This window comes from Dreissena polymorpha, chromosome 3, assembly GCF_020536995.1.
Source record: "Dreissena polymorpha isolate Duluth1 chromosome 3, UMN_Dpol_1.0, whole genome shotgun sequence".
Classification (NCBI taxonomy): domain Eukaryota; kingdom Metazoa; phylum Mollusca; class Bivalvia; order Myida; family Dreissenidae; genus Dreissena; species Dreissena polymorpha.
The window spans coordinates 65,952,194-66,024,282 of NC_068357.1; the positions used below are offsets into that span (position 1 = coordinate 65,952,194).

The window sequence follows — 72,089 nt, forward strand, 5'->3', positions numbered from 1 at the left end:
TACTCCACATGTGCATTGGCCTTGGACTGTAGATGACTTTTACTGAAATTAGGGTCACTTGGTCAAATGTTAAGGTCACTGCCTGAATAAGTGTAAAAATCGTTTCTGATCAATAACTCGTCAACCGATTGACCTATTGGCTTGATTATTCCCATGTCCATTGGCCTTTGAAAGTAGATGACCCCTTTTAAATTCTGGTCAACAGGTCAATGGTAAAGGTCACTGTCACCATAAGTGTGAAAATCGTTTCCAATCAATAACTCGTCAACAAATTGACTGATTCACATGTGCATTCGCCTTGGACAGTAGATGACCCCTTTTGAAATTGGGGTCACTAGGTCAAAGCCCTGTTCAGGGGGGGGGGGGGATATGTTTCCGACCGCGGAAATTATGTCGGTAAAACACGTGTTTACTGAGTTATCGTTGCCGAGCGTTATACACGTTTAATAATTTTTATGATTTTCATTGATAATTATTTACAATACTGTTATTTTAAACGCTTTTCTCTGTCATGATTTTGTTCTTGCTAGAGTATAATGCATTCATTGTTTTATTAAATATATGACACGACTTTGTGAAGAAAAAATCGTTTGTGCCAAATTGTGAACAGTTTCCTTTAAACAAATGGTTCCACGCGCTTTATCCAATCTGTCAGTTTTTCGTCGATACCACGACCGAAATAGCGATAACCAATGGGCATCTTACAGTTTATATGTGTCTATCGCAACCGTTGTTTATTTTTGGTGTTTTCACATCATATACACTTATATTTGTTAATTCAGCATCAACATACTAAAACAATATCCCGGAAAGAGAAAAATAATGCATTTGAATATCAACCGTACTTTCGTTTGACAACTGATCACGCATGTACAATGTGAACCTAAATTTTGTTTTACTGCAGATTCGTTTATACGCCACAAAGACACAAATTTGTTTTACGGATCATTTCGGCTTACAGGACTGGGTGAGTCACGTAAGATATCGAATATAAAATATATTTTTTATAAACAACTGGTAGCAAGATGAGTTGCATATAATTGGTCAGTAACCACATTTCAACTTACTCTTTTGACCTGTTAATTCTTTTCAGCTCAATTCAACAGTGAAAAATGCCCATAATATCACTTTAAGTATATAACTATTGCCAAAATCATTGGTTGTACACTTGTTCACAGTTTCTACTATTTACTCAATGCAAACATCTTGACAATAAGAAATTTGCCAGTCAATCGAATCTTTATTTAAGTCAATTATATCGCCTATGTTGTGTGAAAACGTGATGTACAGCTTGCCGACACAGTGAACACTCTGTGCCATACAATTCCAAACAGTTGTGTTAATCACGGACAAATAAGACAATTGTTGGTCACTGGCCCAATTACTTCCGATTGCGAAATGAATAAACATAAACAGTATAATAAATAATTCACCGACAGACATGCATATCCTAGCAATACTACGGAATCCGGATAGTTCCATCTATAATCTCGCCCTTTTTTATCATTGGCGACACTAGACACACGAAGCGATACACGATATTTTGCGCGACAGTCGCGGCGACGCACGATATTTTGCGCGACAGTCGCGGCGACGAACGATATTTTGCGCGACAGTCGCGGCGACGCACGATATATTTAACACGATATATCGCCCTTGTGTAGGTAGCCCAAAAGACGATATACCGTGTTAAATATATCGTGCGTCGCCGCGACTGTCGCGCAAACTATCGTGTATCGCTTCGTGTGTCTAGTACCGCCCTTGATGAAAGAAGGGTGAGATTATAGATGAATCTATCCGGATTCCTTACAATACTCATATAAAACGTTGTTTAATCGTATTAGCAATATATTAGCGGTCAAACGTTGTTTTATCGTAGTAGCAATATGTTGGTGGTCACAGGCTGACGTCTTGGCATAGACAAAACGTTGTTGTACCGTAGTAGCGATATGTTGGTGGCCACAGGCTGACTTCTTGGCATAGACAAAACGTTGTGTAGTAGCGATATGTTGGTGGTCACAGGCTGACGTCTTGGCATAGACAAAACGTTGTGTAGTAGCGATATGTTAGTGGTAAAAGGGTGACGTCTTGGCATAGACAAAACGTTGTGTAGTAGCGATATGTTAGTGGTAACAGGGTGACGTCTTGGCATAGACAAAACGTTGTGTAGTAGCGATATGTTAGTGGTAACAGGTCGACGTCTTGACATAGACAAAACGTTGTTGTATCGTATTAGTAATATGTTCGTGGTCAGTTCACAAAGTGTCGTCTAGGCATAGACACCTTACGATTCACCCGCTTGAGAATACCTGTCAAATTTTCATAGAAGCCATGACGGTAATTAGATTTTGAAATTGGAATCATTTGAGAAATAGTAACAACAGAGTGTTTTTTATGTAAATATTTCCCCAAATGAACAAGTGTATGCAGTTTGTACTATTTGCTCCATGCAAACATTTTGAAGCGCAATAATTCTCCTGTCAAATTCATCAGTGAGAAAAAACGAATCATAGCTCCCGAAATAAAATAATTGAATACTTGTGAGTCGCATTTTCATTGATAAAATGCATATCAATTTAGCAATGAAAGGGATCCGAAATGAAATTCGTTGGATAAACATTGTTTGTTTGATAAAAATCTCGACAGTTTTACATCTTTTTCAATAAGTTTAGTTAAACGGTTTAACAGATTCAAGCAGGGACATAGAGAACATGTATTACATTTAACAATAAAATATCTATACAGCAACCCTTATTTTTTGCTTGCTTTATTCATTAATAAATCATCCCAAATTCCATTTTTTTTGTTTTTGTTTTAACTAACAACTACATAGGGGAAGTGAGAACTAACTACTGGTTTTAATGCTACATGTAACTAGTTGTACACCGATTTGAACAGAAATAACAATTTCACCCAACATGTCTAGCATACCGATCTTAACTGGTATAATTTATCTGGTATGTTAATTATTAAATAATTCAAACGAGATCTTTCAAGTAAACACTTTGTATTCAATCCATCTATCTGTATCCAAATGTTATTAATTTTCGATTTTTTATCACCAAACCCGATGTTGAAGATTTCGTCAACAAATGACGTTGTGTTATTATTATGTGCAGCTTAAATTAAAACGTTACCAACTTATACAATTTTTAAAGTGCTCGTCTAGACAAGAATCGTTTTATTTAGCGATGTTTAAGCACATACCACGTCGGTTATTATCATTATAACGTCACTGAAATAAACATATTGCATGCGTGTGTGTTTGATAAGATCCTCGCGATGTAAATTTGAGCATTAAGGGCAATGAACCTGTATTTGTAGCATGCAAACACATCCACTGTAGTCAATGTAAGCTCATCATTAGACTTCACATCAGTTTTGGTAATGTTACGCTGGATTATTTTGTCACTAAGTAAATCGATGGTGCGCCTCTATTCGCTTATGCTGAAAAAGTTTGACAAATGGGCTTCCAATATCGAAGCACTTGCCTTGGAGATAATACCATGTCGTTTTTCGCACTTTTTATCTTAGTTTCAAAAGATTCGACAATTTGTTGAAAAAAAGACATCACATTTGCCACACAATATGAAAGCACACCATTTCAGAATGTGAATATAATTTTCATAACAATAGAGGACAGAAGTAAATCCAATGTTCATACGTTTGAATGTGTCTTAAAAAAACGACAAAAACATTTGCATTTTAATCCACATATTGCCCAATAGAGCATATGATCAATTCAAAAAACTTGTTTTTATGCGCTGACACGTTTTCTTTGTCAAGCGCCACCAAGTACAACCAAGAGTTTATTAACTTTGCTTTGCTGGGTATACTTCATTGATAATGACAGCAATGACTATTTGTAAATTATGTTTTTATCGCTCTAATGATATGTTGCGAAAATGAATGCAATTTCGTCTGTATGCGTATTGCGACGGGACACATACTTATATTGTGATAATAAACATGTCCGTAAATCAGATCCATGGTTTAAGGTGTGATAACATGTACCAAAGCTTATGAAACACGAATGCACCGCTTTTTTAATTAAAATCATGCAATTGTGTTAATTCAAATCTTAAAGATATGAACTGTATCATTTTGTAGCGCGTCGTTTTTATTAAGGTCATATCGCAGTGTTTAATTTTATGCAAAGAATCATTTCAATTAAACTCTCGACATTCTTTATATCACGATAACATGTTTGATGAAAATTTTGACGTAGTATTGCTTTTATAAAATGCTTGCCAATGGTTTGATGGCTTGTTAGCCATAAGAAGTGATATAAACTATTGACAAGCCTTGTTTTCGAAACCGAAACGCGCCTTTTGACGTGAATTAAAAATGTTGCGATATTTTAAACGCGGGTATTAGATGTGAATTTCCAATCGGTTGCTGTATCCTGTAAATAATCGAGTTAAATCGGAGATTTATTTTCTGAAGATCACCCACTTGAAATATTTTCAATTAACTATATCATAAAAACATTGATGTAGATGTTTTTGTTTTTTTAACAGAATGACGCCCCTGAACACAAAATCAACATGGTATCCTGTGCGTATTCTGACGTGCCGAACGTGACCAACAATGACAACTTAACAGCACTTTGTTCAACATTTTTGTTCTTTGATTATCATTACTTAAAAGTTACTAACTTCACATCAACAAAACCGTAAGCATATACTTATATTTAACATGACGTGTATGTGATATAAAAGTGCAAACTTGTACGTTTAAACATGTTTGTTTTTATTTATAATCCAGTTCCATTTTTCGCGGCTGAATAAGGAAAAATGAACCAATTCCTTATTCCTTATTCAAGCCGAATAAGGAACTGGCAGTTTCTTACTTAAACATCAATGAAATTAATCCAAAGTTAACCACATATTAATGAACATATTATTTATATATTGGTTGTATTTGTAAATACTAATTGCAATACATTTCTACTATATTTAAGGTATCACTTAAATGTGTGACCACATTATCTGCCTACTTTAACATATGCACACATTAAAGTTGTTAAACAAAAATGAGCATTTATATAGCATTTATATATAACTTGAACATTATATTTTAGACTGTGTACTTAGCCAGACATGAAACATCATAACACGATCAAAGACCTATAAAATACATTGTTTAGGTCTTTGCCACGATATGACTTCTGTTGCTTTCTTTAATTAACACATAACGACGTACGAGTTTTGCTTTTATATCGTTTAAGCTATCAAAATAGACATTTTGTTCTAAAGCATTACATACGTCTGCATTTCACGTTCGTTTTTTACTTAAAGCTGTTGCTGACTATGTACAACGCAAAAATAAATAACGTGATACATGAAATTTTGTCTATTTCTTATGCATCGATAAAGTCCATGGAATGCCGATTGAAACAAATTGTTATCTTTTTAATTGAATGGCTGCCATTTGAGATGATCATACATCATAATTATAAAAACTAGATGAGACACACAAATTTTAATTACAAATGACATAATATTTTCATATGAAAAAGGCTTACACCTAATACATCATTAGTACAAAAACTATAGAGTGTTTTAAAACGTGATGGAAATAAATCAACCGCATTTTGATTAGATATAAATGTATTGTTTGCTTTTCGAAAACACTTCTGTTTCGAATATTAATTGTCTTTGCTTTATTGAGTGTTACGCATTAACATGCGAACGCAGTTAAACTACTGATTTTTTTTAAGTTAAAATGTTTATGTTATATTACAGTAAAAATATTTTTTACAAATGAACAATATGTTTGTATTGTTTTAAGGTTTTTGGCGGATTCCTAGAGCTGTATACCACTACGGTGCGACCAAGTATGTGTTCCTGTGAAATTGCTAGAGCGAAAGATTTCTTCATCAATACCGTTTAACTTACTATTTGATTAGTATCTGTGTACTTATACTATGGCATTCAGAACAAATTGCCGCTTCTAGCTATTTGTTCAAATACATTTAAGTAAGATGATCATTTCCTTGTCATAATAAAATTGGCAATTCTTTAACAATATACAACTTTTGTTTAAGAACGATGCTCATATTACAAGTATTACTACATTTGTTACGTGTGGTCAATTTTATAATATCAGCGGAACCTTATTTGGTATAGCTTATTATAAACATTATCATCATATCTAAATTGTTTAGACATATGTCCTACTAATTTGATGTTCAAACCTGAAGTTTATTACTTTGTTTCAGCTAGTATGGAAACAATGTTTAACATTAGAATATGATGTGAGCAAATGTTGATCAGTTTTCGAATTGCTTCCATATTAATGTTATGCGAATAGTGCAGTGTATTGATTACATAATGAATGCATGTGAACCTATTTACTGGATATTCACTAAAATGCTGTTGTTTTTTTAAACAAATCGTGCTTGTGCAGACATTAATACTATTATATCTCAAGTTTCTGTCAGCGCGTGTCTGATTGTCTTTTCATTCTTACTAGCTTACAAGGATTTAATCTAGTATATGTGACTTTGAACTGTCTTTACCTGAACATAATGGGATGTTCAATGTACTGAACCTAGATAAGCACTTATTCTATTGAGGTGGATTTTATACAAATTGGATATACAATGAACTATGATTGGTTTTGCTCTAGTTAATATTTCACTGGAGAAGTAGAACTGTTGCATGTAAATCACTTAGTTTTTATGGGTTTATATGACGGGAACGGAGTTTAAAGTACCTTAAAGCCTCTAAGCCATTTCAAAAGTATTTTTGTGTATACTCATGCATTGCTGGTTAATGCTTTTTTCTATCTTTGGTCACGAAATGTTTCAAAGTACTCACAAATTGAATAACACTAGTTGAATATTTTCAAATGTTCCCTCAGTATTTTTTTTTGAAAATTCGCATGTTTTCGTTATATTAAATATAAATAAGTTATAGGATAATATTTGTAACACAAAAGAACTGCAATATGTTAAGGTGTCAGTTAGTAATGCCCATTTTACAAAGACCTGTTATTACAAAAAAGCATCCATGCATTTTAACGCTAATGGCATGTTCACAAATGAAAACGCTTTTTTCATGTTAAGTTTGGGCTATCCGATATGCTTGAAAGCTGCGTGCAAAGATTGATTTGACAATAGGTGATTTTGCGTAATTTAAAAATAGAAATAACGTTAATAGATATTAAATGCGAAGACTCGAATAAAGTGTGCTAAATGGTGAAGTTGTACGCGTTTGAAGTATGTAATATATATGTTACAACACGGCTGCAACACGGCTACAACACGTCTATGGTTTGCCATGTTCTTGTTCAGGTATGCAAAAACGGTTCCATGGCAAAGCATAGCCGTAACCTTACCTATCATTATCAATAAGTAAAAACGTGTATTTCTTGTAAAGAGAGTAGCGCCAACCCCTTGCAAAACAATGTGTGTTTCACTGTCCACTATCGCTAAAATAGATCACCAGGCTTATTTTCAGGTATTGTGTAAAACATTAACGTTCAATTATCATATAATGTATTTTGACCGTACGTTTAGTTACAAGTGCAGGAAAGAAATCATGATCATCTCTAGATTTGACTTATATCGTTTGAGTTATGAAAACCAATTGTATTTTGACCGTACGTTTAGTTACAAGGGCAGGAAAGAAATCATGATCATCTCTAGATTTGACTCATATCGTTTGAGTTATGAAAACGTTTACTGTTGATACTCTATCCGTATTGTACAAGCGATTGAATATGCGTTTTGATACATGTATGTAATATGATATTTACACGTTATCAGCGCTTGATATGAGATTTAAGATTGGACGATCGTTATTGATAAATAGGGCAGTTTTATCAAATAGGCCGAAGAATGCATGATTATTTATCGTATTTGCTCAGATTTACATGAACGACTTCGGATGCATTCATTCATGTGATAGTTAACAACTCAATGAATGTATCCAACTGGGATCAATTATAGCAAATGCTGTCGTTGCCTTAAAATGATGGCTTCAGAACAATTGGTTTTGAAATGGATGACCAGGAAAGGGGTCCCAAAAGGATATTTTCAGATGTTTGCATGCATACAATATAAACTATTAATACTGGCATACTGTTAACGCATATTGCGTTATTTAATTTTGCTTACATAACCAGTCTTCACTTTCGCTGATTGCAACTATTATTGAACGTCCACATATTTTAACTTCACGTTTAACAAAAGCATTGAAATATCTGGCCACACTAATGACATTTCATATCGTTAGAAACTTGAAAGATACAATTGTGCACTGATTCATGAGCAAGAGACGAAATAACATATCCATCATATAAATTATGTTGCTTCTGCATACTAAAATAAAGCTTCGTATAAGTAATGTTTGGAACCTTGTCGTTCATTATACAACCGCATTGTCATAAGATAGGAACACCGTCCTTAAAGAGCAAATACCTGTTCAAGCTCACTTTAGTTTCAAAATGCCATATACACTACAACGTAAGTATGTGTTGCTGGTGTTTTTTGGTAAATGTATTAACCATAATTAGTTCGCCAATTTTATCTTGTTTACACTTAAAATGGCCTTTTCACAGATTTTGGCATTTTTTAACTTATTCATTAAATGCTTTATATTGATAAATGTAAACATTGGATCGTAAAAGCTCCAGTAAAAAATCAAGCATAAAATTAAAAAAAGGAAAAGAACATTGCCCGGAGCAGGTTTCGAACCAGTGACCCCTGGAGTCCTGCCAGAGTCCTGAAGTAAAAACGCTTTAGCCTACTGAGCTATTCCGCCGAGTACACATACTTGACTTATTTTATACATTATATAAGCAATGTTCGTAGTTTCACAAAATTTAACGACAAAAACAGAAATCTCCAAATTATTCAATCGTTTCGCGTTGCAACGCTTCATAATTTTTAGGTTTTAAAATAGTCAAAAGATGCATATAATGGCTATGTTAGACCATGGTAAATGTTCAGTATTACTGTTTCCTTACAAATATCATAACTAAAACGAAAATGTGCGAATCTGAAACAACTTTTTTCAATTTTGTCAATTTACCAAAGCGTGAAAAGATCCCTTTAATATCCAGATTACACATTTTCACAGTCTTTGGCATTACGTTAAAGAAAACAAATAATTTTCAAGTTTACCTTGTTTATATGAACGAACTATATTCTTTTTTATCGGTTTAAATATCCGACGATGAAGCAAAATTAAAAGAAAAAACGTACATTGTATTGGCCTGTAGCTATTTATTATTATTATTATATTCAAACTATAAGAAAACTTATGATTGTTTAAATGAGTATTTTCGCATACTTATTAAAAATGGACGAGCTTTCTCACGATGCTGCGATTAATATAAAATATATATATATATATAATTTATTACTTAGGAGAGATTTATTACTTTTGAAGTTATATTTATTTTTTTTCTCATCAAATAACGTTAAGGATTGATGTTATTTTAATAACTGCGTTTGTTATTTGCAATACATTAAATGACACGAATCAAACCCACGTGTATATGTTATATTTTACAAATAATTGATATTCTAAAATATTTCTATCCTCGACCAAAAGTGGATGAAGGATTCTACGATTGCTCTTGCTCCGTTTTCCGCCCATCTATCGTCACTTTGTCAGTCTGTTCGTAACTCCATCGTGTCTGTCCCATACCCTGCGACGGCTTTCCATGAAATTTGTCTGAAACGCTCATAGCAAAAGGACATGTTTAGGCGAAAGGAGTCATTCAAGCTCAGTCAAGGTCAAAGTCTTATTACAATGTATAAGTTTTGAACGACCATATTCGTGTCGGCTCCATATGTCATATGTCACATTTGACATATATAGTTTCTTTTACATGATTTTTTAAACACTGATGTATACTCATGTATTACTGATTATTTTTCTACTTTTGGTATGTATATATACAACTGCTGTTATATACAGCTAACTACACATATAGAATTGACGGTTAATGTTTGTGTTGATCAATAGCCATTGATCTTACTCGTAAGGTTCATTCATATAGTCTATTCTATCAAATGCATACGAGCCGTGTCAAGCGAAAATGGGCCTTATGCAATTCACGGCCAGCATAGCTCCAGACTAGCCTAGTAGTCTGGCAGTCTGTCATCTATGAGTCATGCAGGGTTTTGCCGTTTTATTAACCCCTGCCCAATCTGGATCGACACACATGGAATTATATCCATTTCGCTTGACTCTTTACATATTAGAGTGGCCAGCCTCCGTGTTCGGTGCTCAAAAGTTCCAACTCTTCCAGTTTTTTTTTATATTAAAGTCTACATAACGCTCAAAATTAACGATAATTTCGTAAAGTATTTCGTAAAATAAAGTTAACACCTAAACAATCAGTGTTCTTTATAGCAATAGCAACAATTTCAACGCTAGATGTGGTATGATTACATAGAATGTTGTAGATACAAAATGCTCGTTTTTATTAATTTGTGACCACAATAAATTCCATATTAATTTCCTGCGAATATATCTATTGATACGACACAAACACTAAAATGGTACCATGTTAAAACCATAATAAAAACGAGCATTTTGTATCCATAAACATCAATTTTACCAGACCACATCTGGCGTTGAAATTTCGACAATGCCCATAAGGAACAATGATTTTTAATTGTTTAGCTTTATTTTACGAAATATTGTACGAAATTTTCGTTGATTTTGAGTAGTAATGTTACTTTAAGGTAAGAATATACATGGGAAAAATGTGAAGACATGTCTGCACGAACGCACTTGGGTCACACATGTTCACACAACCATCCTGAAGCATACATGTGTCTTGTTCTGAGAAAACTGGGCATAATGCATGTGCGTCAGGGACGTCACTTTCCGCTACAACTAGATTTTCAGTAAAAAGGGACTTCCTGTAAACGAAAAATACCATTGAAGCGGAAAGCGTCGTCCCTGATTAGCCTGTGCGGACGCATCATACAGTTGATATGCCATATCATCTTGTAGTAGTTAACTTGCCCTTCACATTGTAACTATATATGCTTATACTTCTTACTTAATAATCGATGGTTCGTTTCTTTGACTAGGTTCCTTTTCGCGCATCTGATCCTCTTCTTCCGACAGGGAAATACTTTTTTTAAATTTTATAAAGAATTTTAAAATTAAAACTTATTTCACTATACACATTGCGTCGGATTTATATTATTTAAATATTGTTAATGCTGTTATTATCGCATAACAAATGACTATAAAAAGAATATATTTTCGACTACTTGCTATTTGAAAAAGAAACAGGTGTGTTGATATAGAAATACATTTTTTAAGCCATTCAGATCTTTGGCTCGTTTGTGTGAAACATAAACCGGTCTATTTGAAAAGGCACATCGACACGTTTTCATCGATATTTTATCCATCAAGTTAATTGTGATACATCTGTAGAGTGATATACGAGCTAAAACGCAATACAGTTGACACTCCTTGATGAAATCCAAACGCTGTTTCGTGATATCAATTCAATGTTTTAGTAATAAAAGTAGTTTTAACAAATCAATTCATTCCAGTTTAGAAATGAATGTTCATTAAGTTTATTCTTGAATAATTCAAATTCAAACATAAACGTAATAAAGTCTAACGGCGACACTGTAAATGATGTTATTTAACAAACTTAATGCATATATTTATGAACAGCTGTTTTTACGCAGATGGTAAACAATTATTTTTACCTTATATGTTTTCATACCGTTATGTAAACTCTTTGTAAAATATGCGTTTATTATCATATATTGATTCTTTTATTTTGTAAAGAGCATTTTTTTCAAATGTTAAAGAGTTTTGTCCTTCCAAAGCGTGAAACGCGAATACAATGAATGAATAAGTGTAAATGATGTATAAATTGAACTTGTTGATGCATTTGCACTATTTTTCTTGTATAGAATTAAATACCGTTTTGATCGATTTAAGTGTCTACTCCTTGGTATGCCGATGAAGTTTAATTGTCTTCTAAGGGTAAACGCCCGACATTTATAATTGAATCAAATTAATGTTTAGTAGTTTGAACATTTCAGACATAAACACGTACATTTAATTATGTCAATACGGCTATCAAAACGGCTGCTGTAACAATTAAGTTTCTACGATTTGCTAAGTGGAACGAAAAACATACTTGTTTTGACAAAGAGAGCTAGTTTGCCATTCAATCAGCTCTTAGACCATATGATAACACAAATAGTCGAAAACACACGTACACGGCATTTCTATTGCATGTATGATTAACGTTAGTACTTCAGAAAAATGGTTACAGAGTTCAAATTTAATACTAAGTTCCAAACCTTGTATTTTAGTTAACAAGCGCAGATCTGAGAAATCAGGTTAACAATGTATTATTAAAGCGCTGAAGGCACTGAAGTTGTTTGGTATTGCATTATCTTAGACGCAACTCAGTTTTCAAAATTATGTAATAGCTTTTTCTATCGCATGTTTGAAATGAACACAGCCCATTCAAATTTATAAAGAGTGTGTCTTAAAGCACAGATCGAGATGTATGTGCACTGTTTATCCTCATATTTATGTTATAGAGATAACTTAGACAAAATGACAACACTATGTCTCTTCTTTTCGCAATTGGTTGCTGCACTGGCAACCGTCTTTGGAATTTTGGTTGCCATGCAATAGAATAACAAGCCTAGAATCATGTACATGTTGTGTTATGTGTATCTAATACCTTATCTTTTTTTCTGTAAATTATTGAGCAACAATATTGCCGACATGACAGACTTTTAATACAGCATGTCTTGTTGTGAGCCGGAATAGAATCATTTCCTAGGTCTAATTGACCCACAGTCGCCAATTTGTTTTATATGTTTCATTGGATTGAGTTGATCAAGCTTTGAAAAAACCCAGTTGCCCTTCTTTTAAGCCCAACTGTAACCAACTTTTGAAATTGAATTTCCTAAGCTTAAATCTACTGGCCCCAGGCTAACAGGCAACCACTAAACCTGTAAGTTATTCATCTGACAGTGTATTTAACTCACTCAATTTGCAAGTCTGAAGACATTAAAGGGACCTTTTCACGTTTTTTGTAAATTGACACAATTAAATGATTTAATTATTTGGAGAACTCTGTTGAGGTCGTTATATGTTTTCATTCTACGATGATTACTTTTACATATAAAGTATACAAATACATCTCTCATTGTATGAGCAAGGATGGCCGAGTGGTCTGAACGGTATACTTTTATTATAGGGGTCAGTGGTTCGAGCCCAGTTGAAGGTAACTTTTTGTGTTTCTTTAATTTTATTCTTGTTTTTTTAATTATTTTTATTTAATCTTCATTTTGGGAAAACATTGCTTAATGCATATGCATTAATTGTCATCCCAGTACCAGAAACTCTGTTTAAACGAAAAACACCATAAAAGCAGAAAATGTCGTTCTTGATTAGCTTGTAAGAATTGCGTCGTAGATTTGCGTATTTTGCTTCTTTTCTTTGTTCCTATTTGCTTGCATATATTATATTATATAATCATGTCAATATATCGAGAAGAATAATGAATACCCATATCATCGGTTTACCGTACAATTTTGTGTTCTTGTTGCTGTGCTATATTCAATAATTGTAATAATTTCTGTTCTGAGATCTGTTATTTGTCTGGACATAGCTAAGTTGTGTGATCTTCATAGCTTCCTGTTTGATCGTTTTTGTAGTAGAATGTAGAAAACTGAAAAACAGAATGAAAAACATACTTTTTGTTATTTTGTTATAATATTTATTTATTATGCAAGCGAACAAACGATGAATCGAAATGAATGTCGCAATGAAGATTTTATTAAACATAAACACTTTTTCTTTTAATTATTGTAGTAAAACCAAGATATCTACAAAATAAGAAAGGTATTAATATCGACAAAATGAGCGAATTTGTTGCCATCAAGAATCATTATTCACCATTTATTGAAATATATTAAAGAGGCCTTTTCACAGATTTTGGCATTTTTTAACTTATTCATTAAATGCTTTATATTGATAAATGTAAACATTGGATCGTAAAAGTTCCAGTAAAAAGTCAAGAATAAAATTAAAAAAAGGAAAAGAACATAGCCCGGAACAGGTTTCGAACCAGTCACCCCTGGAGTCCTGCCAGAGTCCTGAAGTAAAAACGCTTTAGCCTTCTGAGCTATTCCGCCGAATACACATACGTGACGTATTTTATACCTTATATAGCAATCTTCGTAGTTTCACAAAATTTAACGACAAAAACAGAACTCTCCAAATTATTCAATCGTTTCGCGTTGCAACGCTTCATAATTTTTAGGTTTTAAAATCGTCAAAAGATGCATATAATGGCTATACTAGACCATGGTAAATGTTCAGTATTACTGTTTCCTCACAAATATCATAACTAAAACGAAAATGTGCGAATCTGAAACAACTTTTTTCAATTTTGTCAATTTACCAAAGCGTGAAAAGATCCCTTTAAAATCTTTTTGATTTACATTTCAAATAGAATACAATATACAATAAAATGTTTTATTACGTGTATTGTATGATGAGAAAAACCAAAGTCTTCCAAGTACTAATATATAAACAACTATTTTGTTTATTTCTCCTTGACTAAACAGGTATTCTTATTTATATAAAAACTATCGGAGTGATTGTTTCAAAGCATATTCAATTTAAACACAGGTTACAAGAAGAGTTGATGTTTCTTAAACATTTTTTATTAATCTGAAGTCTATGTCAATGTATCCTTGATTTTCCGTGAATTTATACGAGCTTACATTGTATGTGTCTTGTTCTGATAAAACTGGGCATAATACATGTGCGTAATGTGTCGTCCCAGATTAGCCTGTGCAGTCCGCACAGGCTAATCAGGGACGACACTTTCCGCCTAAACTTAATTTTCGGTAAGGAGGGACTTCCTTGAAACTAAAAATACCATAAACGCGGAAAGTATCGTCACTGATTCGCCAGTGCGGACTGCACAGGCTAATCTGGGACGTCACTTTACGCACATGAATTAAGCCCAGTTTTCTCAGAACAAGACACATATTATCTTTCTGTAAGGCAATTAAAGGCTCGATAACACGTGTCCGTTTGTTAAAAATGCATTCATTGAAAAATTTAACAAACGCTAAGAATGGATTATACACATTATGATCATATAAATGTATATTACCAGAATCATCTTCTACTGTATGTTAAGAAAAGGAGTAATCTAATATATTCATTAAAATAAGCTTATTAAGAAAATATAAAGGTAGCAACATGTGTTTTCATTTGATCATGTTGAATTCCTCTGCAAAGTTTCTAGGTTTATTTAGTGAGTTAATGAAAGCCAGCCTTATATTGAAGGAGCAAAGTAGATGCAAAGAAACGTAAAATGCCACAAATCAATATCGAAAGAGGCGAGTTTTTTAAGAAGGTATTAGATGCAATATGTAACGCTCAATCCTGAGTCCGGCTACTAGACCGACAGTTTTCAGTTTGGAATTTTGTAACAAACCAATGCCGTAGAGATTGGATTGAAAGCATATATACACAAAAGGCATGAATAAGTATGCCTGATAGTGACAATTTGCGCCTACAGACATATATGTGCAGTCAAAAAGGCATATATTTATGCATATGAGAATACCTTTGAATATGTATTTTCCCACTCCGGTATAAGCACAATACATTAAATGAACGAAGCTTAAATGACAAAACTTAAAGCAATACTTATTCCATTAAATGAACGAAGCTTAAATGAAAAAAACTTAAAGCAATACTTATTCCATTAAATGAACGAAGCTTAAATGAAAAAAACTTAAATCAATACTTATTCCATTAAATGAACGAAGCTTAAATGACAAAACTTAAAGCAATACTTATTCAGAGTAATGTTTGCATGCTGTGTCCAAAGGCACAACTGCACGTGGAATGGCTTTAATAGTACCTATAGGTAGAACTTGGACCTGTTTTCATGCATTTATGTTCTCAATTGTACTGACATGCATATTCATGTAATTGTAGGTAGGTATTTACTTTTGACACAACGATACCTCATATAAAACTGAGACTTAAAACTATTACCTTAACCTTAGCTGTACCTTTCTGTTAAATTCTACTTGCTCAAACTAAGTTTAATTAAACAAAAACAAAACACAACATTAATTTAACAAATATTATGGCAAACGAACCATTACAACTTTGCATTGTGCTGATAGTTGTAATTGGAGATTCTTTTTTAAATTTTCTATGAACATACATTGAACAACATCCATCAATGGTGGTTGATTGTTGCCGTTCTGACTTGCTGGTGGGTTTGTAGATGGTCCCCAACATGCCAACACGACTGAACGACGTGTATATGCCCTTAACTACTAAAAGAGCGACCTTAAAAAATCATTACATTTGTCGTATTTTTATGTTTCCTTTTATTTTGATGTTGTTGTAATGTTTTCTGTTGTTCTAATGGGTACTTGTATGTTTATCACCATGGAATATGTGTTCGACCGCCTTTCCGCGTAAACGCACACGTGGTATTGCACAATTATAGTCATTATATGCCTTTATTAATACCGCCTTGTCCTCCTGTTATCCTATATTTAATTGAGTACTACCGCTGCCATAAAAGCAATACGCAGTTGTGATCCATTGGCGATACCTCTGATTTGTAATTGCTATCCTTATTCATTCCCGTCACAACGAAATAACAACATAATTAAACGTTAACACATATTTAATTTGTAACATCTAATTCAACAGACGCCACAGTAACTGTGAACACATACAACACACTGGATGAACCGAAAGCCCTTGAAGCATTACTGAATGTTCGCCCTTCAAGAATATCGAGATAGGCACCACATACAATTACAGAGTGACTTAAAGGGATCTTTTCACGGTTTGGTAAATTGCCAAAATTGAAAAAGTTGTTTTAGATTCGCAAATTTTCGTTTTAGTTATGATATTTGTGAGGAAACACTATTACTGAACATTTACCATAGTCAAATATAGCCATTATATGTGTCTTTTGACGATTTGAAAACCTAAAAATTAAAAAGCGTTGCAACGCGAAACGATTGAATAATTTAGTGAGTTCTGTTGTTGTCGTTTAAATTTACGAGACTACGAAGATTGCATATATAAGGTATAAAATACTTACACTGTGCATACCCAGCGGAATAGCCGAGAGGGCTTATGCGTTTTTACTTCAGACTAATTCCAGGACTCCGGGGGTCAAGTGGTTTGAGCCCTGGTACCGGCTACCCTTTTTTCCTTTTTTAAATTTTATTCTTGATTTTTTTACTGGAGCTTTTAAGATCCAATGTTTACATTTATCAATATAAAGCATTTAATGACAAACTTCAAAATATGCCAAAATCTGTGAAAAGGCCCCTTTCAAACGTTTGAATTGAAAAAGGACAATCATTCAAAGCGAAATACGTTATAATATAGATATAAACTTAATATATGTGTGTTAATTTGTGTTTTCCGTTGACCACACTTGACAGACGGTTGACATGAAAAGAAATAAACTCTCGTGGGAGCTTGCTATGCATTTACGGACCATTATAATTATCGAAGTGTTGTTATTAAAACAATGGGCATGACTACCATACAGACGAATAAAACCACTAAAAGGCATACAGTGCTTGAAGTAATTGTACTTTTTTACTTTTAAAGAGGGGGGAGTTAAAACTAAATTGCAATTTAATTTGATATTACAATCCTTTACGCGGATGATAAAAGATAACCCTTTTCCCGCCGAATTAGAATATAAATTTAATGCCGTTGTTTCTGGACAATGTTGACTTAATCATGTATGACGCAACAAACATTTAAAACATTTAAAAACACACACACATTGGTAATATGCAGAAGGATATATCGATTTTAATGTTTTAAAAGAAGTTAAACCAGTGTGTTTTTTTTTTAAACTTAAAGTAGTATTTGTCCCGACTGTTTTATAGTGCAACTGTCTGTTTGTTCAGTGTGATTATTAAAGAATTGTTCCAGAAAGGGATCAGGGTGGACTATTATGTTGTTTTGTATTCATCCATTTTCAGAACGGTCAGTAAAGTTCATACAAGTTGCTTCCTACCTTTGTAAACAATGATCATATATAGCAATCAAAATGCACGAAAACTGAACAAAAACAACCGATTTGCGCAGGTTATTCACCTGTAAAGTGATTTTACTGTGTGTGCTTGAAAAGCTGGGTCAGAGCTATAAACGAACAATTCAAGTGATTGAGAATCGGAACTCGACAAACGGAAAGTCAACGCTCAAACTTAGTATTTGAGGTCTTGTAAATCAAATGTATTTGCAGCTCATTTTGCTCGTAAACTACTTGTAACAGAATGTAATTCTAACCGAAAAGACTTTTGTGATCCAAATTGTCTGATGAAAAGTATAGGCTTACGCTTGGTATTTGTTGTTTTGTACAGGAATTGTTTGAGAAGTGTAGAATGTGAATGTGTAAGAAGTTAAAGTAAAGCAAGATATATGTACAGAAAATAAAACAACACAAACAAACAACATCGACAAAAAAGAAATAATAACACAGAGACACTGAAGCACGAAAACCCAAGTAACCATCATTAAAGTCTACATAACGCTCAAAATCAACGAAAATTTCGTAAAGTATTTCGTAAAATATAGTTAACACCTAAACAATCAGTGTTCTTTATAGCTATAGCCACAATTTAAACGCTAGATGTGGTATGATTACATAGATTTTTGTAAATACAAAATGCTCGTTTTTATTTATTTGTGACCACAATAAATTCCATGTTAATTTTCTGCGAATATATCTATTGATACGACATACGAACACTAAAATGGTACCATGTTAAAACCATAATAAAAACGAGCATTTTGTATCCATAAACATCTCTTTTACCAGGCCACATCTGGCGTTGAAATTTCGACAATGCCCATAAGGAACAATGATTTTTAATTGTTTAGCTTTATTTTACGAAATATTGTACGAAATTTTCGTTGATTTTGAGTAGTAATGTTACTTTAAAGTGATATTATGGGCATTTTTCATTATTGAATTGAGCTGAAAAGAATTAACAGGTCAAAAGAGTTAGTTAAAATGTGGTTACTGACCAATTACATGTATCTGCAACTCATCTTGCTACCAGTTGTTTATAAAAATATATTAATTTTTTATTTATATTTCTGGTAAGTCCTGTAAGCCGAATTGATCAGTACAACTAAATTGTGTCTTTGTGTCGTATTAACGAATCTGCACTAAAACTAAATTTAGTATCACATCGTACATGCATGATCAGTTGTCAAACGAAAGTACGGTTGATATTCAAATGCATTCTTTTTCTCTTTCCGGGATATTGTGTTAGTATGTTGATGTTGCATTAACAAATATAAGCGTATATGAAGTGAAAACACCAAAAATTAACAACGGTTGCGATAGACACCTTTAAACTGTTAGATGCCCATAATATCACTTTAAACGCGCTCACAGGACAAATATTTTTATATGTTTCTTATTATGAAACACATCGAAGTATAACAAAATACAATAAGAGATAAATAAACAAATGCAACCACCCTCATTGTTAAACGTGTTTGAATAAACAATACCGATCTATCACAAAACATCGCTGTATTATGTTGACTCCGTTGCTATGCAGTTTTCGTAGTTACCAATCACAACTGCTATCGAGTTCCATCAACTTACCAGAGCTTTTAATGCAACATGTTTGTCGGAATACAACACCAGAAAAAGTCAGGCTCTAGAGAAAGTTTGACGAATTCTTTCTAGTTACGATGTCTAAGGAGTATACGTAGACATGCTTTGAAATAAATTGTCTTGGCATGAACAATATTGGCATATATATAATGAACACAAAGGTACCATTATAAATAACAGAGTTATCACAATGAATATATCACTATTTAATGGCACAGTGTTGTGGAACAAAACAGCACAACTCTCAAAACCGCAGGAGAGTGAAACAAAAGTGGTTGTGGTACTGGTATGTGCATTCTCGACATGGGCTGTATTGTCCAATTGTACTATTGTCGTCAGTTCTTTACTCAACTGGAAGAAGAAATGGCCGGAATTTATGCGAATGGTTTTGAATTTAAGTGTGTGCGACTTCTTTGGGGGACTATCGTCCTTAACATTAGTAATGTTACAAATTCTAAAAGTAGAGATTTCATTTATTGAATGTGGATTTGTTTTCTTTCTTATAATTCTTTCACAGGTTGTGTCATTATACAGCATGTTTGGAATATGTCTTCATCGGTCGTTGATCATACGAAAGCCTGAGGTGTTGAACCCAGAAACGCATCGTGTATCAATAGTATTTGCTCCTGTTGTATGGGTTACTGGCTTTATCGTTACCATGGTTCCCTTTTTATTTTGGACTGACTACCGAGAAACTCCATCCGTATGTATGGTTAGTTTCTTTAATAACGACAATTCAGCATGGCTTATATATGCTCTGCTAATGTATTTTACTCCTCAGCTCCTCACGACAATTTTGTATACCTTTGCTTACGTGAGACTGCGATCAATTTGGGGACGAAGGAACAAATCTTCCAAGATTGCGCCTGAAAACATGGTTTCCACACCGCGAGACGTGTTACACGCTATGGGTACAGTCAATTCCGATCCTAATCTAGAAATTAACGTCATTGCGTCAACAAGCTCTGCAAATCAGAACAAAGACGTCGTGAACAGTAAAACTTACGCATCCAAGAGCCCATCAAAACCACGTCACAAGAATGATCAGAGGCAAGTAAGATTTCAAAGCCAACGACATGTTCTTCGAACAATTGGTTTTATTTTAATGCTGGTTAATCTTCTGACCATGCCGATGGTAATTGCTTTGTTCCTGAGAACCCTCGGAATTTCGGTGAAAAGGGATTATAGATACTTGGTTTTTGCTCTGTTTGTGTTTCATTCAGCACTAAACCCAGTGATTCACATAACAAGAACAACGTGGTTGAAACAGGCACTCGTAGACATGTTTAAACGCATTCGATGTGTTTTTTGATTGTATAAGTCATGTTATAAGTCATTTGTGTTACTAAGTTTCTATGTTACCGTACATCTTTTGTGAGAATAAACTTGTATAAATATGGTATGTGTATTACAAAGTAAAAACTCAATTATCTTTGATTTGTATCAATCAATGTATTCGGATAGGTTTACGATAAATTTCAGATGTGTGTGAGTTTGTTGTTGTTTTTGTTCTAGTCCATTTTCAACCATCATTTTATTTAAAAAAAGCTACCTTTATACTTTAGTAGATGAATTATCAATTTAAAGCTGTCGATGTCGGAGCAGTATTACAACAATGAACTATGTTAGCAGGACAAATCTGAATATAAAACATATCAAAATTCAATAGTTGATATGATATCCATCATAATGAGAAAGTAATTGTTTTTTGCTCAAACTATAATAGCCAATAGTTTGTATATGAACGCCAGCCTCTTAAACATTTTAGCAAGCGTTAACAAAATTAAGTGCCACTAGTTATGCTGAACAAAGTTTCGTCAAGTTATCGTCTGTAGTTTATATAGTCATATATAAAACTAATACACTTGTTGTTCTTTTCTGTCAAAATTATTTTACTGAATTAGTAAGTGGTGCTGTAATGAAAGTTTATGGACAAATATCACAATTTAAAACCTGAATAATATATATTTTTTTATCAAACCATCTGTATGAAGATTCCTCAAGCTATTAGTTTTGAGTGAACAATACTATGTTTATATATAAAAGAAGCTCTTGTTAAAAGAAATACGAGTCTGCATAAACATACTGTAAAATAAATTTCATTACCGCCGCGATAGTTTGTAAGTATTTGTTTTCTTAAATATGTTTATGTTATATATCTAATGTTATGACGTTTAACCTATTAACGTCATAGACAATAATTAGCAAACGTTATCTGTAAGATTAAATCTGATTAAACGGTTTGTCGGTCTATAATAAAAAGATCAATCTATTATGCAGAAAATACCGTACGTTTCTAAACGCACATTACAATATTACATACACTGTTTTTATTCAATATAGCATTTGTAATAATGAGAGTCATAATCCAAGCGCGACCGGTTTGATAGAAATGGATATTCAATTTTTTTGCTATCTTTGCTATATTTGGTGTGTGTATTTCATTGATACTGACCGATGGAAAACGACATAATAAGCATCATTTTGTCGCAGCCGACATTTTGCAAACGACGCGATGCGAGAGTTTCTATTCACACTGAACTGAATAAAAATATACTATTGATGTCGAATTGTTTAAGATCAAATACTGCAGATTCATAAACGTTTGTTTTTTAATTTTTGCTATCCTTTTTCATTATCAGAACCGTTCATAAGTATTGTTTCAACATAACATCCACTAATGTATTTGATTCCAATACCAATAACAACCGATCACCAATAAACATTTGTTTGAACGTTTACAGCCTAATATTGGAGTTAATTTTTCAGACAGCTGAGTTAGTAGCAATTATCAGTGCATCTCTACGAGTGCTCACCGCGCGAAAGAAGTTGCTACAGGTCGCGCACGGCTTGGTCACGGAGGGCATATAGCGCTCTCTCGGTACATACAATTATATGCAGATTAAATTTAACACATTACAACGTCATTTGCTTGTTGCGTTCGACACTTCAACATCTGTACTAAGCGAGACAAGGCAAGGGCAGCAAGGGCACCTAATGCCCATCATTACCATCGTCATCTGTGCGCATACCTACTGGCTCTAGACTTAGGTATGTTACACTTAAATATTAAGTATAAGCTAGATCCCACAAATGCAAAATGCTTTTGCTTATTTCTACGCTTACGGTTTTCTAAAGGTGTCAACGGTCGTGATACGGCGTTGTTTGGATGTCTCTCCTGCCATGTTACTGTTTCACTTGTTTAATACAATTAAATTAAAATAAACAATACTTCAACACAAAATGGCTTGTGGTGAAGAGCTTTAACATATAATTGTATAACGCCATATAATAAGAAAAAATCTTCAAAATCTAGAAACATTTGAAGATTGTGTTCGGTTCGGAGTAAATCATTTTATCCCACTTTTACAGCGAAATCGGTTGATTAAAGCCCCGTTGATTAAATTTCATCTATAATCAACGACAAGGCTATAATCAATGGCACGAAATGACGTCATGAACTGCCGAACCGGGACTACTTTTTCCCACGCACCTCGTCACCTGTATTTGCCAAGTGCATCAATAATGAAAACAATCTCAAATGTTTGTCAATCTTAATGACCTTAAAACAAAGGAAAGTAGCAAAAAAACGAGTTTTTGTCATTTATTGTCATTAAAACCTAGTATTAGGTAAATTTAACACTATGCAAATAGGTTCTGTTGTTGTTGCTCCCTTTTGAAGAATTCAGTTCGAGTTGCTCCCCTTTGACCGTAGAAAACAATCGTCTGAACCAAGAAATCCTGTGTTCATTTACAAGCTGTACTCGGATATGCGTCCATCTGATTTTTCTTCAAAGCATCTTTTCTACCTGTCAATACGCACAAATGACACTGCATCCCGGTGATTCTTGCGTCAACAATTGGGTATCAACAAGTTAGGTCAGTTGCTGAAGGCCATGGCAAAAGACGCCGGCTTTCTCAAGCACAAGAGAATAACGAACCACTCAGTTCGCAAATTCCTGGTCCAAAAACTTCGAAATGCAAACATTCCACCCACTGAAACCATGGCCATCACAGGGCACAAAAATGTCCAGTCAATAACCAATTATTCCAACATATCTGTTGAACAGCAGCAAAAGTGATCATTCTTGCTCAGTCCAGTTAATGTAACAATCCAACAGATTCCTCTTGTTCACCTTCATGCACCGAAACTATGGCCGAAATGCAGCCTAGACAACCACTGTCTACCGTCGAACAAGTTGATCTTGATGTTCGCCCCACCCAGTCACTTCACCAGCAAATGTCTTTCTCTAGTTCGAACAACTTTGCCTCACAATTCTTTGGTGTCACTTTCAACATTCAAAATGTTAATGTATATAATTAGCTTAAATCCAAGTAATATTTGTTATTTCGTCACGGATAACCACATATTATATACCAAAGAAGCAAATATTGTGCACCTCGTGATCGACTCGATAGTTTGATATCGAAAGTGAATTGTGTGTGGTGTTAGGCTACGTTGTAAACAAATGTAGTTCCTTGTATATAACAACTTAATGTCATATTGATATCATAAAACTTAAAGATTTGCAATTCAATATGATTAAAATTGTAATTAATAACGCTCGGCACTTTGTTACAGAACGATATTCTGATTAAAAAAAAATGATTATTTGATCAGAGGTTATTTATGGAACGCGGAGTAATACACTGACCTTGGTTACACTACAGTCATTATGAAAGTACGACAAACACTCATGGAAACTTATTTTGTTTAAATAAAAAAAGTTTACTGAATAAAAAGTGGGATAAATAGAATAATAGGTTAGTGTTGATTATAGATCAGGTTTATCATGCTCGGCACGAAAACGAAAAAGCACTCGCCAAGGCTCGTGCTTTTTGTTTTCTAAGTTTCGCATGATAAACCTGATCTATAATCAACACTAACCCATTATTCTCTATATCATCCCCTTACTGTCAAAATTAGAAGAATATTCGAAAATGTGACTTCATAATTGCAATGCTCTGCGCTTCTTAGCAAACCGAGTATTCCAATCGTAGAAAAAGTATCTGCTTAAGACGGCGTTAAAGTGGGTATGCACGATTTTGTCAAATAATTACGAATTTATATAAAATGTGTAAAAAACTTATTATACATATATTTCAATATAAATTAAAATAAAAGTTTAGAAGAACATGTTTCGAAAAATGCGAATAAGCCAAATATGTATTTCTGAAATCGATGATGTCTGTACAGTCGAATTCGCCAGTATGTATATCCTGCATATACGATGTGAAAATAAACTTAGTTTTACGGATCATTTCAATTTCCGGAAACGATATCTATTCATAAGACACACGAACACTAACTCCGATCCTAATAAAAATACGAATGCTTTGGCAATTGTAGGAAAATATGTACGAATTATCTTCGTCACATTCGGATCGGTGCGTTCATTTGTCTTTGCTGCATTTTATGAAATTTCAATGTATAGTTTGTCTAGCCTATTTGTGTTATTGTAACATATTACAATTTAACACCTATCAAAATCGTGCATACCCACTTTAACATGCCCATGAAGGATATCTATAGATTTAAGAACGTTTTCCAAACACCAACAAAGGCATGCGTGGAACCGGCCCTGTAATAGTGACATAACCATATATTTAAAGAATAATACAACCATGGAATAATAAAGTTCCACAATTAAATTTAAATACAACAAAAACATTCAAAATTGTAACGTATATTGTAAAGTACCTATTTGCTGTGTTTCAAGTAACATTACTACTCAAAATCAACGAACATTTCATACAATATTTCGTAAAATAAACCTAACCAATTAAAAATCAGTGTTCCTTATAGCAATGGTATTAGTGTATCGTATGAATAGATATATTCGCGGGAAATTAAAATGGAATTAATTGTGTCACAAATAAATAAAAAAGAGCATTTTGTATTTACAACAGTCTATGTACTCATACCACATCTATCGTTGAAATTATGGCTATTGCTATAAGGAACATTGATTGTTTAGGTGTTAACTTCATTTTACGAAATACTGATTTTGAGCGTTATAGAGACTTTAAAATAAATATATTGCTAAATAATGCACAGCGTTAATATACAATGTCAATATGTATTTATTAAAAACTAAATATGGATAAGTTTTAACATAAACAGGATTTTAGCATAAAGTATTACTTTATTGGACATACATATCAACTAAACCACATTAATATGAAAACTCTGAATTTTACCATGCTTAAAAATGAGCACTTTGTATCTCGTTAAATCTATGTTACCAGACTGCATCTAGCGTTTTATTTTTTGTTTTTGCTTTAAGGAATATGTTTTGTTTATGTGTTTGCTGTGTTTTAAGAAATATTGTACGAAAAACTCGTTGATTGGCTTTTAAGAATTGGCCGATTATCTTAATTACACAGTATACAAAAAACGTCGAAAGACGTGCTAACTGATTTTTTAAAACTAATTTATAAACACAAATCATCATGCTGCAGATTTGACTTCTTACACACCCAGACTTTGTTGTCTGCAATGTTAACAAAAAAAACCCCAAGACTATTGCCAAGCAATATAAGTCCCCTACCGGCTCCACCATTGTCAGAAATTCCAACAGTGTCAGATTATTATATATATATATATATATATATATATATATATATATATATATATATATATATATATATATATATATTTGTTGCCATGGCAACCATAATTTTTGACGTAGGAACAAAATGAAATTACGTGCATAATGTCCATATTGCCATCTATCCATGTTCCAAGTTTCGTGAACAAATATTAAGAACTTTTAAGTTATCGCCGGATCCAGGAAACCACCATTTTCAGCTGTATTTCTAGTCTAATTGTTGCCAAAGCAACCAGAATTTTAGACGTAGTTACAAAATGAAATGACGTGCATAATGTCCATATTGCCATCTATCCATGTTCCAAGTTCCATGAAAAAATATTAAGAACTTTTAAAGTTATCGCAGGATCCAGAAAAGTGTGATAGACTCACAGACGCACAGAGCGAAAACCATAAGTCCACTCCGGTGAAACCGGTAGGGGAATAAAAACACGGCCAATTTCGTTATTCAGCGTCACTAGCGCATTTTTCTTTACTTCACGTTATGAATGATAATTTCCAATACACTTTTATTGTAAATATTTTGCCTTTTGAAAACAGTATTCTCTACTTTTTTTAAATTCCGTGAAAAAATAATGTGAATGCATGTTAATTCATTAAAAATGACCTTGCACATCTACCACAAAGAGTTGTGTTTCATTTTAATCTGAATGTATGTACGTTTGACTTCACTAAAATACACATTATTTATTTCGCACTGCGTCGTTTCGCATTAGCGGTCAAGCCGGAGCTCGTTATGGGCGCGAATCTATGCATTAAAATGCGACCGTGCTAATAATAAAACAGATGGGATGACGGGCAATTTAGTATGTTGACACTCTTTTATATCAATTTCTAAAATATTATTCGTTTATTGTGATTCTTGTTTCTTTTTACGCTTGCTTATCGCCTTATCAGGGATTGGCAGCAAGTTCCAAGCAAAATAACATGCCATCACATTTATATTGTGTTCATAATTAAATAATAACAAATGAGACCTTTTAATGTTCTTCCACGTCAATATCACCACTTGCGGAAAGATAATTATAACCATATTTATACGTTAATTGTATTTGGGAATAGCGACATAAAATACACTTAGTTGCTATGGTTTTCCGTGACTACGAATCATAGTTCTTTAATATTAGTCTGTTGTGCGAAAATCGAGCCGGTTGTCGTTGCTTAAATGAAACATTATGATTGTCATTCTACGACAGACTTTAATGTAGAATAGACATTAAACTGGACTTTCAAGAAGAACACTTTTGATGGACACATGCTAATTATATGAGGAGTTTCCGTTAAGAACAGTGAAGATTTAACAATGAAAATATCTTTCTTAAATAACTCAATGTTGTTGAACAAAACAGCACAACTTACAGAACCATCAGAGGGAGTAACAATAGCTCTCGGTGTTTTGGCTTGCGCATTTTCATTGTGGGCTGTTTTGTCAAATTTTACGCTCGCCGTTTGTATTTTACTTAACTGGAGAAAGAAATGGCCAGAGTTTACAGGAATGGTTTTGAATTTAAGTGTGTGTGACATTTTTGGAGGGTTATCGTGCTTCACCTACTTAATTCTTCAGGGCCTGAAAACGCGCACTTCGTTTATTGAATGTGGCATTGTTTTATATTGTGTATTATTGTCGCAGATTGCGTCATTATATCTCATGTTTGGAATATGTCTTCATCGGTCGTTTATCATTCGAACGCCAGATGCACTACGCCAAACAAGGAATCGTACTTCAAAACTATTTGCTCCTGTTATATGGTTTGTAAGCTTTATCGTTAGCACAGTTCCATTTGTGTTTTGGACCAATTACCGAAATGCGTCATCCGTGTGTACGTTGAGTTTTTTTAACAGCTACAGTACCCCATTGCGACTATATGCGCTGCTTATGTATTTCGTTCCCCATATCCTCTCGAACATCTTGTATACCTGGGCCTACGTGAAACTACGATTTATATTGGGACGACGATTCCTCTCCAAGATTGCGCCTGAACAAATTGTTTCCCCACCGCGGCAAGATTCGTACCCTACGGGCCAAGTAAATTCCGGAAGATTTATATTGGGACGACGATTCATCTCCAAGATTGCGCCTGAACAAATTGTTTCCCCACCGCGGCATGATTCGTACCCTACGGGCCAAGAAAATTCCGGAAGATTTATATTGGGACGACGATTCATCTCCAAGATTGCGCCTGAACAAATTGTTTCCCCTCCGCGGTATGATTCGTACCCTATGAGGCCAAGTAAATTCAGTAAGAATTGAACAAATAAATGTCATTCCGTCGACAAGTTTCGCCAGTCAGAACAATGATGCCGAGATAGATGTGACTTGCTCATCAAATAGACCACAGGCAACACGTCACATCAACGACCAGAGGCAGGTTAGAATTCAAAACCAACGGCACGTTCTTGGAACCATCGGTTTGATTATACTACTGTTTAATCTTCTGACCCTGCCGATGGTGTTATGTTTGCTCCTCGAATCACAAGGTGTTTTTGTGAACAGAAATTATAGATACCTGGTGTTTGCAATGTTTTTACTTCATTCGGCACTTAACCCGGTAGTCCATACAAAGAGAGCATCGTGGCTGAAAAAGGCGCTCATTGACATGTTCAAACGTCTGCGATGTGTTTGTGGTAATTGTATTTAATGTTAAGTGTGCGTCTTTGAAAGTACGCGAACATTGATATGGTTACTATATCAGTTATCTTGCTTTTGTTTGAATATACACAAAGTTAAGCAATCATGTTTAATAATTCTAATTATTTTATTCTAATTTTAAACGTTTTATTTAATATGAAGTGTTTTTCTTTCTTTTTCCAAAGTCGATTGTCTTATTTCAATACAAGATTTAAAGAGGTGAAAGTTAAATAGAGAAAAAACAACATCAAAAAATCTTTTGAGTTTTAAACATTAAATGTATGAGATTCAAACAAGAGAATTTTGCTAAGGAAAGTACGAATTAAAAAGTGAAAATGGTAGACAAGTGATGAAAAAATAAACACACACACAGATGCTTATGTATTTTGTTGTTGCATGTAAGATAACGTCTATTGTAAAGATCCAGTGTTATTGTTTTATAAAGTAAAATGGTATTTCATTCTAAACGAGTTAACAGTAAGAAAACATCTTATATATTATTAAAAAACATTTCTTAGATTTCAGTCTTCAGAATGTTTACTTAGTGAAATCTGTTAAAGACATTTCTCCTTAGGTTTTTAAACTTTTTTCTTTTAGTACACTTCTGATAAGATATTTAAATATCTTAGATTGTATATGCATCTTTATATGTTGAAAGCAGCTTCTTTAAACATTCGTTTAAAGAGGTTAAATAGTTTCACCGATAACAACATCAAACGTACATTACAAGAGTATACTAATAGCGTTTGACATCGTGTAAAACTCCTGTATAAAGACATATGTGCTATTGCACATTTTTGACCAATTATCACGACTTATTTCTTATATATACGATAGATATACAATATATTTGTTTAATTAATTCTGGGCTTAATGTACGGTAAGGATCGCAATTTGACTTCTTAAAACCAAAGGCTTTGATTTTTCTGTTCGAAGTTGGTCATCCTTGCTTTTATCATTTTTTGACTGTTTCGAGAATAACATTTACCATATAAAAGTGGCTGATTGTAACAAAAATCGTCTCCTGATATTAATTCGTGAGTTTCATGATCACTTTACTGTTACAAAATGTGAAAGATGATAATAACTATAATATCATATGTTCTACAAAATATGACCTAGCACAACCATAACTTAAAAACTAATAAAGCATAATACACATCTAATGTATATCTTAGTTAAATAATTAGTTTTAGCTAAAATCAACAAATGTATATAAAAGATATTTAATTCATGTTTGCATAATTCAACCTTTAACTAATTATTTTTTGAGCCCAGCAGTAGGGTTAATTTAATCTCGTAAACCAGAATTTTATCAAAATACAAAGTACAAAACATTGGTCTTTTTCGACATAATATCGTTTTTAAATGTCGTGTTTATTAAGTGTTGAATGGTTTTATTTGAGTATAGCACAACACTCTATTGTGCTACAGTTGTTTTTGTGTACAAAGTTGAAACAAAATATATCTTCTAAGCAGTATATTGATTTCAAAAATGTATTTATTCATGTTGTTTTCATTGCTAAAGCTATTTTGAGTTATGATCAATATCCGTGGCGCCTAACTTCGTAGCAGTTTGTATGTATCTATCTATCTATCATATAAGCGTTGTTTAACTATTCATTTTCTTTTGTTCAACAGTTGCCTTTGCTTTGTTTTTAGGTTTGTTACATAAATAAAGATATACTTATTCATGTGAAATCTCTATAAATCCGGATAATAAAAATTCAATTTAAAAAGCAGTTTATCTCCCATGCAGATCAACATTTGCCATGTATATAACAATTATATTGAAACGTGTTTTAAATACCAAGGTTTAGGTGTGTAATTCCTAACTGATATGTGCAGGTATCATGTAAGCATGTGGTATGTTTTTATACGAGTTGATTATGAACTATCAATCATCATGTTCAAATACGTTTGCACGATTGAACTATTCCCTCTAGAAACTAAGTAATTTTAGTTTAAACCTTTTTATTCTCGCTCGATTGCATCGAAAGCCGCAGGCTATATAAATGCTCTCGAGTCCGTTTCATGGGCCTTTAACCAGTTCCAAGAGAATGCTACCAGTAACCTCCCGGTCGATAGGCGGACACCGTATCCATTACGCCACGGCGAACTTTATAGTAATTTTGAATATCAATGCTAAAGTGAGCGATGGTAACAAAGCAATATGAAATATTTCAGACACTATAGCTTTCGTTTACAAATAATTTATTTCATGTTATTCATACTTTTAAGCAGTTTATGATTATCCCATATAAAAGAGATTTGTTTAATAAATTTGGTAAATTTAATGCATTTATTAAACATGTAAAATGCTCCACTGCAGCATGTTAATGGCATATTTATTTGTGCCCATGTTGCTACCATTGTAAGTGGCGCGAGCAATTAAATTGTTGGCAATAATTCTTTTTTTCTATGTTTACGATCAAGACTACATCATTTGACTTTGTAAGCTCAAAGAATATATTTTCCTTCGGCGGTAAGTTAAAAAAAGATATTTTTTAAATGATTTATGACTAGATATTGTATTTTCTGTTGTCCTTATTTCACCTCGTTTACCGTATTGAATGCATATTTAATACATCTCTGTATAAAATATGCATATATACATTTATACCAAACACGTGTTTCTGTATCAATATATATGTTAACACGAGTGAATTTTGTAAATATATATCAATGAATAAAAGGAAACAAGATTGAGGGCTGGCAGCTTTAGTCTGAAAAACCTTGATTGCTCTTTTTTTAAGTTTGATTGTTGATGCAGAATACCATGGCAATTTGACATATACAATGAAAAAAAGAGAAAATCAAAATGTCGTAGCACATTTCTAAGACCTTAAACAATAATGATCTCCACAAAACTTCATTATTTGCCCAGGCAACACAAAGCAACAAAACTTATAATAAACAAAGGGATAATACTGTCCAAACGTCAAAACAGACAACAAACATTTTGTGCTAGGCTAACAATGTTTAAACCTCACTTATTCTTTGCCGACTATGACTTGACGTGGTCTTTCACTCTCGGGACACACTCGGAGAAATTGGAATGCTGTCACGGCTATTCAGAGACCGTCTAGGGACGTATTAATTCGTTGAGATAAAACACATTTTGATTCTCGGATAAGGGAAAATAAGGCACCAGCAAAACAAAACATAATGTTGATGTTTGATTGATGTATTCGATAACAGTTTTATGGAGCCAAACATAAACATTACCAATACTGTTGCTTTCTTTGTTGTTTTGTAGTTTCAGGCGAAATATATGCACATTTATGTTGTATATTATATGAACATAACACTAAATATCGGTGATTAACTGACCCTTGTTTGATATTGTTGTTCAATATCTTGAATCCGGCCTTCCTCAGAAGCTACCCACATTCACTTTCAGCGCAAATTAATAGGTTTTATTTCGCTGATGCGTTTTGCATAATGCCATGAGTGCTTGCAGTTTCATTCTTTGTATTTATAAACTTTGTGACTTCTTTTGTAATGTCCTGAGTATAAAATAAAATCTGCCTTGGTATCAATGGTTTTTGATTTTGTATGCTTGTTTATTCTCATTTCAATCTACCGACGATGATGCCTTTTAAGGCTGTTACATGTACTTAGAATCTTATTGTCATACATTTAGACACAAACAAATCGAGAACAAATCATCAATGCAGAATATAATTGAGACACATTGAATGCGTCATAGTTGTATTATTCCTCTCGGAGAATCAGATTCAATTATTTATGACGGATAGAACTTTTTCTAATTCAATAGATGCAACTCAATCGTTGAATACGAAATATTCGCAACATAACACTGTTGCATTATACAGATATAGCAAATTCTCACATATGTTACATTCAGGCAAAGATCTGTTAATGATGGCATTGAATTCGTGTTATCATTGTTGTGTCCTATTACTGAAGGTGATACTTAAAGTGATATTATGGGCATCTAACAGTTTATAGGTGTCTATCGCAACCGTTGTTTATTTGTGTTGTTTTCACTTTATATACACTTATATTTGTTAATGCAGCATCAACATACTAAAACAATATTCCGGAAAGAGAAAAATAATGCATTTGAATAACAACCGTACTTTCGTTTGACAACTGATCATGCATGTACGATGTGATACTAAATTAGTTTTAGTGCAGATTCGTTAATACGACACAAATACACATTTTTTTACGGATCATTTCGGCTTACAGGACTCACCAGTCACGTAAAATATCGAATATAAAATATATTTTTATAAACAACTGGTAGCAAAATGAGTTGCAAATAATTGGTTAGTAACCACATTTTAACTAACTCTTTAGACCTGTTAATTCTTTTCAGCTCAACTCAACAGTGAAAAATGCCCATAATATCACTTTAATATTCTTGTTATTAATATAGAAAAATCGACTTGAAGTGCACTCGTAGGCAACGTTGGTACGCCATAGCTTTCTCTGGATAACAGTATAAAAATAGCTTCATATGTTTATGTTTATGTTGCACTTTAAACCCTATCTGTTTGAGTCGTCCATATATGCTGATCAAACTGACGACTATATAGGCAACTGAAGACTGTGAACTATATACATGAATTGTTTTTTTGTTTTAAACGGATGGTTTTCTTTTCCATGCGCTTATATCGTGCATGACTCGGTTTCAGCAATGTATGGTAATTCTACGAGTCAGGCTTACGACTATAATAGACTATGTTATTACGAAAATACAATGGTAAGTAAATTTGTTCGAACCGTAAAACAATTGAACATAGAAGTACCAATACCGCTCATATATATTAAACTGCCAAACAAAGTGAATAGCCATTCGATCCTTTTCAAGTTACTCATGGTCCCATCAGTAGCTGATCCTCTTACTTATAAATGCATGTCATTTGTATGATATTAATATTGACATGTATATTGATTCATTGCAACGCCCACCATGTCATCGAACAAACTTATCGATCAAAACAAGTTAATATCTTTATGACTACGCAGTTGCAAACAACATATTAAACATGAAAGTACACAATAGCAGTTAAAAAATAAATATGGACTTACAAAAAATATGTTAAAGTTTTAAGTATGATGTACTTTTTTGTGCAAAATTCTACTCGTGGAGATGTGACGTCACTGTCTTCGTCTGCACTGTGTGCGTTTTTGTAAAGTCTCCTCTCCATCTGAAGTGATTACGGTAAAGTCCGCGGAAGAATGAAGTGATTTTGAAACGAGCATAACTTCTGAAAATTCTATCTAAAAAGCTATTACACTACGAATTGACCACGCATGTTGTTTATTTTGGATGGTAGATTAATTGCTTTCTCGATTGTACAGGCTTATGCTAAATTATCTCTGAAAAGCGTTTTACACGCTTTATTTTTTCCCGATTTTAATGATTGTAAATAAATGACTATATGATTTTAATAAATTTCCTATCGAAAAGTGTTATTTTTCAAGTTTGACTATAATTCATATATTAACTTTTGAATATATGACACTTAATTACTCTTCTGTTGAAATTGTCATTTTGCAAAACTATGAACTGGTCCTTTAAGTGAAGTTTTTTTTAATAAATATTTTGAACATAATTAAACTTTAATTATACGACCATAACTGATACATTACTGATAAATGAAAAATATTTCGTCTATCAAAAGATTCCAATGATTTCTTTATAATGATACCTTTGACATATCAAAAAGACGAACTCAATTTTCCGTAAAATTCCGATAGGTTATGAAAAGTATATTTTCGTAGTCCTTGACCAGTTAAGTGGATCTTCGTGTTACCCTGTGCTTGTTAAGGGTCGCTAGGCAACCTTTGATTGTGGATTGTGATCATTTATGTGCGGTCGCATTTTCAAACAATATTGAAATTGTATATTTAAATATATGCTATGCTTGTTTTCCAACAATCGTTATAGTTCCTTTGGATCAACTGTTATATGGTGAAATTTCATCGTCGAATATCTTCTAAAGTTTCAACAAATGCTTCTATAACTAAGCAATCGGTTTATTGTGAATCTTGAGTGAGATGGTTGCATAAAAAACTGTAATATTGACACGGAAGCGCTTATTATAGTAATTTACTATCTATCATGTGATACAAATACATACAAATACAATTCAACATCTAGAATCATACTTGCATTATTTTGTATAAATTATCAAACATAATATTTTCAGTGAAATCGTTATTGTTCTGACATTTATAGTTTTTCTTAATGTATCCATAAAATTACGTAAAGATATTAAATCAAGTGAATCTAACAATAGACCGTGATCTCACATACGCGTTGCTTAACTCGTAAAATATATTGCGAGCAGGTAGCAAACAGTGTAAAGAATACTTCGCATCGCATATCACAGGGAGCAACATAAATTACATTGGTTCTATTGTGTGCAAAACATTTAAGTAACTTATATTCTTTTCATTTAAATCATGGTATAGTGGATGACAGGTAATGGAACATAGCAAAAGTTTATTGCCAAAGTGTCAGGTTCTACATTTACATTTATTATGTTCGCTTTGCCACATAACGTAGAGTGTATATACACATGTTTCGCTCTATCATAGGCCCTAAGTACTATCCCTACCACATATAGAGCGCGAAGCGCGACACGTATTATTGATTGTAACAATGAGTTGTGATAAAGGAAGCAGCCGCTTATCAAGGAGGAGCTGTGTCCCAGCAACCCGTTTCCCTAGAGTCAAGCACTCCTCGGAGTTAAAAAAACAACACCACATATAGAGCGCGAAGCGCGACACGTATTACTATCCAGGTGGTATGGACCCTTTGGTATGGACTTTTTTAGATGACACTATCAATGTGCATTTATGTGAGATGAAGCAGATTTTTTAAAACCTACACAGTTCTGTTCCATTAATGAAAATTGCACACGGATGCTAGTAAAAAAAGGAAACCAATGTTAATAAAATGAACTATGGAATATTTTAGGGGTTACAACACAAAATCATAGATAATGATTATTTGGGGGTTATAACACAACATCATAGATAATGGTTATTTGGGGGTTATATCACAAAATCATAGATAATGGTTATACCAGTATCTTTTGCTATTTTGATTAAAATAATCGGCCAATATATTTATATTAACAGTAGAAAAAAATCGCTCCATGTAACTTCATTGAGTGCCTTTTACACTGAAATTCCCGACGCCCTTTGATGCTTTGCATCAATACTTATCTTGTCTTTATTTAGATGACTTGTTTAATCAATTCAATACAAAACGACCACTCATGCAAGATCCTATATATATTATAACGTCAATAAAGTTATTGAAAGAGAGACGATACGTATAAAAGCTGAACTATATTTTCCCGATGTTTAAACAGATTAAACAGATTAAATAGGAGCGATAAAATACAAATAGACTACGATGCCGTATTGTTATGCGCATACGTAGTGTTCATTAGATGGGAAACTGCTGGTGTTTTCTTAAAAAAGCATGGGCTTGTCCTAATTGAAAAAAAGTAATTTGAAAGAAACGACATCCGATGTAGAATAAGACATTCAGTTATTTTAACGTTGTTATTGCAATAAACAAACTATAATATTGTGACAATATAGATTAAACTTGGATTTTAAATTAACCTAATTGAGTTTACGCTGTCTACTCCATTAAATTGTTGTTTAAGTTTTCAAAAACACCAATTTTTCAGCGCAGTTTTCATAATAGTTCTAAATCTATTTTATATAGGTAAATTGATTCGTTAAGTGGATGATTAAATCCGTCTGCATCCGTGCAGTAACTCGATATACGACGTCTTTTGCGCACATTTTTCTGAAAGTTTCTTTATGACAGTGCAGTATTACATAATTGCATAATTGCCTTATAGCTTTAAATAAAATACGATCGGATGTTTACAAGAGTTTCCTCCGTAGATATGACTCTGGAGTTTTATATTATCTTAATTAACAAGATTTACTACTTTAACACTATTATTAAACATGACCACAATACTTTATGTGTTAATCAGAACTCCTATAGAGAAGGCATTATTTATGTGTTAATAAATTTCATATGAGAACGTGGTATTATCATAGACGTAAATCAAGTTAATATTTTTTTAGTTTTAAATAACATGAACACAAACAATTATTTAAGTTTTCCTTCTAAAATGCTTTTAGGTATGTACGTTTACAGTTTACTTTATTGTAAGTCAGTTCCTATTATTTGTTTGAGGGGTTTAAAAATTGAGTTTCATAACGAATTAAAACAAACACATGAAAACTGGTTTTAAATGTTACAACGTCATGTAATACTTCATTATTTAATACTGTAGTAGGATAAAAATCTCTATTATCATATGAGACAGTCAACCATTAACGATGGTGGTAATAACCACAATCGGAAGATTACCCTATTATAGCGCAATTAAGAGCGGAAAATAAACATCATACGAATGCATCATCTTTATTAGGTTGCCTCTAAATGTTTTTGTTTCTTCTGAATATGATATGCGTTCACAAACTCCAAATATAACGGGTGACATACATTATTTATGCGAGATGTTATCAACCATTTACTAAATTTTAATGTTAAGATCTGTACGTTATTAAACCAAACAAAACTATAAAATTTAGAGTAAAAACACATATCAGGTACCGATTGACCCGAAACCTGTCAGGTAAGCCGAAACATTGTTTATCACAAATAACATGGTTTTTACCAAGGGCATTTGTTCGCACGGATATCAGGGACGATAATTTCCACCTTGACTGGATTTTCTTGCAGATACGACTTGCTTTAAACGAAAAATTCCATAAATGGAACGTATCGCAGCTGAATATCCTGTGTGGACTACACATGCTAATCTGGGAAGATACATTACGTACATGCATTAAGCCCGGTTTTCCCAGAGCGAGGCTCTTAATTCGATTTAAGCAAGTATAGGAAATTGCCTCTACAGTACTAACAAATACATTCTCTATTGACCAAAATGATTGTTTGTTAAATCAGGCCTTTAATAAACTTTAAACTGTTGCGCAGTCTATTACACAATACATCGATGTTATGTGTTATGTGTTTGTTTGATGATGGTGGTGCGGAAATGTTAAACATATACACAAAGACGGTTCGTGTATATGCATGTCAACAATTAAGCCAAAATTTTATTTTATACATAAAATATGTCTTTGTGTATTTCTTATTGTCATTCATAAACAGAAACGTTACGGCAAAGTAAATATATTGCATAATATGATACACAATATGTTAAATTTGCAAACAAGTATATTTCATAATATACAGAAGACATTATCATTCATAATGTAAAAAAATTAAAGATAATCATTTTTAGACTATTTGATGCATCATTTGACTCGTGATGGAATGTAAGGAACATTATAAGTTATAACGATTTCATTAAATTGTGGTACGAACATCTAGAGGCACACAAGCTTATTTTAAAACGCACACGGAACAATGGTATGCATACGTATCTAGTTTCGTTTCAGAACAAAATATCCATACGATAGAACTAAAAACCTATCCGAGCGTTTGCTATAATTCGTTAACTATTTCCAAACGTAACTTTCAATTCGAGCATTACATATTTATTTGTTGTTGTGGTGGTGGTTGTTGTTGTATACAAGCTGGGATTCCGTACACACCTGCGTAGTTATAAATAAATCATTTCGCGTTGCAACGCTGTATACTTGTCAGGTTTTCAAATCGTCAAAAGATGCATATACACTTCAACACCGTTATTTCGAACACCGATAATCCGAAGTCACCGTTATTTCGAAGTATTTTTTGGGTCCCGATTTTGGGTCTTCTTTGTTTAATGTAAAATTTCATTGTTAATCCGAACTTCGATAAACCGAAGAAATCGTTATTTCGAAGTGATTCAGTCGGTCCCAACACTATAATTCGCACCAAATTTTCAATCTTTAATCCGAAGTCAAAACTGCAAACAACTGAGTGTATTTTCACACCTTTGTCGTGGTGCGTCAAAAGCCGATAATTACACCTTTGTCGTCTGTGCGAACGCCGGAGTTAAGAGAGACATCGCGTATTAGTTACAAAAAATATTAATTCATTTCCGAAAATGTATTCATATATATGTATGTCTGATAATTTGTTCTATTCGTTATATTTTATATGTTCTGTAATTAGACAAAATTAAAAACAAGAAAAAGATTCGTTTTATTCCTCCGTTTGTTACAAGTGAAATCTATTGTTATCTGACTAGTTTACGCTTTTAAGTAAGCGTGTAACCGAACCATGCGAATTCCATAATGTTTTATTTTTACAGAATCAAAGAAGTCTTCTGTAAAATGTTTATTTCGAATTATCGTTAATCCGAAGTTTTTTTAACGGTCCCGACGACTTCGAAATAACGGTGTTGAAGTGTAATGTATATTTTTGAGAATTTTCCCAATTTTTTCAATTTACCCAAACGTCCCTTAAAAACCTTTCATCCTAAGAGAGAACTTTGTTGGTAGCAACGCATAGGGGAGATCACTCTGTCAATCCAAAATACTTCCTTCTTAACCTGCAAACAAAATGGCTTCCAACTTGGAGTCTTCGCTTGCAGCAAAAGGATCAGATACGATATCGGACTATACTTGTTCAGCTTGCCAGGAGCTAGAGGCTCAGTTTCACTGTGAGGAATGTCGCAAGAGTTTCTGCGACAGCTGTGTGAAACTGCACAACCCACTTTACAAGACTCATCCTGTGTATGGCCGAGAACAAATGGAGAAATGGCCGATTGCCAAATCAACGGTTGACTTGCTGGAGAAATGTGCAGAGCATAGCGACGAGAAAATAAAACTATTCTGCAAGGACCATAGCCAACTTTGTTGTCTTGTTTGCTTGGCACGCCATCACAGGCAAGTTGGATTTAATTTTTTTTTCCTAAACAAGTATGTTTTCTAACCATTAGTGCACTTTTTAAATCTAATTGTATCTATTTTAAAGTAAAATTGAATATGAAACATTCTGAATGTTAATGTCTTTACAGATATTTAACCACCTTAAAATGGTCGAAAAACTAACATCTTTAGCTTATGTATCAACCAAATGCAGGCCGCAATTGTTTACTTCAACCGTCCAATTTTGTCAAGCGGTTAGCATTGATTTAAAGTATCGGATTACTACGTTTGGAGTGATAATGTACTACACATGTTTAACTGTTAACAGTTGAGTGTTGATATCAATATTTACACTTCCCGATTACTGCCGGCAGTAGTTGATAAAGCGCAGGACTACAATGTGAGAATTGCGGGTTCGATTTTCGGCCCGGCTACATAACTTATGTAGAGATCGGTCATGTAATCCTCTCTCCGACCATTTTCCCCTACCTCTGATTTAGGTAGGTAATTGTCAGTAACTGGCATAATTATGTTCACGTACCGCTGGTAATCAGCTACCGCAAGAAAAGAATGAGTTGGTAATAGACCGTCGTCATATGAACAGAATACTGTTAAAAACGGTGAAGAATCCAACCAATCAAACAAGAAAAAAAAACTTTTAAGAACGTAACACGCAGAATAAAGGTACATATAAAGGTGTTTATTATGTATATATATATATATATATATATATATATATATATATATATATATATATATATATATATATATATATATATATATATTCCTTTATTCCATGTAAGTGTAAACTTATAGTACATGCGCTTGTATTTTAGATCATGCAGTAACGTCAGCCTTATTAAAGAGATAAACAAATATTCAAAGGATGACGTCGATAAGCTCTCATCAAACATTGAGAAAATGCAAGAAGATTTGAAGAAACTGAAAGAAAAAGGAGAATGCAATCTTCTGTCGCTTGAGAGGACGTACCAGCGAATTAAGGAAGAGATCGACACAGTGCGACAGAAAATCAATAAAGAATTAGATCGGCTAGAGAGAGCAACAATGCAAGAAATAGAAAAATTAATTGCTAACTCTACGATATACATTACTAAAGAAAGAGATAAGTGTGACAGCATTCAAGAAAGTATGCAATGTCTCAGTAAAGTGATACATGAAGTTTGCAACAAGAGCAGTAAACTTCTTTTTATAGCTTTAGAAAAATATCAACAACAGATAAAGGACTCTGAATTATTTCTAAAAGAGTCGAAAGACACACATGAATATGGTATGGAATTCGCACCCAGTTACGACATTGAAAAGTATTTATTAAAATGTGCAGGTCTGGGGAGAGTTTGCCAGCCAAATAAGGTTATTTCACTGCAGAAAAAGTCAGAATATAGCGTTAAAATGGCGCCTATTTTGTCTATGCGCAGTACTTGTGCAATCTGTGAGCTCCCTACTGGTGAGACGCTTGTACTGAGCTATAACCAAAATAAAGTTAAACTGTTCGACAAGAAAAACCAGTTTTTGAGCGATTGTGAAGTGTCTTACCATTCACATGACATGTGTCTGATGTCTCCAAGTAAGGTTGTTGTTACAACTAATGACGGTGACATACACGGCTTACATATGATAGCTTTCAGGAATAACGTGTTGCAGAAGGGATGGAAGATTCAGCTGCCTCATAGATGTGTTGGTATCGCCCACCATCCGGGTGCTCTGTACGTAACTTGCGGTAAAGCTCTATATCAGTACACTCTGATTGGAACACTAGTAAAGAAACTGTACGAGGACACAACAGGAAATAATACAGGTAGTGGACACGAACTATTTTACAAAGCAAAGGTTTAAAGAAACAAATATTACTAATCGATCTCGAAAATCACGAATGTATAGTTGATTACTTAAGTTTCACAATTTGTGTATTTTAGATTTTTACATACATACCATATTGTGTACTCACATGAAAAAGCGATACGATAAAACTTTGAAAAAAATGGCTAGAGAGCGAAAATGCTTCGAAATATTAGGTCATTTAGATTATAAATAGTCTCTATCCTAGGTGCGTGCACTTAAATATGCACGGTCTGTCATGGCGCTCATGTGCATTTCAAATAATGGTAATACACACTAAGGATAAATATGAGATGCCTTTTCCTCATGTCAATAGTGTGACCAGAATAAAAACATTTGATTTTTAACCGATTTCCGAATAAACGTAATTTGCATATAAATATTGCCTTATAATGTTTTTTGTCTGCAGTGTACAAATGTGCTGTAAACCTCATGGGTGACAAGATCTACGTCACCAACATGGATAAACACACACTTCTCACACTGGCCATGGATGGAACAGTTATCTCCACCTTTTCTGACATTGACCTAAATGTCCCACGGGGTTTTAATGTGACAGCTCGTGGGCAAGTGCTCGTTTGTGGCTCTCGATCCAACACAATTATACAGTTGGACAGCGAGGGGAAGAAGCTGGCCACACTGGCTACTGAGAAAGATGGGGTAAATAAACCATGGTCAGTCTTCTACAGTTGCAGCAATGATTCAGTGCTCGTAGGTGTTGAAAACAAAGACATCATAGTTTTTAAAGTAACATAGGCAGCGACAAAAATCGTTAAATAGAACGATAAAAAGGATCATCTAAGGATTGAGTCTGTACAGTCCACTCTCGTTATCTCGAAGTCGGCGGGAACAAGAAAAAATATCGAGATAGCGAGAGTTCGAGATATCCGATAAGGCGTTTTCAAACAAAAAATGAGACGAAAATTTACCTTGTTTTTAGCATCTAAATACCTGCTAAGTGGTCTAACTAAAGCCGTCACCGTGTGGCATAATACTCTCTACCTGATATGTACACGTTTTTACGAGGCACGATTAATTTTGCTATTAAATGCTTAAAACGACGTTTTAAGTATTACAGAATTGCATGAACACATGCAGTTAATTTTTCTAAACTGTCGAGTAAACATCCGGTAAATTTGCTATTTAAAGTTATGATGCAATTGACGTCCAATCAAGACGAGGGTTTTCCATCTGAACATGCGTAAATCACGTTCCGGAATACTGAACTGTACATGTACATTTTGTAGTTTGAAATGCAAAGTTCAATCGATTATTAGTACAGGATCAAATAAAAATGAAAAGCCATTTTGAGTCTTGTCTTATTATCTTTATTACTCAATATCCCCAGAGTAACAGGCCTTACTCAAGTGTTAATGGCTAACGACATTACACACGTGTGATCATTGATGCAATTAACGGATTGATTTCCTACCGCACAGTATCGGGAGCAGCCGGGCGAAGCGGGACGGTGAAGTATCAAAGACAACATTTCTCACCTTTTGCCGACACTGGAACAATTATTCGCACTTCGAGATAAACCTCAGTAAATACGTGTAAAATCGGGACTCGGGACACAATTTTATATCGAGATATCGAATTATTCGACATAACGAAAATCGAGATATGCGATGTTTATTTATATAGATAAAGAAGGAAAAAAGTTGGGACATTGAGCTTACTTCGACATATCGAGAATATCGAGATATCCGATGTCGAGATAACGAGAGTGGACTGTACTTAATGTTCTCATGTTGATTTGCAACTCAGCAAAACAAGTAGTGCGTTTTCAACGTATTATTTCGTGACTTAAATATGCTTAAAATAACAAATAAACCACCTGTGTCAACATATCAATAGCCAAATACATTTATTCAAGTCATTTTTATGTCCGCCAGTCTATATTGTTTTTGCCCTGTCAGTTGGTTTGTTGCTTTGTTGGTTTGTTTGCGTCACACTTTAACATTGGCCATTACTTTCTAATATTGAAGATAGAAACTTGGTATTTGGCATGCATGTGAATCTTATTGAGCTGCACATTTTGATTGGTGAAAGGTCAAGGTCATCGTTCAAGGTCAAAGGTCAAGGTCAAATATATGGTGGGGACATTGTGTTTCACAAACACATCTTGTTTTTTTTTATACATTTAATGCAGAAAATACCTGTAAACACATGTATATAATTTTTTATGTACACGAACGTCCTTAACCCTCATCCACTCAGAAACGCACTTTGACGCATTTGAAGTCCTTTAGAAAATCACATTAAATTAAAGTCCTTTCTTAATGTATTCCAGTTTAAAAGGCCTCATTTTCAACATAATAATGAGTAGCAAACAGCATAACAGACTGCGAGTTACTCGCAGGCTGTTCTGGTTTTATGCTGTTTTCACATAGCCATTTTCACTTTGCTTCTGAGTGGGAAAGGGTTAAATGGAGAATTAAAAAAATCCATTTTGAAAGTCGTCTGACAAAGTCGTTTGTATTTAAAATGTTGGGGCAGAATAAACACTATGTACAAATGTATGTATGGCTGCATACTGTTATTAACTGATTTTTTTTAGATACAAGTAAACGTTGCGATTCTTGTTTTCATTTTCGTACTTGATTTGATTTTTGTTTTTATTTTCATACTTGATTTGCTTATTGTTTTCATTCACGTACAGTATATAATTCTTGTTTTCATTTGCGTACTTTATTTGATTCTCATTTTCATATATGTAATTGTTTTGTAGCAAAAAATGTAGAAGCCATTGATTATTTATGGCTGCATATTATGAGTATTAAATATTTTTATATGGCAAAATAACACTCTGATGTATATATTATTACTTTATTTTGTGTATTGTGTGATTTGTCTTCGCGTATTAGATTTATTAAAAACGTCAACATAAATTTTTATCACTGATCGTTACATGGTACATGTACCAGCGAAGTGATATGAATTTTGAAGAATGAACAAGATAATTTGTCAATTAAACGAGTGTTTATAAAATATAAAAGTATATTTAACCAATTCTAATTAAAAAACAGTATCCATACACCATGTCATTGTGGATATTTTTAATCTTCCCAAAAAGAAGCAGGGTAGCATACAGTGGCCGCTTTGTCCGTCCGTCAGAATTTTAAATTAGTGGAATTGAGTCAGTTATTACATAATTTGTGCGATTATCATTCATTTACTACATTCGATGTCCGTCTTTTTGTCACATATTTCGTTTCATCGCGATGCCATAATGTATAATCTAAATTGAAAGTTAAGCTAGTGCGCTACCACGTCGCCATTGAACCTCGTGATGCTATAGCTAGTGCGCTACACTTTCGCCATTGAACCTCGTGAAGCTTAAGCTAGTGCGCTTCACTTCGCCATTGAACCACGTGAAGCTTTAGCTAGTGCGCTACCACTTCGCCATTGAACCTCGTGAAGCTTAAGCTATTGCGCTACCACTTCGCCATTGAATCTCGCGAAGCTTAATCTAATGCGCAATCACTTCGCCATTGGACCTCGTGAAGCTTTAGCTAGTGCGCAACCACTTCGCCATTGAACCTCGTGAAGCTTAAGCTAGTGCGCTACCACATCGACATTGAACCTCGTGAAGCTTTAGCTAGTGCGCTATCACTTCGCCATTGAATCTCGTGAAGCTTTGGCTAGTGCGCTACCACTTCGCCATTGAATCTCGTGAAGCTTAAGCTAGTGCGCTACCACTTCGCCATTGAACCTCGTGAAGCTTAGGCTAGTGCGCTTCCTCTTCGCCATTAAACCTCGTTAAGCTTAAGTTAGTGCGCTACCAGTTCGCCAATGAAACTTGTGAAGCTTAAGCCAGTGCCCTACCATTTCGCCATTGAACCTCGTGAAGCTTAAGCTAGTGCGCTACCACTTCGCCAGTGAACCTCGTGAAGCTTACGCTAGTGCGCTACCACTTCGGCATTGAACCTCGTGAAGCTTAAGCTAGTTCGCTACAACTTTGCTATTGAACCTCGTGAAGCTTACGCTAGTTCGCTACCACTTCGCCATTGAACCTCGTGAAGCTTAAGCTAGTGCGCTACCACTTCGCCATTGAACCTCGTGAAGCTTACGCTAGTTCGCTACCACTTCGCCATTAAACCTCGTGAAGCTTAAGCTAGTGCGCTACCACTTCGCCGTTGAATCTCGTGAAGCATAAGCTAGTGCGCTACCACTTCGCCATTGAACCTCGTGAAGCTTAAGCTAGTGCTCTACCACTTCACCATTGAACCTCGTGAAGCTTAAGCTAGTGCGCTACCATTTCGCCATTGAACCTCGTGAATCTGACGCTAGTGCGCTACCACTTCGCAATTGGACCTCGTGAAGCTTTAGCTAGTGCGCTACCACTTCGCCATTGAACCTCGTGAAGCTTAAGCTGGTGCGTTACTACTTCGCCAAATAATCTCGTGAAGCCTTAGCTAGTGCGCTACCACATCGCCATTGAACCTCGTAAAACTTTAGCTAGTGCGCTACCACTTCACCATTGAACCTCGTGAAGCTTAAGCTGGTGCGCTACCACTTCACCATTGAACCTCGTGAAGCTTAAGCTGGTGCGCTACCGCTTCACCATTGAACCTCGTGAAGCTTAAGCTAGTGCGCTACCGCTTCGCCATTGAACTTCGTGAAGCTTAAGCTGGTGCGCTATCACTTCGGCATTGAACCTCGTGAAGCTTAAGCTAGTGCGTTACCACTTCGCCATTGAATCTCGTGAAGCATAAGCTAGTGCGTTACCACTTCACCATTGAACCTCGTGAAGCTTTAGCTAGTGCGTTACCACTTCGCCATTGAATCTCGTGAAGCATAAGCTAGTGCTCTACCACTTCGCCATTGAACCTCGTGAAGCTTAAGCTAGTGTGCTAACACTGCGCCGCGTTTGCGAATTATAAACAATATGTTAGTACTACGAGAAATATCCATTTATCGAAGAAAATGCTTTATTATTTGAACGATTTCAAATTAACATTTTCCATAAATGAACCAATATTTTAAAGATTTTGCTCAATCACGTGTGTAATTGCGCTTCATTTTATATAATGTAAACATCTTGTTTTTAAATCTTTGGCAACAATTTTGGAAATCTTCATTTTCCAAAACTTTTAAGAAGTCCCTTTTATGCTGAATGTACTCACACACTATTTTGTTTAGAAAAAAAAAATGAGTTTGAGTGAAACCATTATTTTAATCTTATGCGCAGAAATAAACGTTTCATTTCACCCACTAAGTAAAATATTTCGTAGATAAACGATAAAGCTCGACGTTTACAGGTTGTGCGTAACGATATCATAGATTCCCTTGATGTAAGATTTAAACTAAGACTAAACGACATCTTATACATTGTGTTATTTAAATTAACAGCTATTTAACATACTGAGCAAGAACGACGCCGTTCTATTGATCAAGCGCCAACATTTAACTTTTATTAAGCGGGTAGCATTTGAAACCTTTGAAACCGTATACATTTGATATTCTAACGAGTGTTTGATCTTAAACAGCTGTGTATTGGTTTTATAGGGTGTTTGAAGTTACCATTATTGGTTACTTAAAACTGATAATTTAAAATTATCGACCAGAATTTTAACATTCTGTAATTTCAACACTTGGGGCCTACTTTTGTTTTTTACGAAATATTATCATGTCATAATATAATAACGGGTCAACCATCATACTGTTATATTCTTAATTCGAAAGCCCTGACTGTTGTTAATTTGAGCAAACATAAGAACGAATTATTCGGGAGGAGCTATTGTGATAGCCCGGCGTGCGCTGTGCATCCACAATGACTTAAATTAAAAAACGTATTAACCCAACCCAGAATACATATTGCAATGAAACCTCACAATAATTACAGTATAGTATCCTACACAAGTTATATTCATCGTTCCAGTCAGCTGCATAAGGTGATATCTGAAGTAAAAAAAAATAAAAATTTCCAAAAACATATTCGTCTCAACCAATGAGTGAAGTATGAGACTGATGTGGCCGAATTTTAATGCTCCGCTACGTTGTAGAACGCAGTCGCGAACGTTTGAAATAGATTTTCAGATGGAACACTTTATTTTTCAATTTTAACAGTTATCTTGCTAGGATGTTCATCTTACAAAGTAATTAAATCATTCTAGTAGAAGATGGGAAGATGATTAAGTCACGGTTACTTAAGAATGACTTTAAAAAAACCGTCTCTTCCAAATTTCATGACAATTTTGTAGGAACACTTTTGTGTATATCAAAGAATTGAAAGATATTTTGCATTTAATCAATAAATATAAACAGGGCTGCTATATGCATTTACTTTCGCGGCACATTTGCCATTCGATTGCAATACAAAATCATAATATGTTGTTTAAAATTTGCAAAATTTAAACACCATTAATAAGATTTGCATTTTTAATTAAACCAGTTACGATGCAAATATAATACTTCAGCAAAGCAACATTTTATGTAGCATTGGAATTCAACAGGGCTTTCGAACGGAATAAAAATCTTCGAACACAGATATGTATTGTCTTCTCCTATTAACGTTCGGTACGCTTTGTATCGAAACGGAAATACCTAAATAGCTTCTTAACAAGTATTAGCAGATGAACAATATAGTTGCTTGTGCAAAAACAGAACATTCGCGGTACAATGAATTCATATCCATCTATTTGTATTATTAAAAAACATACATCTTTATTTATCAACGACCCTTTAAATGAATCTATGATTAACATTTGTTTTGTATTTTCATTACATGACATACATGCCATATAACCTTTTTCCTTCAACCAGTAGGAAGAAGGTTTTATTGAATTCACTTTGACGGTCGATCTTTTCGTCGGTCCGGCTTTCGAGCTATTTACGCGCTTTATGTCAATTTCAAATTCGTACTTTGCGGTCAAACTCTACAGGGTAACGCCAAGAACGAAATGTTCTTTCGATAATTTCCACATGCATGGGCGATTTTCAAAATAACATTGAACAACTGTTATTAATGAGACAGTGTAGTCACACAAAACAACATGGTTACCGAAAAGGTCATACTTGGAGATCAAAGGTATTTTTTTTTAGCCCGGGTTATCATGGCTTTACAACTGAGTCGAAGTGCTTTGTCGGATTATCTGTAGCTTTCAATAATATCTACACAAATATTAACAAATTGGATTGCTTTCAATATGTTTTGCGTGAGTGAAAACAAATTCACAAAGTCGTTTCATTGCTTGGCAAAAAATGCTTGTTTTAAAAATAAAGTTTGAAAAATGATCCTTCATGCCAATATTGCATTTTAACTCCATGGACCCTTGTGATATCCGTTTTCTCAAATATTGTTATCCATGATATTATATTTTAATGTGAAAATTATAATCATGACTCATTTCTCAACAAACGGACTATGGCTTAACTTTCAATAAATAATCGCAATAATGGTTCATGTTAAATACGTTTTGTTGGGTACATTGGTAAAAAAATCTGCAATTAAACGTTTGAAAGAAAAAAAATCACTTTTCCTTTCAGCCTCTTTCAGAAAACATTTATATCTACATCAGTCTCCCAATGTCAGGTCAACAGATGTTCATTTTAAGTGTGCGTTTTGTGTCATTACTTATAACGACATGTCGGTGCGATTATTGTGAGCATGTTCAAAGATATAGCCGCGAGGCACGGCGCGCTGAATGGAGCGATGTGGGAACGCCGTAACTAAGCTAAAGGGTCTTCTAGAGCAGTGTGAGTGCTCCGTCGCCGCGCCATTAGAAAGCTTTGCGCTTATTGTAAGAATTTAACTTATTGCCATATTTACACAGTTAAATGTACATTAGTAAGGTTTGTGGCATGGCACTTGGGCTATCGGTCAATGAGTCATGTGACTTGAAAGAATCGTTCGGCGGGTCAACTTGATTGTGATGAGGTGAGGTCAGGTAACCGAAGGCTTCTAAAACATGCCGCTGTTTGAGAACTAGATGACCTTGTCTTGATTGTCTCACCTCACTTTCCTGTCAAAAGCATATTTCTAAATGTGCGGCATTCAACAATGTCTTAAACCCCAAAAAACGACCAATATGGCGCAATTTTAGCGTCATTTGCGCGCTGTAGTAACTTCTAGCTTGTGTTGAAAAAGCTGTAGAGAAGCTATGGTGACGCTGTAAAGCACGATGAGGACGCCGTAGAAATTCTGTGAAGACGCTCTGTAAACGTCATAGAATACCACTTTAGTATTCCTTTTTACGAAGATGATGGCGATCAAACGACTCACGAACATATTTCAGAACATTGCACAAGCGCTGTTGCACCGCTACCGGATGTGACATGCAAATAATTATGGGTAGGTGCGCAAGTGATTTTGTAAAACATGCAGGTAAGAAATGTGAATCATGATTTACTTCATGAATATCCAAAACATTATATTTTGTACTTAATAGTTTTTTTTTATGAAAATGTATCAATTATTTTACCAAACATATGCGCGCGCGTGTGTGTGTGTGTGTGTGTGTGTGTGTGTGTGTGTGTGTGTGTGTGTGTGTGTGTGTGTGTGTGTGTGTGTGTGTGTGTGTGTGTGTGTGTGTGTGTGTGTGTGTGTGTGTGTGTCTGAAAACTGTTGATTTTTATTTTGTGTTGTGTTGTGATTGTATAGGTCAATAGCCTTATTAAAACGATTTTCTTTGAATAAAGGAGCAGCTATAAAAAAGAATACTTGTAAAAAGGGTTTTCGTTGTTGTTATGTGCGAAAATTAAGTTATTTGATCTTGAAATCCATAAATCATTATTCCCCAATTTAAGACGTTTAAGGCATAACGCTTGCACGTATGTGATCAGTTGAGATATATGTATATATGTAATACATTTTATCTGAGGTGTCCAATAAAGCAGTCGCACACTAGTTTATTGGTAATTGGTTACATGTCACGCATTTCAACAGATTCATAATCATATCGACCTTCTAAATACTTTCTCGTTTGATCTTCCTTTGAACAAAATGGATGAGTGCATTGCTCAGAGCAACAAGGTCAAAAATGAACAAACACGTAATTAAAGTAAATCGTTAAAACATATATTTTTAAATTTTTCATCAATGATGTATGGGCGAATTTATTGCATGAGTGAACAGTAGTTTTTTTTAAAACTTTTCAAGGATGCCATAAAAGCGCATGTGTGTTGTATCTAGGTTATAGATGATTGAAATGTAGGTGGTCATGCACATTTAACTGATGTTTATAGTAAAAATCATGCAAAGTCTAATGCGAAATTAGACGTGCAAGATATGCTTTGAATGGAAACAGCATGACATTGATTGCCACATTAAAATTAAGTGAACACTTTTAATGGTGCGTTTAATATGAACCACTGAAACGATAATGGTTAATTTAATTTGGCATAGATGTAACCAACAATATTCATTCTAAGTGGTTTAAGATTATAGTGCAAATTAATGTAATTTAATGTCTTTTTTCTATATATGTCAATGTCTTCGGAAGGGGCGTAACACTTCTTTGTCGTTTTCAACCCGAAAGCCGATTTCGTCAAAACGACAGAGAAAAGTATTTTTTATTAAACCAACAATACTATTACTTTTCGCTCAAGCGCGTTTTGACTCAAAGGCCCATATTGGCTCGATGTATTGATGTTTTCTAGTCACTAATGTCCATTGCGCATCTCGTCTATACATATATCTAAATTGTCATTTATAATTTGGTTCGAATATTTTTCAAACTATTATAAAGTGCTTTTTATGCAACATCTACTTTAATTGATATACATCTTTCCAATGAAATATGCAATACAAAGCGGATACGTACATAGAGGCGCAAACATTTGACCTTTAGGGTAAAACCTTGACCATGAAACGGCGTTCATTAGTAACTGACCAAGTGACGGGCGGAGCGATGGAAGAGTGAAGGGCATTCATATAATCCCGCATCCGCGTTGCGGCTGTGATAAGCAATTATTAGTAATTATGATTGTGTGAATATAGTTCTATATAAACGTCAGTTTTATTGAAGTTTTAATGGATTGCACCCAACAAATGTATTCATGAATATTACGAAAACATCGATCTTATACGTTTTATAGTGTTAAAGAATTTGACATGTACACCTAACTTAAATAGCGACACAAATTGATAGAAGCATACTCAATCATAATTAGTATATGGCAATAATAATCTGAACAATCCTCTGTTTTCGAATCGTTTTTCTGTTTTTGTTTTTCGAAATATAAAAACGCCTGTGCGTAAATGCTTTATATCATCATACGTTATGCTGTTTCCAAAAACATAAACAATAAATGCAAAACAACAGACCTTGAAAGTTTACATTGACCTTGTACAAGCATCATTCACTTTGTCCATGTACTTATCGTGTCAGGGGCATTAAAACTGTAGCTAAGCTTCATGAAAAATTCATAAAAGGTCATGATACATTTATGATATATATTGGTTAATTGGTTTATTCAAAATATATAATAGAAATACAGTCTATGAGTATGCATGATCCAAACATAGTACCATATATAACGGTATGGCATGTGATCAGTATTGAATGTATAGATTATGCAATGACATGGGTGATCAAGGTTTTAACATTGAAGAATGACCCCATTTTCAACTTTAATGATTGAATTATGCCTTCTGCACGTTAAAAACCTAAACCACTTTTATGGAAATACTTCAAAGGATGTATGAGATATAAAGCGGTTACGAAAATGGAGGCTCAAAGGTTAAACATTCGAATAAAACCGTGACCTTGCTATAGCATGACTGACACACGCCTTCTGCACAAGGCCATAAACATATTTGCCTTGGTTTCTGACAATCATGCAATGAGTATAGGAGATATGTATCTGACCTACACGAAGTCGCTTATAGCATCTGACCTTAAGGTTTGAACGAGTTGATTCAAGTCATTTAATGTATTTCAAATAACAAACGCAGTAATTAAAATAACATCAATCCTTAACGTTATTTAATGTCAAAAAACAATTAATATAACTTAAAAATCTCTCCTAAGTAATAAATTATATAAAAAAAAATTATTAATCGGAGCATCGTGATAGAGCTCGTCCATTTATAATTAGTATGCGAAAATACTCATTTAAACAATCATAAGTTTTCTAATAGTCTGAATATAATAATAATAATAAATAGCTACAGGCCAATACAATGTACGTTTTTCTTTTAATATTGCTTGATCGTAGGATATTTAAACCAATAAAAAAGCCTATAGTTCGTTCATATAAACCTGGTAAACTTGAAAATTTATTTGTTATCTTTAACGTAATGCCAAAGATTGTGCAAAGGTGTAATCTGGATATTAAGTGTAAACAAGATAAAATTGGCGAAATAACTATAGTTTATACATTTACCAAAAAACAACAGCAACACATACTTACGTTGTAGTGTATATGGCATTTTGAAACTTAAGTGTGCTTGAACAGGTATTTGCTCTTTAAGGACTTTATTCCTATCTGATGACTTTGCGTCTGTATAATGAACGACAAGGTTCCAAACATTACTTATGATATCTAAAAAATAAACCTGCTTGATATAAACAAATGTATTACTTAAGGTTTTTTTTTCTATGCAGTGTTTTTATAAAATATTATCACATGAATTAATGCATCTGAAGTCGTTCATGTAAATCTGAGCAAATACGATAAATAAATTCATATCAAAATTCATAAATTCTTCGGCCTATTTAATAAAACTGTCCTATTTATCAATAGCGATCGTCCAATCTTAAATCTCATATCTAACACTCACAACGTGTAACGAGTATCAAAAGTAAACGTTTTCATAAGTAAACCGATATGAGTCCGATATGAGTCAAATCTAGAGATGATCATGATTTCTTTCCTGCACTTGTAACTAAACGTACTGTCAAAATACACTATTTGATAATTGAACGTTAATGTTTTACACAATACCTGAATATCAGCCCGGTGATCTATTTTAGCGATAGTGGACAGTGAAACAAAAATGGTTTAGCAAGGGTTTTGGGCTTCTCTCTTTACAAGAAATACTTGTATTTACTTATTGATAATGATAGGTAAGGTTACGGCTATGATTTGCCATGGAACCGTTTTTGCATACATGAACAAGAACATGGCAAACCATAGCCGTGTTGTAGCCGTGTTGTTACATATATATTACATAATTCAAACGCGTACCACTTCACAATTTAGCACAATTTATTAGAGTCTTAGCATATAATGCGTTATTTCTATTTTTAAAAGTACGCAAAAATAACGTTACCTATTGTAAAATTAATCTTTGCACGCAGCTTTCAAGCATATCGAATAGCCCAAACATAACATGCAAAAAGTGTATTCATTTGTGAACATGCAATTAACGTTAAAATGCATGGATGCTTTTTTGTAATAACAGGTCTTTGTGAAATGGGCTTTGTCTAACTGACACCATAAACTATCGCAGTTCTTTTGTGTTACAAATATTATCCTATAACTTATTTATATTTAATATAACGAAAACATACTGAGGGAACATTTGAAATTATTCAATTAGTATTAATCAATTTGTGAGTACTTTGAAACATTTCGTGACCAAAAATAGAAAAAAAAGCATTAACCAGCAATGCATGAGTATACACAAAAATACTTTTGAAATGGTTAAGCGGCTTTAAGGTACTTCAAACTCCGTTCCCGCCATATAAACCAATATAAACTTAATGATTTACATGCAACAGTTCTACTTCTCCAGTGAAATATTAACTACAGCAAAACCAATCATAGTTCATTGTATATCCAATTTGTATAAAGTCCTACTCAATAGAATTAGTGCTTATCTAGGTCCAGTACATTGAACATCCCATTATGTTCAGGTAAAGACAGTTCAAAGTCACATATACTTGATGCTGTCAAAGCTTAAATCCTTGTAAGCTAGTAAGAATGAATAGACAATCAGAGACGCGCTGACAGGAACTTGAGATTTAATAGGGTTAATGTCTGCACAAGCACGATTTGTGTAAAAACAACAACATTTTAGTGAATATCCAGTAAATAAGTGCACATGCAGTCAATATGTAATCAATACACTGCACTATTCGCATCACATTAATATAAAGGCAATTCGAAAACTGATCAACATTTGCTTACATCATATTCTAATGTAACAAATTGTTTCCATACTAGCTCAAACAAAGTAATAAACTTCATGTTTGAACATCAAATTAGCAGGACATATGTCTAAACAATTTAGATATGATGATTATGTTTATAATAAGCTAAACCAAATAAGGTTCCGCTGATATTATAAAATTGACCACACGTAACAAATGTAGTAATACTTGTAATATGAGCATCGTTCTTAAGCAAAAGTTGTATATTTTTAAAGAATTGCCAATTTAATTATGACAAGGAAATGATCATCTTACTTAAATGTATTGGAACAAATAGCTAGAAGCGGCAATTTGTTCTGAATGCCATAGTATAAGTACACAGATACAAAACGGTATTGATGAAGAAATCTTTCGCTCTAGCAATTTCACAGGAACACATACTTGGTCGCACCCTAGTGGTATACAGCTCTAGGAATCCGCCAAAAACCTTAAAACATATGGTTCATTTGTAAAAAATATTTTTTACTGTAAAATAACATAAACATTTTAACTTAAAAAAAAATCAGTAGTTTAACTGCATTCGAATGCTAATGCGTAACACTCAATTATGCAAAGACAATTAATATTTGAAACAGAAGTGTGCGAAAAGCAAGCAAAACATTAATATCTAATCAAAATACGGTTGATTTATTACCTTCACGTTTTACAACACTTTATAGTTTTTGTACTAATTATGTATTAATTGTAAGCCTGTTTCATATGAAAATATATTGTCATTTGTAGTTAAAATGAGTGTGTCTCATCTAGAGTTTTTTTTATAATTATGATGTATGATTACCTAAAATGGCAGCCATTCCATTAAAAAGATAACACTTTGTTTTAATCGGCATTCCATGGAGTATGGCGATGCATTAGAAATAGACAAATCATTTATCACGTAATTTATTTTTCTTTGTACATAGTCAGTTAAAGCATAGCTTTATGTAAAAAGGAACATGACATGCAGACGTATGTTATGCTTTAGAACAAAATGTATATTATGATATCTTAAACAATATTAACGTAAAACTCACACGTCGTTATGTGTTTATTAAAGAAAGCAACCTAAGTCATATTGTGGTAAGGTGGTTCATGTCTGGCTAAATACACAGTCTAAAATATAATGTTCAAGTTTATAACGATATAAAAGCTAATTTTACTTTAACTAGTTTAATGTGTTTATATGTTCAAATCAGATAATGTGGTCACACATTTAAGTGATACAGATTGTTACCTGATGAAGCTCTTTATTAATTAACAGGATCTTACAAATACATGTAAATACTATGGGCTTGAAATGTCTGGTCAGAGAAAACGTAACGATCAATATTTATAATGATATTACAAGCTCGTACAGTAATTAACAGATCTGAGCAAAACAGCAATTCTATATGGAGAGTAAGTTGGTTCCTTTTTCCTAGTTCCTTTTTCCTTATTCATGCGTAACAAATTTGTTACAGGGTTTTAAAACAAAATAATGCAAACCTTTCTGAAGTAAATCAAAACAAAATAACTCGAATACATTTACTTAATGTATTACGTTACATATTCATGTTTCTTCTTCGCGCTTGCATAGGATTAATGGTTTAAACCGAACCGATATTTTCTAATTCGAATACTAACTTCACATCAACAAAACCTTAAGCATATACTTATACTTTACATGTATGTGATATTAAAGTGCAAACTTGTACATTAAAACATGTTTGTTTTTATTGATAATCCAGTTCCTTTTTTTGCGGCTGAAAAAGGAAAAAGGAACCAGTTCCTTATTCCTTATTCAAGCCGAATAAGGAACTGGCAGTTTCTTACTTAAACATCAATGAAATTGATCCAAAGTCCACATATAATGAACATAATATTAATATATTGGTTGTGTTTGTAAAATACTAATTGCAGTCATTTGTTGACTAAATCTACATCTTCAACATCGGGTTTGGTGATAAAATTCGATAATTAATAACATTGGGATATAGGCAGATGAATTGAATACAAAGTGTTTACTTGAAATATCTCGTTTGAATTATTTAATAATTAACATATCAGATAAATTATACCAGTTAACATCGGTATGCTAGACATGTTGGGTGAATTGTTATTTCTGTTCAAATCGGTGTAAAACTAGTTAGGCATAAAACCAATAGTTAGTTCTCACTACCCCTATGTAGTTGTTAGTGAAAAAAAACAATTGGAATATGGGATGATTTCTTAATGAATCAAGCAAGCAAAACTAAAGGGTTGCTGTATGGATATTTAATTGTTAAATGGAATGCATGTTCTCAATGTCCCTGCTTGAATTTGTTTAACCGTTTAACTAAACTTATCGAAAATGATGTTAAAGTTTCGAGATTTTAATAAAACAAACAATTTTTCCAACCAATTTCTTTTCGGATCTCTTCCACTGCTAATTTGATATGCAATTTGTCAATGGAAATGCGACTCACAAGTAATTCAATTATTTTATTTCGGGAGCTATGATTCGTTTTTTCTCACTGATGAACCTTCAATTGACAGGAGAATTATTGTGCTTCAAAATGTTTGCATGGAGCAAATAGTACAAACTGCATACACTTGTTCCTTTGGGGAAATATTTACATAAGTAACACTCTGTTATTACTATGCCTCAAATGAATCCGATTTAAAATTTAAAAATCTAATTACCGTCACGGCTTCACCACCAACATATTACTAATACGATTAAACAGCGTTTTGTCTATGCCAAGACGTCAGCCTGTGACCACCAACATATCGCTACTACGATACAACAACGTTTTGTCTATGCCAAGACGTCAGCCTGTGACCACCAACATATCGCTACCACGATACAACAACGTTTTGTCTATCCCAAGATGTCAGCCTGTGACCACCAACATATCGCTACTACGATACAACAACGTTTTGTCTATGCCAAGACGCCACCCTGTGGCCACCAACATATTGCTACTACGATACAACAACGTTTGACCGCTAATATATTGCTAATACGATAAAACAACGTTTTGTATGAGTATTGTAAGGAATCCGGATAGTTTCATATATTATCTCGCCCTTCTACATCAAGGGCGACACTAGACACACGAAGCGATACACGATATTTTGCGCGACAGTCGCGGCGACACACGAAATTTTGCGCGACAGTCGTGGCGACGCACGATATTTTGCGCGATAGTCGCGGCGACGCACGTAAGTTTGCGCGACAGTCGCGGCGACGCACGATATATTTAACACGATATATCGCCTTTTGGGCTACCTACACAAGGGCTTTATATCGTGTTAAATATATCGTGCGTCCCCGCGACTGTCGCGCAAAAACGGGCGAGATTATAGATGGTACTATCCGGATTCCGTAGTATTGCTATGATATGCATGTCTGTCGGTAAATTATTTATTACATTGTTTATGTATATTCATTTCACAATCGGAAGTCATTGGGCTAGTGACCAACAATTGTCTTATTTGCCCACAACTGTTTGGAATTGTATGGCACAGAGTCTTCACTGTGTCGGCAAACTGTATATCACGTTTTCACACAACAAAGGCGATTTACTCAAATAAAGATTCGATTGACTGGCAAATAATGTCTTACTGTCAAGATGTTCGCATTAAGTAGAAAGTCGAAACTGTGAACAATTGTGCAGGCAATGATTTTGCAATATTTATATACTCAGTTATCGCTATTTTGTAGTGTCATCGACGAAAAACTGACTGATGGGATAAAGCGCGTGGAACCATTTGTTTAAATGAAACTGTTCACAATTTGGCACAAACGAATTTTTCTCAACAAAGTCGTGTCATAGATTTAATAAAACAATATATGCATTATACTCAAGCAAGAAAAAATCATGACAGAGAAAAGTGTTTAAAATATAAGTATCATTAATAATTATCAATAAAAATCAGCCAAAATTATTAAACGTGTATAACGCTAGGCAACGATAATTCAGTAAACACGTGTTTTACCGACATAATTTAAACAAGAGTTCCGCGGTCGGAAACATTTGCCCCCCCCCCCCTAAACAGGGCTTTGAACTAGTGACCCCAATTTCAATAGCGAATGCACATCTGCATCAGTCAATTTGTTGAGGAGATATTGATAAGAAACGATTTTCACACTTATTGTTACAGTGACCTTGACCATTGGCCTAGTGACCAGTATTTAAAAGGGGTCATCTACTTTCTAAGGCCAATGGACATGGGAATAATCAAGCCAATCAGTCAATCGGTTGACGAGTTATTGATCAGAAACGATTTTGACACTTATTCAGACAGTGACCTTAACCTTCGATCTAGTGACCCTAATTTCAGTAAAAGTCATCTACAGTCCAAGGCCAATGCATATGTGAAGTATCAAGCCAATAGAATAATTCGTTGACGAGTTATTGATCGGAAACCATTAGACACTTATTGTGACAGTGACATTGACCTTTGAGCTAGTGATCCCAATTTCAATAGCGGTCATCTTCTGTCCAAAGCCAATGCCCATGCGAAGTATCAAGCCAATCGGTCAATCCGTTGACGAGTTATTGATCAGAAACGATTTTTACGCTTATTGACACAGTGACCTTGACCTTTGACCTAGTGACCCCCATTTCAATAGGGGCCATCTACTGCCCAAGGCCAATGCACATGTGAAGTACCAAGCCAATCAATCAGTTAAATGGCGAGATAATGATCGGAAATGATTTTCACACTTATTGAGACAGTGACCTTGACCATTGACCAAGCGACCCCAATTTCAAAAGAGGTCATCTACTGTTCAAGACCAATGCACATGGTAAGTATCAAGCTAATCGGTCAATTAGTTGACGAGTTATTGATCGGAATTTTTTTTCACACTTATTGTGACAGTGACCTTGACCTTAGACCCAGTGACCCCAATTTAAATAGGAGTAATCTACTGTCCAAGACCAATGCGCATGTTAAGTTTCAAGCCAATCGGTCAATCCATTGAGGAGTTATTGATCGGAAACGAATTGGTCTACCGACAGACCGACAGACCGACCGACATCCTGCAAAACAATATATACCCTCTTCTTCTAAGGGGGCATAAAAACGATGGTAATTCTAAAGATTACGCGTTGAAATGGTCGCGATTAAGCTATGTCTTGTAAGTGTACAGGCTTTGATCACCCAGAGCAGGTGAATATATGATTTTATCTTTTTTCTTTTTAAAAAACATTTTTTGTTATATTCCATTACTGATATTTAAAAAAAATACGAAATCTGTGAACAAGTCCCTTTAAAATGAGAATAAACAAGAAATATCTTTAAAAAAAGATATACGGCGTTGAGTGTGGGAGGAGTTGGTGAAAGGTAAAGAGTTCAACGAATGAGATCAAAGATAGCGAATGTCTTTTTCTGTGCAGTTCTTAGCTGCATCACACGTAGTACGGGATGTTACGCGGAGTTTTCGCGGCTTATTTTACTTTATTACATATTGCTGGCCATAAACCTATATATACAAAACAGAAAACCAAAAGAAGAATGGAAATGAAATTAAGACATATGAGTCAACCGGCCACACGCGAAGTATCCGTACATATTTTTAATATTTATACGCGCGTTCTTAGAACAAACCTGTTTTAGTGGTTTGTCGGGCATTGCTATTTAATTCGATTATTAACAGTATCGAGAATCATCGCGCTCATGCTTAATACATTAGTCAATATGGTGGAATAATTCTTGTTAAATTAATCAAAAATAATATTTATCATGGTATTGTTGAAAACACATTAAGAATCTATTATTGACATACCATAATTATATCGCTGAATATCTTCATTTAACATATTTCTGAAAATTCCAGTTCACCTAGTTCACGCGATAGCGTCTATATTATATAACGATTGTTTTACTGGCCGGTAACTGACCCTGATACCTTGCGGGTTTGAATGCGATACATTAAAGTTAGGCCACGCTTCCACTTCTGGAACGACGGCTTGTTTAAAACTTTATACTTTTACATGTTAAATGTTTAATTTCGAAAACAATTTAAAATGGTTTTACCAAAACGAATATCAGGATAGGGAAAAACGATACTTTTATGAACTTAAATATACTAGTACACAGACAGGAATATGAAAGTAATTACTAAATATGAGAACATAGCTTTTTAGAACAAACGCTCTAGCGCTGGCAACCCTCTAAAAATAATAGGTGCAGGCACAAACTGTATTGATGTCGAGTGTTTAGTGTAAAACTGTTCTATCTATCAAGCCTTTTCATTAGAGATAAAATTGTTTCATGCTGAACATGCAGTAAAACAGTGTTACAAAGACGCGTTCATGTTTCCAATGTTCTGGTGGTATGCTCAAATCAGCCAACGGACTAAATGAAGTGTATTCATGCGTGTCTAGTCGCGGGAAATTTCATTTGAATTTTATTGGACACTTACAAAGGTCAGGCAAGGTGAAAAGCTGGCTTATACAGCTACGCCGAAAAACAGTTTAAAACACATTAAGAAGACACACAAACACACACAATAATAAATGTTATTAAATTTAACGCGGCATGCTGCACGGTAAAAAGGCACTATAATTACGTTTGCGTGTGTTCATGTTTCTGAATGAACGGCATATGTTCTTGCAATTGGTCGAATTGCACTCTTCTTCGTTGGATTGCGGTTTATTGCAATTATTTCCTCTGGATTTAGTTCGATGTCTGCTGTTCATAATTTAACGTAATCGCCGCAAACACAACAAATGCCAAGAAAGCTTACGTTTAATAATTATCAATGCATATACAGAACGTACAAAAATGGTACCTTGTAATTTATCTTTTATTTTATGGGGACCGGAGTACCCGGAGAAACCCCCACCTGTCCGTTATGGTGACCGCCGATCGAATTCACATGTATCCCAAAACGGGCATTGAACCAAGGACCTATATGGAAGAATCACTCGTACTCACCACTGCGTACTTACCGGTTAGCTGTGGTGGAATTTTAGAAAAATAATATTTACTACTATTGGATATAATGGAATTGGTAAAATCGCTTAACAATCTTAATTCTATTTACCTTTGATACAAAATAATATCATTTTCAAGTTGCTTTTATAAGATAAAACTATATTGCACTAATTAAACAGAGGAATACTTTGCAATAGTGTACACTTTTGAGGGGGGGGGGGGGTGTAACTATGGACTAGTTTTCACACTTGCAAAAGAAAGTTTTAAATCATCATCATCAGCAAGGCGTTTGTCGGTAAGCAACACGTAAGCAAAAAAAACATTCAAATACTTAAATCAAACAAACATGCTGCAAAGAACTCGATGACCGCTGAGTAAAGACATTTATATACCCGATATTCGTATCATTTTACAACTCGTTCATTAAATTACATTTCACACACTAAAGCCTATCTGTCATATTTTCATTGATACTGACAGCGATTAGAGTATAAATTAGTTCAGGTACGGCATTGAAATTACAGGTTGTCAATTATGGCAATATCGTCATAATAAATTTCTTTAAATTAATATAATTTATAGTATTTGCCTATTGCAATGACTCACATAATTATATTGACAGAGATATGCAACTTGACAATAAATCATACCTAGTGCTCATCCGCGTACTATCGTATATAATCACTTGCCAAAGCACCTCTGGGCCACATATGCATTGAAAGCGTATAGTTAATCAATAACAATCAAAAATAATAGTCCTTATGTTAATAACGAGCGCTTTTAGAGTCCATATGCAATGTAACGATCACGCCCTGATTTAAGACCACAAAGAGGGTTCTTTGATATAAACTTCTATTCAAAACTTTTTTAAGATGTATGCATGACATAATTCAGTTTAGAAATTTTTTAAAGGCTTTGCAGTTACTTCTCAAATATGTTAGATCTGAACAGGTATTGTTTAATATTGATTAAATTAGCTTTATGTTTTCATATAAACACAAATATCTAATCTAGCACGTTTTACGCCAATATAAACAATCTTTATTCTACCCAATATGAGTGCATACATTTCAGAACAACCTAATACTTATAAGAAGGGAAAAAACAGTCATGCTAAGGCCTATATATGTGAAAGTTGTGCATATTATATATTAATTTTATCCTGTCACATGCCTTTAAATCAGCCCGATAACCAGGTAACCTTATATCCCAAAAGATATTAGGCTAGATGACCACGTGACCTCGAATATCCGTCAGTTGCTCTCCGCGCATGCGCACGCCTGAACTATTTTCTATTAATAAAATATACTTGTTTTCAATTAAAGAAAACAATAAAATACATGTAGAGCACTGTTTGTTTAAACATTATTATTTTAACAGCATAATTTCGTCTTTTTGTATTGAATTAATAACGATTGACTCGATTTCTGTGTTGTTTAACAAGATGGAAGCTAGCCTAAGCGTTTTGCATGGCGTGACGTAACAATGTTTTTGTTCGCGCGTGTTTTTCCCATATTAAATATTTAAACACAAAATACTCGAAAACTAGATATTCGCCTTCGGCTCACCCGATAACTTCCTCTGACTTGCCAGATAACCATTCTTCATCCACGTCACCAACCTATTATTCTCTATATACGCGCATTAAAAGCTGCTTAATCACAAATTGGGAAAATCACTAAATATGGAAAATATTGATTCGCATTCCCAAAATCATGATACCATTAAAAAGAACTTCTGTTTGCAATACATTTTTTTCACATTATCATTTTTTTTTCAAAACTCCCCGGGTTATTCATCTCAGCGCTTTTATCGTGATCAATTTGTTGTCGAAAGGTTTGTGTTTGACATTTTTGCTCTGCTCAATGTTTACGCTCCTACGTTAAGGTAGGCTGTAGCGGCCTTGAGATCGGGATAAAGACGCACGGTCGCCGTACGATCGATGTTTTTGAGAAAAATCTTGATGGAATCTTCACGTTAATCTGTTGCGACCACGACGTTAGAGATACTGTGTAACTCGAAATCGATCGATATTATTATCTTCAGGTTCTCATTCACCGTAAAACTTCAACGTAAAAAATAATATTGTATAAATCCCGTTGTAGAATATTCATGCAGCGTTTTTTTTAGCTGCAGATTCATGGTTTTCATCAGTTTGGTTTATCTGGGGCTGCAGCTCAGCCACTTAAATGTTTAGCAGTGATATATTGGTCTTTATCATACAACAACGATTATATAGACCGGAAACAAAAGTGCCTCCAATATTTTAGGGACGTCAAAATATACAAAAATTTTGCATCCGGATATTCGCATGTTATATTAAAATGCTCTCCGAATATATGTATAGATTTCCTTTAGCGGTCAAAATCGGGTGTCAAAGTTTAATAAATGAAGTTCGAACGTTTATTCTTATATCAAAAGTCATTAATCAATAAATCGTTTAAAATACTTACATTGTATGTAGTAAGACCGTGTTTAGTGCAGTCTTATGGGTTAAATTGCTTAAATTCACAAGAACATCATGGGTTTTCGCTTCACCGAGTGATGGCTTCTTCAAACAAGAGCACCGCCTTGCGGGTGCAGACCGCTCATCTATTTTCTTTTTAAAGGTGAAGGGACTCTCATTTTCAATCACAAAGGAGGGAGGGGTGGAGTGAAGAGGGGTGTATAGTGTGGGGGTGTGGACATTTATTACATTATTTTCCAAAAATGCGAAAAAAAATGAAAAAAAAATTGGGGGTGGGTGGGGGGATTCTTGGGTGCGATGGTTGGACGGTATTTCAAACATAAAATAATAAAAATAAATATTTGTGTTTTTAACCGTTTAAAAAAAAAAGAAATTGGGGGGGGGGGGTGGGGTGGGGGGGGTATAGTGTGATGGTGTGGTGGTCATTTGTGAGATGATCTTAAAAAAAAAAAATTAGGGGTGGGGGGATTCGGGTGGGGGGGAGGGGAGGGATGGGGGGATTCTTGGGTGCGATGGTTGGACGGTATTTAAAACATAAAATAATAAAAATAAATATTTGTGTTTTTTAACCGTTTCAAAAAAAAAATTTGGGGGGGGGTGGGGGGGTGGGGTATAGTGTGAGGGTGTGGTGGTCATTTGTGAGATGATTTAAAAAAAATATATAGGGGGGAGGGATTCGGGGGGAGGGCACAGGGGATGGTTTGGGTGGAGTCTATTGTGGTATGTCAGGTAAGAGTAGTTTTGTCAAAGTATCAATCAAATCTAATCATAAATAAAGAAGTTATGGCAATTTTAGCAAAATTTAATAATTTGACCTTGAGTCAAGGTCATTCAAAGGTGAAGGTAAAATTCAACTTGCCAGGTACAGTAACCTCATGATAGCATGAAAGTATTTGAAGTTTGAAAGCAATAGCCTTGATAGTTAAGAAGTAAAGTGGATCGAAACGCAAAATTTAACCATATATTCAAAGTTACTAAGTCAAAAAAGGGCCATAATTACGTAAAAATGACAACCAGAGTTATGCAACTTGTCCTTTTACTGTACCCTTATGATAGTTTGCGAGTGTTCCAAGTATGAAAGCAATATCTATGATACTTTAGGGGTTAAGTGGACCAAAACACAAAACTTTCAATTTTCTAAGTATAAAGGGCCCATAATTCCGTCCAAATGCCAATCAGAGTTACATAACTTTGCCTGCACAGTCCCCTTATGATAGTTAATAAGTGTTGCAAGTATGAAAGCAATAGCTTTGATACTGTAGGAATAAAGTGGACCTAAACACAAAACTTAACCATATTTTCAATTTTCTAAGTATAAAAAGGGCCCATAATTCTGTCAAAATGCCAGTCAGACTTACATTACTTTGCCTGCCCAGTCCCCTTATGATAGTTAATAAGTGTTGCAAGTATGAAAGCAATAGCTTTGATACTTACGGAATAAAATGGACCTAAACACAAAACTTAACCAAAATTTTCAATTTTCTCAGTATAAAAAGGGCACATAATTCTGGCAAAATGCACGCCAGAGTTATCTAACTTTGTCTGCCCAGTCCCCTCATGATAGTAAGTAAGTGTACCAAGTTTGAATGCAATAGCATTGATACTTTCTGAGAAAAGTGGACCTAAACGCAAAACTTAACCAAAATTTTCAATTTTCTAAGTATAAAAAGGGCACATAATTCTGTCAAATTGCACGCCAGAGTTATCTAACTTTGCCTGCCCAGTCCTCTCATTATAGTAAGTAAGTGTACCAAGTTTGAATGCAATAGCATTGATACTTTCTGAGAAAAGTGGACCTAAACGCAAAACTTAACCGGACGCCAACGCCGACGCCGACGCAGACGCCGACGCCAAGGTGATGACAATAGCTCATAATTTTTTTAACAAAATAAATGAGCTAAAAAGGCATTTACTAATACAACACATAACACATCGTTTAAATAATCAAAGCGCTGAATACATTGAATTTGTTGGCTGTTGTATAATCTTAGACGCAACTCAGTTTTCAAAATAATGTTATAGCTTTTTATATCGCAAGTTTGAAATCACAACAACCAATTCAAATTTATAAAAAGTGTATCTTTAAGCACAAGTTGAGATGTGTTTTTGTTTTTCAAATCATTGATACAGCTAATCAGTGTGCACAAGGCCAAAGGTATTTCATTTGAGCTCTAATAGGTGTCTTATGATCTACAGTTTTTCACTCGTCTGATATGTAGCTAAGCACCACACACGTGCGAAGGGAATGCAGTTTCTTTTATGCCTAATAATAAAATATGACATTTCTGCAGTATAATAACAGCAGTGAAAATAAACAAATTGTTATTTTCACCGGTGAAATTAACACATTTTCGGAACTCCTTTTTCTATTTTTGGATTATCATAAATAGTATTATATATTTTTTCTATGATCACGAGTGAATTAAAATCGACATTTCACCAACTCCAGCAAATTTTCTTTTTATTTTATGCTTTTCACCGTTTATTTACCTTGTAAAAGAGTTAAACTGGAGAATTTCGCTGGTATAAAGACGTCATTTCTTTACACTTTTGACGTCATTTTGTGTTTTGAAATGTATTGAGGCACGCCACGGGAGAATGGGTAACTTTCCAGCGAAAGAGAAACAGCTGATAATTTTTTCTTGAAAAAGGGGCATACAAGAAACAGAAAATGTGAACATGTCAATGTAAGATCGTTTGTTACTTCACTCGTGAACATAGAAAAATAATAGTTTCACGAGTGGCGCTTACATTGACATGAACATATATCCTCTATATATTAGTGTGAAAGCTAGGAATTACGTTTCCGCTCAGACTAGCCCAGATCGGATTTATTGGCTAAAAATCTATCTATGTCGATATGTTCATATTGGGAAAATAGTAGAAACTGAAAACAATTGTGCAGCCATTCACTTTTGAAGTATACCTATTTAGTAGTCACTTAAATATCTGCAATTTTGATATGGTCTTATAGTTTGCAGGGTGGAGGAGTTGGAGTACCGTACTCCGCTAACCGGACAGCCGTTACGGGACAATAGATAATGGTATTTATTACAATTTGTTTCAAATGAAATTAGTTAACTCAAAAATATAATTTATTGCCATTTACCTTTGAAGTTAATGGAGCAACTGGTTGTTAATTTGATCGTTATTTGTAAGAGGTAAGTGTTATCAATTGTTTAACACGATTACCTTATTTGATGTTGAACTATTCCTTTAAATATCTTCAATTTCTTGAAATTGTATTATTAAAGTTGCTTTATAGTTAGAAAAAACATCTATTCCACGAGTTTAAAATAAGATTTCTGAGCAATATTGTACACTTTTAGATTAGCAGGACACACGTTTTTGCACGAGCAAAAAGGTAAGCACGGAACAAAGCTCCAATTCGCCAACAATAACATATGCAAATACATAATTAAAACAAACATGCTGTACAGAAAAAGACCCACAAAGGATTCTATTCAACGATTCTGTCCTGGCAAAAATGTAAATGTAAATATCTTCATAATGAATGAATTCAAAATGAAGATAAAATATATTATTTGCCTATTTCAATGACGTACATTATTAAATTGACAGAGATATGCAGTTTGACACTCACTCATATATCATGCTCATCCGTGCTCTAACGTAAAACATGGCTTACAAAAGCACTTATGGGCCAGACATGTAGCTAATTAATAACGATTAACAATATTTATAGTTATATTAAAGAAGAGCAATTAAAGAGCTTTCGTGCAATATTACGGATACTTCGTGGTTCTAGACGAAATACACGGCCTGAGAAAAAATTATACACACATGTATTCAAAATATGTTTTATGTTGTATGCAAGGCATTATAAACTTCAGAAATTAAATGCCATGCTGTTCTTTTACCTAAGTATTTACCTAAGTATGTTTTTCCTGAATTATATTTTCGATTATAAATGTCACTTTGTGTGTGAATTATTTTCATTACTGTTCAGGACAAACGCACTAATGGCATTTATGCATTCGATAAGGTCAATTTACAAATAAACAATTTAACAAATATTTAATAAATAAATATCAATGACCAGCTAACCTAGTTGTGTATATCATGCATACATGAAAGATTTAGCGAGATTAAACATACAATTGCAGATCGTGATTGATAATGGCATCAAATTCATAATCATTGGGATAAGGTAAGGATGTTGAAATCACGTGTTGTCAAATATATCATGATCGCTATAATAAACGTTTGCAGAAATGACTTTGATCTCTTCAATTTATTCGTTGCGACCGAAGACGGATAATGATCTTTACGGGAATATATTAATTGCAAGACCTTAGACCTAGCGATTTATTCGTACGTTTTACCTTACAAAAACATTTATGGACCGCGTTCCGACAGAACGTGCATATGTGATTATTATCTTTAGGAGGATTTATGATTTATAATGTAATACTATGAACTCGACTTGTTTTTAGATTACGCACATGTCTCTAAGATAAAGAGTTTAAATGTGTATAGTAAAAAGTATTTTTCAATAAGGCTCACTGTCCAATTTAGAAATAATTATATTATTAAAATAGTAACAAGGCGGTGGAATTGAACGATTGTTTTAAATACTAACCTTTACATTCATACGACACGTTTCTTGTTACTCCAAAAACATGAATCAAGGTTGTGCACAATATAACTTGTATTAGATGTCGTATATGTTTAAACAATGACTGGATTTGAAGCAACAAATATTAACATGAACCAAAATGCAAACATTTTTTCTAAAACATATATATATCTCCATAAAAACTGTTCTTTGTAACATTTTATTTTGGAAAATAAAAATATGGGTATTTCTTTAAAAATGACGGAACATCTTTTTTCTCAAGAATTGCTATTTTCAAAGCACGATGCACTACCTTTGAACTGTAAACTGAACTTTTATTACAAATGAGCTTACATGAGCAGTGTAGAGCAATTTGCGATCAGCGATACCCAGTTATTGATCATATAAAAATAGATTAAGACAGCCTTGTAAAATTAAAACATTCAAAATGCAAGGTCGCCAGGTTATAAAGTGTCTATAAAACTAAGCTATATGTACAATCAAGTCTAAACGGGAATGAATCGAGCAAGTGAATTACAATTATCTTATATGTCCGTGATTAATTGAACTGGTTTGACTTGGATTTCGCAGTGTCGTGAATTTAATATAAAGCTATAAATTTGAGTCAGAATTGAGTCACCACTGCGATTACCGGACAGCTGCGATGGCGCATTAGTGACTGTTATGTATTACTATTGCATAAAATGGAATCAGTAAAATAAATGAGCAAATTCACTTAAGTTGCTTCATAGTGCAGTAAAACTATATCTACCGGTATTAAATGCATTTTTAAGAATAATTATTTGGTAGTTAAGTTTTGTAAAACACTAGTTTTCACACAAGCGAAAGAAAGTTTTAAAATAATCATTGTACACAGTATACTCAAAGGCTACCAATGATAATCTCGGAACCACGCCAACGTACGCACACAAAAACACCTTACAATACTTAAATATAATAAACATACCTTATATAATTAAACGGCCTAAGAATAAAGACCTTAAATGACCTTATATACGTACTATATCACGATTCTGCACGGCAGTACATTACATTTCACATACAGCCTGTCTGTCATATTTTCATTGATTCTGACAGCGATTAGAGTATGTATAAATTGGTTCATTTTAGGCATAGCAATTACAGATTGTAAATTATGTCAATATCGCCGTAATGAACGACTTCAAACTGAATATGGTTTATACTATTTATCTATTGCAATGACGCATATAATTATATGGACAGAGATATGCAGTTTGACAGTAAATCATATCTTGTGCTCATTCGAGTAACGTTAATAATATCTTGCACACGCACTTATAGTTCAGATATGCATTAAAAGCGTATAGTTAATAAATAACAATGATCAATAATAATAGTTTATTTCAGACAAGCGATGCGAGATCCAAATATGCAATGGTACCGACAATCCATGGTTATATAGCACAGACACGGCTATTGGATATGTCATTTTAGCAAAATATGGGTTTAGTAAAATTGAATTAACGACACAATTCAATTCAGAAAATAAACTGATGTACTTGCTGTTACGCCTCGTACGATCAATCTTAACAGGCAATTTATTTGGCGACGGTCTTCTAAACTCCGTTTCAATGTTAAACTAATTAGTTTAATGTTTTCAGATAAACGCCAACATTCTAGTCTAGCAAGTTAAATGTCGATGTGAACATATTTACATTTGACACAAAACCAGTGCATATAATTCGGCAAATATGATTTTCTACAACATAGTTAAAACAGCCATTCTTACGCCTATATATGCGATTTGCGTTCAAACAAGAACTTAACTCTTTCAGTGCTAGAACCGAATGTTGAAGGCCTTTGCAAACAGTATGGATCCAGATGAGACGCCACAGAACGTGGCGTCTCATCAGGATCCAAACTGTTTGCTATTCTGATAGCAATCTTTGAAAAGAATCGAAGAAAATGCTAATTTTAGAATTTCTGCAGACGAAATTTTAGCAGACAACAAATTTCCCAGCATGCAAAGGGCTAAAATATACGCGCAGTAAAAGCTGATAAGTCACAAATCGAGAAAATGACCAAATAAAAGAAAACATATTTATTCGAAATTCCGTAATCGAGATACTTTTAAATAAAAATTATTGTAATTACTATTATATTGTTTACGCATTACCTTACTTTCAAACTCAATGGGTTAGTTATTTCAGCGCATTCTTTGTGGTAAATTTCAAAAGCAATATGCTTTTCTGCTAATTATCATTGGCTGAATTGCGGCCAATGTCAAAAGCAAGATTCTTTCCCGTTTATTATGGCTAATGTTGTGACATTTACGTTTTCACAAAAAAGTATGATCGTTTTGATGTTCTCAATTCCTTCATGTCCAAACATGTTGCTAAATTGTCCTTCAATTTGTCCTTACTCATACGAACACAGTTCTTATAGAAATGCCTCCAAGTAGACGTCCATGGGAAGGGAAAGACGGCTCGAGTTCAGATAAATTGGTCAAATGGGACATTTTTACCAGTTTCTTCAATAAATATTTAATGGCTCACGGCTGCTAAAATAGTTGCCGAGCGCTCTTTATGATAATATATGAGTTACTTTTTTTGCAAGAATGGCTGCACTTTTGTATTTTGCACTTATTCTGCAATTTGCATCACACGCAGACTTGATATTCGCATTGTAAACATGCGTTTAACGCATTCTGAATTTCTCCTTTCGGTGGTCGTAAGGTTGTTGTTTCAGATGTACTTTCATCGCAAGGTGCCCTTACGATGGATGTTTGACGCAGGCCGACGCATCAACTTAAGAGTTTGTTCTAATGACATTTTCGGCGGTTACGGTGATCTTGCAATCAGGGTAAAGACGCACAGTTCCCTTGCAACAGACGCATGTTTTTGAGCAAAATCGCTACGCAAGTTCCATTTAAGGTCGATACAACCCGGTTTGATAGCGGTGTAAGAGAAAAGTACAACACCCAAAGACTTAAAATAATGCTGGTTCGACTTCCGGTTTACTTCAACTTATAATTTAATATTGTCTCAATTCCGTTGTTGAAGATTTATGCAACGTTATGCAGAATTTTTACATTTATTAACTTCATATATTTTATATGCTCAATATCATTCATTTGTATTTTCAATTTAATATGTATTCTGAGTGTAAAAAGTGAGCGTTCAGGACAATCGTTATGAAATACTAACATATTGAGTTGTTTAACAATCAAATATCCTGTGACACCGCTGTACGTGGCAATAAATTATAGCCGCTTACCACCAAACAATAATGGCTTTCAAAATGAGTTACCCTATTTTGAAAAATACATGTACAACTAATTCATTTTGAAATGTTTGTGTGTTTATGGATTATTTCAAAACAGTATCGTAGCATCTTCGTCACTAATGATATGAAGTATTCATGTAAGCGCGTGTGTGTATACTTGTCGTAA

At 34.0% G+C, this 72,089-nt stretch overlaps 1 protein-coding gene across 1 annotated transcript; it reads left to right on the plus strand.

The window, feature by feature from the left end:
* The first annotated feature begins 39,430 nt into the window (after positions 1-39,430).
* LOC127874536 (zinc-binding protein A33-like) lies at positions 39,431-44,517 on the plus strand. The gene is made up of 3 exons (XM_052418908.1): positions 39,431-39,780; positions 40,599-41,578; positions 42,029-44,517. Exons 1-3 carry the CDS (start codon positions 39,455-39,457, stop codon positions 42,373-42,375), a joined length of 1,653 nt encoding a protein of 550 aa, XP_052274868.1. The 5' UTR covers positions 39,431-39,454; the 3' UTR covers positions 42,376-44,517.
* The last annotated feature ends 27,572 nt before the right edge of the window (positions 44,518-72,089 follow it).

Bases quoted from the DNA above. Each gene is read 5' to 3' on its own strand.
- LOC127874536 (XM_052418908.1), top strand. From the start codon at position 39,455: ATGGCTTCCAACTTGGAGTCTTCGCTTGCAGCAAAAGGATCAGATACG. The intron at 39,781-40,598 runs GCAAGTTGGATT...CTTGTATTTTAG, and splicing joins TGCTTGGCACGCCATCACAG to ATCATGCAGTAACGTCAGCC. The intron at 41,579-42,028 runs GTAGTGGACACG...TTTTGTCTGCAG, and splicing joins CACAACAGGAAATAATACAG to TGTACAAATGTGCTGTAAAC.